This window comes from Camelus ferus, chromosome 29, assembly GCF_009834535.1.
Source record: "Camelus ferus isolate YT-003-E chromosome 29, BCGSAC_Cfer_1.0, whole genome shotgun sequence".
NCBI classification, from domain to species: Eukaryota; Metazoa; Chordata; class Mammalia; order Artiodactyla; family Camelidae; genus Camelus; species Camelus ferus.
Window position 1 is genome coordinate 3,749,379 of NC_045724.1, and position 67,398 is coordinate 3,816,776.

Consider the following 67,398-nt stretch of genomic DNA (forward strand, 5'->3'; position numbering starts at 1 on the left):
AAAACATTTTTGAAAGATTCTAGTGTAATGTTTTCCTATGTGAAATTTCTTGACTGCATCACTGATAGGCAAGTTTTTCATCAAAGAAATTGAAGCCAGGAGTGCATCGACACTGATGTTTTTAATTTCATAAGAACATAATTTTTTAAAATGCCATCAAATATTTATGACTTTGTAATGAGGGAGGACTAACAGTGATAATATTTGCTACCACAGAGAAGTTCATATTATTTCACTGAAAAGTGCTTGAAGGAGCTGCTGAAATTAAAGACAAATTAAGCATTTCATTTACAAAAAAGGTAAGTGCTGAAAATGTGTTGCCCTTTTAACTGATGACAAAAAGCTATCAACAGAGTGCTACTTAGCATATTTTAAAAACAAGCACACTTATCCTTTGTGTAACATTAAGTCAAGGGAACATTTTTATAGTGAATGAGAAAGTAAACAATTCGGGGAAAATTAATATTATGAAGACTATTTGGAAAACAGATGATTGGAAATATTTCCATTAATATCTGATATTATGGCTGAAAAATGACAGAAGTGTGTCATCTATAAGAATGCTTTTAGTTGCAAACTTTAAAACTCTTCAGATAGAATTTTCTACCCTATTTAACATCTTCCAAATGAAGAGTTTGAATCCTTTTAACTTTTTTTTTTTTAACCCAATGGCTACATCAAGGTGAACTGAATTACCTGCCTGAATTTCAACAAAAAATTTGGCATAATTGGTGTCTGGGGATGAAAAATGAGTATTGTATTTTAATAACTAAGGACAATGATATACTTAGCCCATTTGTATCAATACATTTTTTAAGTTTCTTATTCATGATAGCTGTTAAACTTGGGTGTTGAATCAACTGAACTGAGAACCCAAGCCCTCAAAACAGTATGTCACTAAATGTCATGCCAAGATTTAAATAAGCTGATCTCACAAACTAGGAACAAAAAGAAATTTATATTATTAATAAATACAATAAAATATTGCATTGGTTTTAAAATACATATTTCATTGCTCTCTAACATTTCCTTTTCCTTTTTATTTTTTTGCTTATGGTTATGAGTGTACATAAAAATATCAGTACAATGATACAAGTATGCAATTTATTTTTTAAAAGTATGTAAATTTATACACAAATTTACTCTCCCTCATTTAGTAGAGGTATGAGTTCAGACATTTTCTACCAATCAAGATATGTGATCCAAAACAGTTTGGAAATCATTGAACTGGTAAAAAGGACAGAGATGGCTTTCTAGAGAAGGTTAGTCTGATAGAGTAACATGATATAATTGGGAAGGAAAAAAAGCAATATAAACAATTTTTAATACTATAAAACAGAAAAAACTGGGAATAATTTAGTGTAGAGATCAACAATTTCACACATTTCAAAACTCTCTTTATATTTTATATTACTCATTTCAGTTAACGTTTGTTGGATATCTATTGTACTCTGCTTGGTCCTGGCAATGAAAAGATGAATGATGTGGCCTCCAGTCCAGAGCCGTCCTCTGTCTAATGGGGAAAACAGAGTGTGACCATATGAAGCAGTGGAATCATGTGACTAGGCAGGTAATTTCCATAACATATTGTAAGCAGAATACAAGGGGTTCTATGAATCATGTAAGACAGTACCTAGTGATGTCTGATGGGATAGGGTTAGAGAAGGCTTCCTGGTGGAGATGGAGCCTGAACTAAGCTTTCTTGAGACCATATTAGGGAACAGTATAATTAATTCATAAAAAGGATTTTGAATAAATTGGAAAGTATTCATCTTGTTTAATGAAGCAGAAAAATCTGTAAGACAATCTGTCTTCAACATACAAACAGCCACTAGGCACATGAAAAAATGCTCAATGTCACTAATTATCAGAGAAATCCAAATCAAAACTACAATGAGATATTAACTCATACCAGTCAGAATGGCCATCACTCAAAAGTCCACAAACTATAAATGCTGGAGATGATGTGAGGAAAAGGGAACCCTCCTACACTGTTGGTGGGAATGTAGTTTGGTGCAACCATTATGGAAAATAGTATGGAGATTCCTCAAAAAGCTAAAAATAGACTTACTATTTGACCCAGCAGTCCCACTCCTGGGTGTATCTGGAGGGAACTCCAATGTGAAAAGATACATGTGACCCAATGTTCATAGCAGTATTATTTACAATAGCCAAGGCATAGAAACAACCTAAATGTGCATCTACAGATGACTGGATAAAGAAGTTGAGGTACATACACATGCACACACACACACACACACACACACACACACACACACACACAGGAATACTACTCAGCCATGAAAAAGAGTAAAACAATGCCATTAGCAGCAACATGAATGGAACTGGTGATCGTCATTTTAAGTAGAAGTAAGCCAGAAAGAGAAGGAAAAGTACCACATGATTTCACTCATATGTGGATTATAAAAAAAAAGACAAGAAAAGAAAAAGAAACTAATGAGCTTGTTCATAAACAGACTCACAGACATAATAAACAAACTTACGGTTACCAGGGGGAAAGGAGGTGGGAAGGGATAAATTGGGAGTTCCAGATGTACAAATACTAACTACTATTTATAAAATAGTTTAAAATTTTTTTCTTCTGTATAGCACAGGGAGCTATTCAATATCTTATAGTAATCTATAATGAAAAAGAATATAAAAACAATTATACGTATGTATGACTAAAACATTATACAGTACACCAGAAATTGACACATTGTAACTGACTATACTTCAATTAAAAAAAAAAGATTTGTCTTCATAAAACATTTTAGAAGTTTCAATTGCTGTAGGTATAAATTTCACTTATCTGGAACATTCCTCATTGTACACTTATGCCAGATCAATAACATACTTTCCTTTACTCTCTCTCATTCAGGCAATACTCCTTGACCACCAACTCTGTTTCAGGCACCGAGATGGATGCCAGGAGTATACAGTCAAACCAGATGCTGTTTCTGCCCTCAGGGGACTTAAAGTCACATTGAAGACACAGTGTCGTAAAGCAGCGCATCCAAGTGTGAGAACTGCTGTGACCAAGGTTGAAACAAGGTGCATTTTGCAGTGTTGATCAAAGAAGAGACTGATTATCTTTGCCTGAAAGAGGAAAGTGGACCATCTTAGAAAAGGCTTCCTAGAAGAAATGGTGATAGATCTAGTTCTTAAAGAATCAGTAAGGCTTTGCCAAGAAGATGGTAGAAGGAAAAACATTCTACAGAGAAGTATTTTCTAGCCGCTCATAAACTATTTTTTCTTCACGTTCTTATTTGCCACTGCTTCACAAGTTCTTGCTTAGCTAGACAAATTCTATTAGATCAAGATTTACAAAATGTCTCTCTTCACCATATCTACAGTCTGATTTGCCTTTGGAAAGGGCACAGATTTAGAACTACATTCTACACCAACACTGGGCAATTCAAACGTTCATACAAGTTGGAGGCACCAGATTCTTTATTTCTGTGTCCTAGAAAGTGTGGCCTCATAGGTAGTTGTGAGTGGTGACTTGAGTTTATCGCTTCGCTGGTCCTGTATGCTTATCATTGCCTTTCACCCTGCCCTTCATCTAAGTAGATCTTTCCCCTGACCATACCCATGGCGACCAAGCTTACAGACAGAATATTAAGATCCTCAGCCCCAGGGGCTTGTCACAACTGACTAGACATAATCCAGATCACAACAACCCATAGCTCAGTTGAGCCCATCAGACTCTTTTTCTGAGATTCTGATGATAAGTTGCTATGCTTTGAGCACTTGGTAGTAAAGGTCTTGGGGTAAGATATCTAAACTTAGCTCTGCTAGTTGGCAGAGATAAACTACCCATCAGTACCAAAATGCCAGTGGTCTAAGACGGATACCTATGGCCAGGTAGAGGCAGCAAAGGTGGCATGGGAATTCCTACCCAGGACTCACTCGGCCAGGGGCCAGATTGCTCTACCAAAAAGTAGGAGATGCCTTGAATAGTTATGTGCATTCCCACTACAAAGTCATTCACCTGGGGGGCTGAGAAAGATTTTCCAGTGGACCAGGTGGAGAGGGAGTTTATTTGAAGTCGTCGTGGGAATTTCACACAGTCCAACTGCGGCTAGCACCACTAGGCTTCCTAACTGCTGGGAGGAAACCTTCAGACAAGCTACTCTGTCTCCTTTTTCCTTCCGGTAGCACCATTTCTCTTTGCTGCATTTTTATTTTCTTTTTTTCTGATTTTTTGGGGTAATTAGGTTTGCTTTAAATTTTTTTGTTTTTCAATAATGGAAGTATTGGGGATTGAACCCAGGACCTTGTGCATGCTAGGCAAGTACTCTACCGCTGAGCTATAACTGCTTCTCTCTCTCTTTATCTTTATTCTCCTTAATGCAGCCAGTCTCCTTTCATGAGGCTCTTAGTTTCTGTTTCTGAGTAACTTCAGTTGTTTTTTTTATTGTATTATTTAATTATTTCATTGTGGTGGGGGGAGGTAATCAGGTTTATTTATTTTTAGAGGAGGTGCTGGGGATTGAACCCAGGGCCTCGTGCATGCTAAGCATGCGCTCTGCCACAGAGCTATACCCTCCCCACCGAGTAAGATCAGTTTAACATGAGCCCCTCCCTTGCTCCAGAGCCATTTTGGCATGGATCTGATATTCCAGCTCCAGTAGCCACTGCTGCTTACTGAGTCAAACTCTTCTGTCGCTTAGTTTGAACACCTGTGTCCAAGGGTATACCCCTCAGACAGTTGACATGTTCGGTACCGATGGGTAGAGTTTTTCTCTGCCAGCTAGCAGTCTGAGAGTTTTCATATCTTACTCAGGACCCTTTACTACCAAGTGGTCAAAGCATAACATCTTAACCTCAGCTGGCAGGATAGTCTAGATAGTGTAAGATTTAAAAGGCGTGGCTGGAGTGTTTGCAAGAATAGGCCAGTTGGCGAAAGTCCTGCTGCTGGCACAGGGAAAACAAAGGCCAGGTTCTGCCAAGGTGTCGTCATTGTGGGGCATGTCGGCAGCATGTTCCATCCAAGCTGCAACTAGTGTTGTATCCTCTCGAGAGGATTAGGCAAGCTTGTTCTGGTGGAGAGAAAGCAAGCAGGGCAGTCCAGGTGCGGTGGTCGAGAAAGGGCGCGAGGCGCGAGGTTAAATAGAATCTGATACCGACGACATTCAAGAAAAAAGAAAGAGGCCGTCAGCCAGGGCATGCTTGGAGTGGGTGGCTATTTCAGTCGACAGCATTTGCTGAAAGAGGCCTGTGGTTTCAGAGCTGCTCAGAGCCACTGAACAGCATTCCTGCCTCTGGACTGTAGAGCCTTCTGTAGCCAAAGGGAGTCTAGGACCAGTCCGGGGGCTTCAGGGCCATTGCCCAAGAGGGATGAGTGTGCCGTCTTCTGCACAGACTTGGATTTTGATAAGTCCATGATCTCCACGGGGGCTCTGATGGGTCACACCCCAGTGGTGCCATGCCAGCCTGGCACCTCGGAGAATATTTCATTCTACTGAATATCAAGGTCACGCTCTATCACATAACCTTCGTTTCGTTTCTTTATAGTACTTACCACCATCTGGAAATCTTATTTGATTACTTGCTTACCTTCTATCTCCCCTCAGTAAGATGTAAATTCCTTTAGAACAGAAACATTAATCTTTTCTTTTTCCATTGTTGTGTTCTTAACACCTAGAACAATGTTTGGCTGTTAGTAGGTTCTCAGCCAATATTTATTGAATAAATAAATAAGTCCATGAACTTGATGACATGGTCAAGGGCCAAGGGCCTGGACAACATTCCAAGTCCTGGTGAGTCCCCTGACAGACCTTGACTGAAATGAAATGTCTGCATTTTTAAATATACTTAGAAAACCTGACTGGGTGTTAACAACTGAACTGAGCTCCCGCGGCCCATCCACACCCAAATTCTGTTGTCAACTGATTTAGCAAATTTTCTAAGAGGGAAAAAAATGTGACCATGCTCTTCTGGTAAGAAGAATATGTATCTACTTGTTGCCATTAAACAAGCCTTGAGCCACAGATGTTTTCTCCTTTTCAGCCTGCTTCTGAGATGACTCTCCAGCCTCCTCCCCTAGTCAGCCCCCAACTTTGCCTCTTTCTTCCCCATAAACAAACGTCTCAGTTCTCACACGTAATCAAACCTCTCAGGGGAGTGTCAATGAGGTATTTTCAGGAAACAACTGAAATTTCTCCATGTTCTTTGCTTTCTGAACAGCAGCCACGTGGCTCAGTAAGTGTACAGCACGTGTTTACTTTAACAAAGAGCCTCCCGCTGAGTCAGCCTCCCTTCCTCCCGACTTCCTTTTCCATTCTTAAAAGATTGTTTGAATGAGTCCAAACTTGGCCCGGCTCTTCTCGACATGTAGTGGGGCAACAGTTATTAGCGCAAACACTGTCACTCTGGAAATATGCATTTCTTTAGAGAGTGTAATCAAAATGAAAACAGCATTCTATTAACAAAAGCAAGCCTGGAGTTTCTAAGAGGATATGGTGACTTTACACACAATCTCTTTCTTTCAAAGCCACAAGTTAGAGTGAATTTTATTAAGGGGTGGAATGAAATAATCAGTGCTAAAATTCCAGTAATGAAATTTTCATTAGCGGCTAAGTCGATCAACAGATATTTACTGAACACCTTTTACATAAAATGATTGGAGTTGGGTAATCAAGGAACATACACGTGTTCCAGACTGGGAAGCTCTATTTGGGAAGATGGGCTGTTACCTCACAGGCGTCCCAAACTTAACATGATCAGAACTGAACTGCTCACGTCCCTACTAGGGCCTTTCTTAGTGTTCCTTATTTTAGTAAGTGGTTCACAATCTAGTGGAAGAAATAGATAAAAGTCAACATGAAACAGTACTGGTGCATTAATGGGGTTAGTTAGGTCCGAGGTATTGTGTATGTTTGAGGAGGGGCATTTAATGCAGCTAAGCGCAATGGGACATTGAAATCAATATTCTTCATTACCAGAGAAGAATTTCTTGCTATCATTTAAAAAGAGATTCAAGCATATATGCTGGGTAACTCTTTTCAAATGCATTTTTTCCTTCTCTTCAGATGCTGTCTGTCTTATGGGCTGATAGAGTTATACCCTCAATGACGTGGGTCATTCTTTTTGATGTTTCTGCCTGGGGACTGAGTGCCTTTCTGACTCATGTATTTTCCTTACAAAACAGAATTGAACTGCTATCCAAAAGGGCCAGCTGCTTTGAATTCTTCACAAAGATTAAAAAGTTCCCTCTTCTTCAGCTCTGGCGATGTCAGTAATGACTATTGTGGTGACCGTTTTGAGGCTCATATCAGTTTAATTGCTTTGATAAACTAACTTCACTTTGCAGTCCCCTTCAAACTGAATAATTAATGATAGGACTGTTAAAACTGAGGACCCAGTTTTAGAATTTAATGGGCTTTATAATTTGTCCTCTGTTTGAAAAGACTTTAGCTCTGTAATATTGGAAGAATATATTCAGAATTTCAATATGGAGAATTATTTACAAGCCAACTAATTGTAAAACATATAATGATAATGTAGTCCAGGTCTAATTTTCCAGTGTATTGGTGTGTATCATATATAAATCCTATTCGATATGAGGTCTCTGTAGTTCAGGGCAAAATATTTTCCCATCAGACAGATGAGAAGCTTCCTAAAGCAGTTAGGCAAAAATGATTACTAGTCTCTTGACAAAATTAGTTTTTATTTTTATGGATCTATTCATGCATACAGATGAAATTTAAAAAAAAATCCTTAATGAATTGCTAACGAAATACTATCGTGCAGTACTCAGTACTCAGTAGTACTCAGTAGTACTGGGCTTGTGACAAGCAAGATCTCCTGCCCCCCAAGTGTCAACCCATCCCCTCCCATTTTCAGTATTTTATCTTTATTCTTATGAAACTGAAAAGCTTTTTGGTCTTCAAAGCCTCGATACATAGGAAGATTTTGACAGGCAAAAAATAGGATTAAATGGGTTCCTAATTATAGAAATATAAATGTGCAAAAATTTAGAGGCATGAAGTGGCATGTTTGGGAAAAATGATTTTATCAGATAATACCTTAAAAGTAATTCAATGACTGGTATTTATTATATGCTTATTATATACCAGGCGTCCTGGGAATTACTGCATGTAGATGACCACGTTTAATCTTCACAGAAAACCACTTCTAAAGAGGGCTACCTTTCAAAGTGAAGAAAATTAATCCTAGAAATGTGGAGGTCAACAAATGAGTCAACAAACCCTTTGGACTTTGCCTTCAAAATATTTCCAGAATTGGACCCCTTTTACCACATTCATCCCTGTTGTCTAAACCATCGTCATTTCTGACTGGACCATCACAGTAACCTTCAAACTGGTCTCCCTGTTTCTATTTTTTGCTCTCCTACAATGCTTCACATTGCATTCAGAAAAATAATTTTAAAATTGATGTAAAACCAGGTCACTTCCCTGCTCAAAACTCTCCAAAGATTTTCCACCCAAAATAAAATCTAAACTCTTTACCATAGCCTACAAGGCACTACGTGGTTCCAGGCTTTAGAGATGCCCACGTATTACAAAAACACACAAAAATAGATTTATTTGAGGACACGGGTAACTTTGTCACGCAGGAGCCATTTCTCGGTGCATTTCTGGCACAGAACAGCCCCATCCCAAACAACCACTTTTATGACTAACACTGTTCAGGCTGCAGGGAAATTGTTTGTCCATGTCTTTAAAATGCTGTAAATATTTGTGGATTGTGCTGTTACCAACAGTCTGAGGGTGACATGACTTCCAAAGGCAGTGGAAGACCTTAGAGAAAAGGCAAATTAATTAACTTCTCAAATCCTTTCAGATAGCATGAATACCGAAAATTCTTGTATAATGAAGTACTATTTGCCAGTAGCACCTTGCATCTTTTTCTGTTCTGGTTCATGGTTCAGAAAAATTGTTGCGGAGCAATCATTGCAGGTGGTACAATGTTAAACAACTTATATTTACTCTCAAATTTGTATGTAAGTAGATCTAACATAACATGTGAAGATTTATACCAGTTCTTTACATTGGCAATTAGGCATAAAATGTAAAGTTGCAAATAATTTTCTTTCTTTGATAAAAAGTTGGTAGGATTTAATTAAAATTTTGAAAAATACATTTCAAATGTTGACTTTATTTAGACAATATTAATTAAACTTTTTTGCGGTCCATTAATCACAAGTTGAATTTTGCCCTTTAATTTTAATAGATAATTCTAAACATTATAGAAAAAATAAAGCACTTTTGAAAACATGAACAAAAGTTTTAATTTTTATATTGGTTATATTTGGGGATAAAATAGATATTCAAATTATGAACACACTGAATACAATTTCATATAAATGTGTATACATATATATATATATACATGTATTATTCTTTCGATCCTTCAGAAGGACAAGCTAAAAACATCATGGAAATTTAAAAATACAAAATAGATCCCTCCAAATAACAAAAAAAAAGCCTGGAAAGAAAAATGAAATAGAAAATCTCCAAAAAAACAGACCGCTTAAAATTTTAAAGACTGGAAACAATGAGAGTCAAGCACAACTCACATAAAATTCATGAGAACACATTATCATACTCTTTATTTAATGAGGAATTAATTAGTGATCAAAACAGTAAAAACAAGCAGGGAAAAGTATTCTCTTCAAATTCACAGCGTAATGCATGTTGTGATTTCTGTGCAATTTCGAATTCTTTGCCAAATGAAGATTTAAGAACCAATTAAAACAGAAACAACACAGGTGAGCCTCCTTTGTACTCTTGTTGTGAGTTCATAAATGTTCATAAAAATGGGTTCATGAATGTTAGTTAGATATTTCTTATTTTTCTTCATAGAACTTTCCATGGAATGGCATATTAGATGTCTGTTTGTTCTAGGTCTCCTGATAGATTTTAAGTTCAATAAGAGCAAAACTTTGCTTTCTTCATATTGCTGTCTCTTTACATGAGTAAGACAATGCCTGACCCAAATTTCTGTGGGTTCCAGAAATTTTTGTGAGTATGGAGTCTAAGACATTAACCATCTTGACTACCAAATATACTACATTCCACAGAGAGGTCTGTGTAAGCCTCTGGGAAACAGCTGGGGGAAAGGAAAACAAAGTTCAAATCACAATATTAGCTGATCTTATAGCAAACATTTAAGCTTACCCTTCTAATGTTACCAATGAGACTGGCTAAAGTCTTACCATTAACCTAGCACTACGTGCAAAGCATTGTCTTGGGTGGTGTGGAGTCAGGGAGAAATAAGACATGATCCACTTTATTGTAAATTGTATCAGTGTCAAAATACTTGCCGCCCCGCCTTACTGGGTCTATCCTGACAGGAAGAACCATAGGCTGACTTTTAATGGTTCTGTTCAGAATTGATGTGAGTCACTGCTATGTACATTTCATTGGCCAAAGCAGATCACCTGAGCAAGTGTGAGGTCAGTGGGTTGGGAAACACACTCCTCCTGTTAAGATAGACACCCATCCTCCACCACAAATTGGTCTGTTGCAAATCTAAAAAAACAAATACACAAACAAATTGGTCTGTTGCAGACAAGGGCAGCTCCTTCAACCTGTATCCTGGAATGAAGATGACCTTAGGCAGTGTTGAAGCTGAACCACAAAGAACGTGTACAGTGAACAAGAAAGAAGCAGTTGCTGTAAAGCTGGTAGTGTGCTGGAGTTGGCTTGCACTGGCTTGTTGGAAATGACTGGACTCATCTCTTCCCAATTCTGCACTGGGTGATGAACATTAGTAGCTTAACATTGCCCAAGGTGGGAGTATTTACATTATGAAAATCAACAAATACTGCAAGTCAAGACTTTGATTTCTGGAAGAGCTAGTTGTTAAATATTTATCGGTATTCCAATGTTTAAAGTCACTAGGAGTTGAGGTTGTTCATTACCACAACACAACTTAAGCTTAAGCTGTCTGTTCTCAAACAGTTCATGACCTGTGGGAGCTATTAATAGGACAAAACAGAATAGGATTTTACAGGTGACCCTTGAACAACATGAGTTTAAACCATGTAGGTCCACTTACATGGGAGTATTTTTCAATAGTGAACACTTCAGTACTACATTGTCCGTGGTTTGTTGAACCCACAGGTGCAGAGGGCTGACTATAAGTCATACATGGATTAACCCTGAAGTTGTTCAGGGGTCAACTGTAGCATGTGCTACATTAAAGCAAGAACAAGATTTTTATTATTATTTATATTGAGGTATAGTCAGTTTACAATGTTGTATCAATTTCTGGTGTACAGCACCATGCTTCAGTCATACATGAATATACATATATTCATCTTCATATTCTTTTTCACTGTGAGCTACTACAAGACATCAAGTAGAGTTCCCTGTGTTATACAGTATAAACTTATTTATTTTAGATATACCAGTCAGTATCTGCAAATCTTGACCTCCCAGTCTATCCCTTCCTACCCACTCCTGCCAAGAACAGGATTTTATGTGTATCAGGAACTGTGAAGATGGAGATGTTATCCTATTTGCAAGCTCACAAGGTAACCTGTCAGTTTCATGGCTGCTGGCAGAGGACATGAGATTCCCGGATCAGAGACGAAGGACTTGACCACTCACAGCACAAACCTCAGCACAAGCTTCACCTTCATGTCTGTTCTCCTTGTTCCCAAAGTCACAGGGGAAGTGGAGCGGTCCAGGTAGACGCTGCACGTGCAATGAGTTCGTGTGACTGCTAAAGAAGCCTCAAGCTTAAGAAACCCGATTCTTTTTTGATGCATTGCAAGCGAACTTCCCCAACTTTTGTCCTGGAGGAAGACATTATCTTTATTATATTTGACAATAAACAAGCCTGTCTTCTCTAGAGGGAGGCACTGTCTCTATCCTTCAAGGCTGTTTGTTATACAAACGTTCTTGAAAAGACTTTGTCTAGAACAAAGGCTTTGCCCACTAGGGCAGAGATATGAGAGACTCCTAGAGATCTGTCTCCCCAGATGGATACTGTTCCTGAAGAGTACCTCACCTGGGCAGGAAGGTTTCCATGATGTCCCATTTTCCCATCTTCCTATGGTCTCTCTTTCAGAGTAACACATGGTAGCATATTTCTCTCCCCCTCTTTTCTTTGATTTTCTGTGTCCTCAGTTTTTGTTAGATCATTGAACTTAACTTATCATTGAACTTAATGACATGAAAATTGAGGGGTTAATAGTGGACAACACTTTTGTTGTTCCTCTGAGTGACAGTATAATAGGGAAGCAATTGCTCAGGCTCTGTAGCCAGTCCCACCTGCAGAACATTCCAGACTTTTCACTCACTAGCCACTTAACCTGGGGCAAGTCTAAGGAGGATAAGTATGAGTAATGGAAGAATTCTTGTGCAATATTAGCAGAGATGTTCTTTATCCTTGGTGTGTCCTGGGGTTAACCTCCTTGTCCTGGGCTTCCCACCATTAGAATCAATGTAGAGATAGAGGATTCAGTCTAGAATTAAAAAGTATTGCTTATCTTTAAGTTTCCAAATGGAAAGTTAAAGTCTGTAATGGATAACCTGAGAGACTGAAGACTGGATGAGAGAAACTCTACTGTCCTAGTGGGAGACTTTGAACACCACAGGAAGGCATGGGGTTGGGTCCACCCTAATGTTACAGCACTACTGGCAAAAGATGAGACCAAGGGGGAGGTTGAAAATTTGCACTGACTCAGATTAAATTCTGACTTTGCCTCTTTTAAAGTCAGAAGTGTCTGAAATTACTTTGATTGGGCAAATTTATATTTTTCCTCAATTAGCGGATGTAGGGACATATGGACTAATTTGTATTCAATTCTAAAGAAATGAATGAAGCATTTTTGGAGAATCTGAGAGCTTTTTGACTGTTCATTTCAAATCTACTACCCACGTGGGGGATGGAGTTGGCACACCGCCACACAGAATGTATTCAATTAGCATGATTTATTGTTACTGATGGCATTACGCACATAAATTTCCAAAGCCTCGGGGACAGCTGAGAAGTGTTTGAAGTCTGTCTCAGGTGTACCTGCTTAGTACTTTTCTTCTCATGTATTGCTTTCAGATCTCTCACTGCCTTATTTAGTGACTAATTCTCTCTAACTTGTTCATTGATAGATTTACCCTTCCCGGGAATGTTTTTCTGTCGCGTAAGACAACTAAACACGAAAGCCCTTCAAGACCCAGAAAGAATGCACATCTAATTACAGGGTGCCACGTCTGAGGCTAGCCTAGCCTTGGAGATATTTTGGGGCAGAGGAGAGGGCTTGATTTTCTCAAATTATACGTCAGAATTGTCTGCCTACTTGCTTTTTTTCCAAGCTGCACAGTTGAGTGTAGGAGCCTCAAAGTGCAAAATCCAAATAGAGGGTAAAAGGAGATTTATGTTTCTCCTGGCAGATTTCAAGGAGACGTATTTTGGCCAAGTTTCAAATTCCCTCTCCATTTCCCCACCCCTTCATAGGCCTGAAATTATACCGTTTGGTGTCAATCTTTTCCAACTGTGAATAGCAATCGACATGAAGATATTATTTGTGGGTTTGTTTTTTTTTTATCATTGATGTTTTTCTGCTTTGAGAGCTGTCTGATGAAATACAGTGATAACACAAACTGGCTCCTCGGGAACTCTCATAAACGATTCAGTCTACTTTGGTCCCCAGAATGCTTAGCCTTACTGCCACTGTTCCAAAAGACGGACACTGCTTAATTAATTTTCTTAAATATTCATTTTTGGACCAATATCTTTTAAAAAATAACTTACAACATCTCTTTGAAAATCAATCTTAGCTAACAACTTAATATTAGCTCATTTTTCCCCATTAATTATCCACTGTTCCCTATGTCTTTATGGGAAGATATATAAAAACGTATATGGACTTTTATAAATAGCACTTTTTAAAAACTGTTTTTATTCTATTGGCCAGAAAACCTTAATTTCTGCTTAGCTTTGAGCCCAATGATCAAGCTTCCACAGATACATTTTAATCTATATCTTCCTCTTTTTTCTATAGGAATTTTCATTAGAATTAACTTGAATGAGCTTTCCATTTTATTCCATTTTGTTTGAAAAAAAAAAACTTAATGTTTAAAATTACCATTGAATACCTCCCTTTTCAAAGTGTCTGGAAATAGACTCTCCATATTCTACATAAAGATAAATCTTTGTAAAAACCATCAGTGTGAAAGTTCTATACACCTTTTTTTTTTTTTAAAGCATATCATGTATCTGCATATTCCTAGATATATACTGTGTAGCATATGGTAACAGGTATATTTTTAAAATTGCACAGAATTTATACTTAAAAAGCACCTTTTTTGTTAAAAAGAAAATCAAGTGCCTTTGTTCACATGGCTGTTTCTTTAGAACATGCCGGATAGAGGGGGCTGTGGTTCAGCCAGCTGGGGCGTTTGTTTCTTTATCCACAAGGCTGCATCTGCCCAGAGATGGTGTCTTTTTTTCCCTTTCTGGTAGAGACATCCCATTTTCATACCTTGATAAATGATAACCTGCCCCTCCCACTCATCCATTCTTTTTGTTCCCTTTCCCTTCTCTATTAAATCTATACCTCATTCTGAATAAAAGTTAATGACAATAAAGTCTTTTTCTCTCCTGACACCTATTTTAGGTCTTGATTTCAAGTTAAGAGGCCAACTTCATTTGCTCTGTTGGCTTTTTAAATTTCTAATACCATCATCTTAAAACTTAATTTATTTCGTTCTCTGTGAACATTTCCTGGTATTCTTAAATGCAGAGGACAGCATTTCTATGTTTTTATACAATTGCAAATAGGGTATATACTTAGAGCTATTTTATTTGTATTAACTTTAATCCCCAAATTATTCTATATGATGCAGGTGGCATAGTTACTCACGTTAACACAAAATCCGTTTCAGATTCAGACATGGAAACTATTTAAATAACAAACAAGCAGAGTTGTAGAATGAAAGCACCTCAAAGATAGGAGGAGGCTGACATGTGTATAGCGTGCCTAACTTGTATGGCCCCAGTGATGGAGAATTCGCTACCTTCAGAAAATTGTGAAAGCCTGTCAATTTCACAAATTGGTGACAAATTGGTGAGGTCTAATAACTCTCTTATTTAGGTAGTTGAAGGCAACTATTTTCACGCTTTAGTCCACGTTTCTCTAGGCTAATCATCCTCAGTTTCTCTGTAGAATGTCTGGTTTTGATCTGATTTATCAACCTGGTCACTTTTCTTTACTTTATAGACTTTCTAAATATGTCATTCCCAAGAATGAATGCAACCCCTCCAGAGAAAGCCTGACAAAAGAGGCGCAGGGCAGGACTGTGTCTTTGCTGATTCCAGATGTTAAGTATTTTGACTCTTAGACCACACACAGGTTCATGGATTTTGTACATGTCATACCAAAACTAGAGCCTGATTATTTCACTTACCGAAGATGGTAAATGAGTCCTCCAAAGGAACATATTCTTCCAGAAGAAGATAAGAAATTAGATAACCATGACAGAAAGGAGAAATGGAAAATTCACCTTCAAGGGAAGTAAAATAAATTTTCAACATGACTTGTTTCCTGCATTTTAAAATAAGATCTACTAGAAGACACGTTCAGTCAATTTATTGTCTTCAAATTCCTTCTGTACAGGTACGAAACATTCATGCAAACTCTGGGAGCCATGATTATACTGAGTGGTGTGAGGTATGAGCAAGGATTTTTAAACCTGTATCCCTTTGAGGATCTAAGGGAAGAAATTTAATTCCAACACAGGGCTGAAAACATTTTCAGAAATACCCATTTTGTTGTGTAGATTATTCCACTGATGTGTGTACCACACTTTGAGGATAAAATGTAACAGACACCTAGACTTCAGGGTAAAAGGCTAAGCAGATCTTTAATGACTGGTTTGTCAACATGTAATCCAAGAAGGAGGTGGTGTCTTGTCTTTCGCTGACTGAGATTAAATTCTGAATTTGCTTTCTTTAAAATCAGAAGTATCTGGAATTGAACACAGTCACATGCAGAGTCTTCCAGTCTTACATCGTGAACCCATCCTAGCCTGCCAGATTCGCCAAGCCTTTTGATCCCTTCCTCCACTAACTTGACCTGGTAAACCTGTTATCTTTGTTTAATGTGGGCCATCATTTTTTTAAAATTACTTTTATTTATTTATTTTTAATTTACTTTTATTTTGGGGGAGGATTAGGTTTTTTATTTAGTCACTTAGTTATTTATTTTTTTAATGGAGGTACTGGGGATTGAACCCAGAGCCCCATGCATGCTAAGCACGTGCTCTTCCACTGAGCTGTACCCTCCCTGGCCATCATTTTTTTTTTTTTTTTCAGCTTCCAAGAACTACACCATTGGAGTAGCACATTGGAGTAGCACATTGGAGCCCTCACCCAGGGCCCTGACCAAGATGTTAAGTGTTGCATTATGGGAGAGCATCCCTATGTTGACAAACACCCGTATCCAGTTTTATATTCCATCTGTCTTGATCCAACACTCTCCAGACACGCTCACTACCCCAGTTCCTGCTGGGACACATTAGCCAGGTCCTCTGGCAACTTCTCCACGTACTCTCTTTCCTCCTTTGGCAGGCCCAGCTCTTCTCCAGTTGATTATGCAGATATTTGACTTCAACTGTGTGTCTGTAGACAGGCAAGTGAAAGCAGACCTTGAGGAAGGCAGTATGGTCTTGTAAGGCTTCTGCCTTGTGTGAAGACTCCACATAGGCTTCAAGCAAGGAAGTGAAGGTGGATCAATCCTCCAGTAAGAGAAAGTAGGTTAACTCTGCAGGCCAAAGGGTCCAGGGGAATTCAGAGGTTCAGGGTTCTGAAGTGCATCTACCTGGATACCCTCATTCCAGATCTCAGTTCAAGTCCTTCCTATCAGAACCCTGGCTTTGCCATAGGAGGTTTGCCAGAATGAGCATTTAGCCTTCTCTGTGGTTCTGCCACTTTGCAATCAAACCTGTACCCAATCTTCAGTGTTTCAACTACAAGTCATGAGGTTCTCTTTCAACACAGCCAAGGAAGTCCTCTGATTTTCATATTTTGCTTCAAGTTGTTGATTAATCAATCAGAGTCTGTTATTTCTGCTCTTCAGTGAACCAGGAACACTTAGCATCTCATTCCAATGGCTGTGTCTGCTCTTTCTCTAATACATCTCAAATGCCCAAAACATAGCACCAGCATTTATACGCCCTTACACATCTTTACAGTTTGCCGGAGATGAAAGTCTTCACAATGGCATGGTGACAGCCAGCCAGTGACTCTGACTACTTCACACATTACCCATCATGGGTCTTCATTGTCATTCAGCTGGCAAGTGGTCCAACGCCAGAATCTGCTCCTTAGGACCACATCCTAGGACATAAACAGAGCCTGAGACCGGGGATCTTATTGAAATGATTAATTACAGGAACATGCTCAGGATAAGGGGAAGGAAGGAAGGAAGCAGGATACAGCAGGGGATTAAAAGCTCAGCAAAATTGTGGTCTCAACTAGAAGCTAACTTTAGTCTCTCCTGGGGAGCTCTAGAGCAGAAATTGTATCAGAGTTAAGGTCTTCTTTATTCATTTCTTTCTAAGCAAAGTAGCTCTCGTTTGGCTGAGGGCTAGACTCTGGAGAAGGAGACCATGAGCCAGTATCAGCCAGTAACAAGAGTTAAAAGTTATTGGTAACAATATTTACATGTGCTTGGAAGATGTGATACTGCTGAAATCAATAATTGAGAGGAAATGCCTCTCTCTGGTTTTCTACGCACTGCGGTTTTTTTGGAAAGTCATCATGTTTGAGAACGTCTTCCGCTTCTCCAGCTACTGTTTTTTGTTCTCTTTTTCCACTCTGTATGACTGTTATGAATAACTCTGCAGAAACTGAGCAAACCTCATGTGTTATTTTATAAACATTTATGGCATTGTTTTTTTTTGCACATTGGCCATTTTCACCAAAACTGTTATCAACCCATACCAACACTTTCATTCTGGAAGAACTCCATGAGCTTTTTTTTTTTTCCCCCATCTCTGATAGTTGAGCTTATTTTATTTATTTATTTATTTATTTATTTTTATTTTTAATTATCTTTATTTTAAATTTTTTTTGTATATATATTTTTATTGAAGTATAGTCAGTTTATGGTGTTGTGTCAAATTCTGGTATACAGCATAAAGCTTCAGTCATATGTGAACATACATATATTCCTTTTCACATTCTTTTTTGCCAAAAGTTACTACAAGATATTGAATATAGTTCCCTGTGCTATACAGTATGAACTTATTGTTTATCTATTATATATATATATTTGTTAGTACTGATAGTTGAGTTTAAATCTCAGACTTGAGCTACAATTATTGAACAATAATCAGCCTTTTCTGGCCTTTCCTTACTGTCAATTTTTTACTTGCTAATAACATTTTCATCTGTTACTTTTCTGAAGGCTTTTTTTAGAATATATTTTTTATTGAAGTATAGTCAGTTTACAATGTTGTAGTCAATTTCTCCATGAGGTTTTGTTAGTAACATTAAATAAAGGAGAAAGGAAATCCTGATGGCTCTCCTGGAGTATTCTCACTTTGTAACAATCCAGTCCCAGTTGAAAAGGGAGAGATACCAGTTGTGGTGGTTGGCAAACATATCTAGTTAATGGATGATAATAAGACTTACTGTGGTAACCATTTCACATTGTATACAAATATCAAATCATTATGTTATACATCTAAAACTAATGTAACATTATATTAATGTAATATAATGTTATATATCAGTTATACTTCAATTAAAAAAAAACAAGGAAGGTCTGACATCTGTGACAACACGGATGAAACTGAAGGGCACGATGCTAAGTGCAATAAGTCAGAAAAAAGTACTGTGTGATATCGCTTATATGTGGAACCTAAAAAAGAGCTGAACTTATAAAAACAAAGAGAAGAATGGTGGTTGCAGGGACTTAAGAGGTGGAAAAAATGGGAAGAGATTGGTAACAGGGTGCAAACTTTTAGTTTCAAGTGGAATAAGATCTAAGGACTAGTGACTCACATGGTGAGTATAGTTGATAACACTGATTGTATAACTGAAATTTGTTAAGAGAGAACTCAAGTGTTCTCATTTTCAAAAGGTGAAAAAATTATTATGGATAGTCATAGAAATATTTGCTTCTATTTGGAGAACATTTCTCAGGCTTCAGGGAGAAGGTGGCAACTTGAGCTGAGTCTTGAAAAATTGTCTTGAAGAGAGAGTTCATTTTAGCAAGAGTGAACAATAGCAGTCAGGCTACGGAGACAGAAAAGAAAAGGAGGTGTACTGAAACTGACATTTTACCCAAGGGGGCTGTAATCTAGGGAATCTGTAGTGCCATGAAAATGACAAAAATCACTGTGAAAGAGACAGAGGGAAGATGACACAAGGCGAGGCAATGCCAACTCTTAAGAGACAGGTGACAGAGGAGAATCTATTCAAAACGCTAGAAAATTATGTTCTGAGAGAACTAATCTAGTTCCAGTGAAGGAAGGGTTAGTCAAAAGAGTCCCATGCCTTGCAGAAGTCAGAGGGGTCAGAGTGGGAGGAGGACACTTGTGGACTGCTTTCATCTCTGAGAAGGAAGGAGAAGGAAGCCACGCAGCAGAAAGGAACAGCTATTTCTGTGGCATTTGTGATGAAAGAAAGGCAGGATAGAATGGTAATTTGAGGGGAGAGCAGGATGAAGAAAAAAACTTCTATAATAATCGTAAATCTTTCTGGCTGCCATTAGCCAACTTCCTCTTGTTCCGCTACTGGATGGGGTAGAATAAAAGTCAACATCACTCTCCCTAAAGAAGGTTTTAGAAAAGTTAACAGGCAAGTTATCCTGCCGTCCTTCCCCGACCACTGCTAATTCATTAGAAGAGAATGTGACCCAGAGCTGCACTGGAAAAATGTCAGTGTTCACTGTGGGTCTGGGTGGGATTTTTTTGGTTTTTTTTTTGGAGAGGGGAGGTAATCAGGTTTGTTTGTTTATTTCTTTTTAATGGAGGTACTGGGGATTGAACACTCTACCACTGAGCTATACCCTCTCTACTATGGGTGGGATTTTTAATTTGAAATAGAATGTTTCTTATACAAGGATAATTGAAAGGCAGTTTGGATTAAGATTCACAAAAAGTATTTATTCTACTGTCCATTGGGTTCAAGCTCAGGATAGATGATAATAGTGTTTTAATATCCTTTATTAACATCAGTTCTAAGCCTTATTTCTTCTTCCAAGTTTAGTTGGGTATGAGCACAGGTGGGTACAGAGAATCCAAACAGGTATCGCTCTTCCTACCAAGTCCTTGAACTATTAGTATTATTAATAGTAATAATGATTTACTAAATACCTATTATTTTCCAGGGATGTTAATTACATTATATCTAATCTTTAGAACCACTGCAAGGTAGATATTATCACTCTTATTTTAAAGGAAATTGAGGCTTACAGAGTTAGCTTAAATTGCCCTAGGTCACATTGCTTGTAAGAAAGAGACCAGAATTTCCTGTTCTCGCTGTCTATGTTAACCATACTTTTTAAACCAAAAATTGGGGCCCACAGCATGAAAACAGGATGTAATATTTGAAACTAGGTTTCAGTTTCATAAAATTTGCAACATTGTGAAAAGTCAGTGATACGTATCTGAAACATTACTGTTTATTTCCCTAGAACTGCAGAAATCAGAACTAATGAACAACATTTATTGTTTTTTCATGATCTTTTCTTCTTTCCTTTGTTGTTTAGGGAAACTGAAGTATCCCAGATGATTCCAAAACATATAATTAATGACAGTGCTCCTAATGACTGTGGTTTCTTCTCTGGTTACTTTTTCAGACCCTCTGGGAAGTCCTCTGTTTATGTTTGACTGCACATAAATGAGAGAAAAATGAACTGATCTCTCATTCATCAAATGCTTAAGTGCCACTGAATTATCGAGGAATGTTGTTTTCATTCTGTATGTGGAGAAAAGTTGTATTTATACAATTTGTATAATTACAGTTACATATAGATATGGAATTGTCTATCATAAAGAACCAAAACTATTTTTGTGTAGGAAAACTTTTACCCCTAAATATAACAATATATTTTTGATAATATAGAAATTCATTTCAAATACTGTAAATGAAACTGCATAGTAGAGATCTGACTGAAGTTTCTGATTTCTTTTTCAGTAACCTGTTTTCATCAGGCTTTCCCTAAGCAGCATATAAACAGTGCTACCTTCTACAAAACCTTTCAAAGGATTTGTGTTTCAGAGTTCTTAATTGGAAATAAAGAGTGCTTATTCTTATTTATTTGTTTAACTCTTCTTGTTGCCTTTTTAAAAAGCTGTTTAAATCACATCTATAACATAAAGCTTATAATTTTAACTATTTCTCATTGTACAGTTCTGTGCCAGTAAGTACATTCACATTGCTGTGCAACCATCACCACCGTCCATCTCTAGAACTTTTTCATCTTCCCCAAACTGAAACTCCATAACCTTTAGCACTAACTTTCCATTTCCCGCTTATCCTAACCCCTGGCAACCACCATTCTACCTTGCGTCTCTATGCATTTGACTACTCTGGGTACCTCATATAGGTGGAATCATACAATATTTCTCCTTTTTGACTGATTTATTTCACTTTGCATGATGTCTTCAAGTTTCATCCATGTAGTAGCAAATTTTTCATTTTTTTAAGACTGAATAATATTTTATTGCTTGTATATACTATATTTTGTTAATTCATTCACTTTGTCAGTGGACATGTGTTACTTCCATCTTTTGGCTATTGTGAATAAAGCTGCAATAAACATAGGTATACAAACAGTTTGAGTCCTTGCTTATATATATATATATATATACCCAGAAGTGTGATTTCTGGATTATATGATGATTCTATTTTTAATTTTTTGAGGACTCTTCATACCGTTTTCATGGCGGCTACACAATTTTACATTTCTACCAGTAACACACTAGGGTTCTAATTTCTCCATATTTTTTAATTAACCCTTGTGACTACCTTTTCTTCTTCTTCTTCTTTTTTAATAACAATCATCCTCATGGGTGAGAAAGGGTGTTTGCTCTTGAAAGAATACGCACTGAAGACTAATAGAAACACTTGCCAAAACCCCAACAATTCCTAATACTCTTATGGGTATTTGTTGTAAAGTCAGCTGGAAAATAAACCCTTAAAATAATGAAAATTATGTAGAGCAGTATTTGAGAGTTGCTGTTAAGTACAGAAAATGGGGGGAAAAAACCCCAAGAATCTGCACCACAAAAATCTGAAAGGGAAGAATGTGTATTAAATAGGGGTAACATAACAAAGGAAGATGAGGAAGTGTGGAAAAGAATGAGAACTAGAGTGGAGGAAATTAGTAATTTCCTAAATAAAATACTAAACCTTATTTACTTATCTAATATAAACACTGAAAGCAAATTCCTTTTAGTACGTGACTGTTAAGTCTTTGGTGAATATTTAAGAGGCTTAGGAAGCCTATGGGAGACTAATAATTGTTTTTAGTTTTACCTCTGTACTTAAATTATTCCAAGAGTAAAAGATGTAGAATTTTAGTGATCTAGCCATACTAGGGACGCGTTAACTAAACAAAAGCAGGAACGATTTTTCTGGTAACAAACCTTAAAAGCATTGTGTATGAATAAGGATCGATTCACTTCTAAGAAGTATGAGTGTATTGTGAATGGATGTTAATATAATTTTCGTATTTTTGTTTGGGTGTGGAAACGCTATAAAGTAAATAGAATGTGACCTGATTAAAATGTGACCTGATTTACTTTTACTGAAAATATCTACTCTTAGATCAATTTTGGGTATAATTTTAAAAATTAAAAATTTTAAAAAGTTTTAAAAGTTTAGAATCAGTCTTTGATTCTACTTCTAGATGTTTGGAAATTCATAATTTTTGCTTATTTATTTATTTATTAATTCATAAACTTAACTGAGTGCCTACTGTATGCTAGACACTTTTTTAGGCACTGAGGATCTATATGTGAAAAAAATGAGATTAGAATATTTGTTTTCCTAGAACTTACATTTTAGCAGAGGGAGAGAGACAATAAATAGTAAATACAGCAAATAAATAATTACTTAGGTATTAGAAGATGGGTATTCTAAGGTATTAAGTGTTATTAAAAAAATCAGGATAAGGGGAATGGGGAAAAAGACCCAGCATGGGTTACGGTTTCAAGGGGCGGTCACAAGAGGCTTTATTGGGAGGGTGACATTTGAAAAAGGCTTCAAGCAGGTAAGGGGACAGGAAAAAGAGCCTTCCAGACACAGGGAAGAGCCATTGCAAAGTCCTTCAGGCAGGAATGTGTCTGGCATTTTGAGGAACAATGAGAAGGCAAATGTGACCAGAACAAAGAGTAAATAATGAGAACACACTAAGTATGAGAAAAAAATCAAGATGCACAAAGGTTTACACATGTTGATGTGCAGTAACGGGTACTGTTGAATAAACTAGGGTATGAACGTGTATGGAACAGCAAACAGCTCATGTTTATAATGAATATTTAATGACCTAAAAATAGAATGCTTAAAGCTTAATGGTAACTGAGACATGTGCTATAATATAGAATGTATAATCATAGATATAGAATAGATTTATTTATGGATGTGTAGATACACCAAACTTAAGAGTAATCATCTATTGTTCATGTTATTATGGGCAATTTTTATTTATTTTCTAAATTTTCTAAATTATCCATATGTTATGTTCTTATTTTGAAAAGATATTTCCAAGCTCAAAATTTTTTCTTAAATTAAAAAAAATGATAGTGATTGTTTTCAACCAACTATAAAAAATTACATTAAAAAACTGTGAAGTGGCATCTATTAGGTTGAATGAACTAGTCTGCAATAATTGGGATAATTATCTGGCAAGAATTCAGTCCCTGTGCCCTCACACTGTAGATGAAGTATACTTCAATCTCATGACATTGGGCTTTGCCTGTTGGCTTGCTTTGGCCAATGGAATGTTAGTAGTCATGATGCGAGCAGAAGCTCTAAGTGTGTTTATTTCTTAATTTGGATTGCTCCTGGAATTACAGTTACATGCCTTGAGGAGAGCGTGCCTCAGCCAGAACAAACACATACAGAACAAACCTGAGCCTGACCTATAGTTTAGACTCAAGCCAGGAGCACAGCCATTCAGCTGAGCCTAGCGTAAATCAGGTGAACTATAGTTGACTTGCAGATCCTTGAGCCAAAGGATAAATGCTTGTTTTCAGAAGCCATTGAATTTGATTTGATTTGTTACGCAGCATTATTGCAGCAATAACTACTACATGTTTGATGTGTTTTTCTCGGTCAACCTGGAAAAACTCCCTCAGGGCTGTAATAAATAAACAAGATTGAAAAGAAGAGCTAGGAAGTCAGCATTCTTGTGGATTTTTATACCTGGCCCAGGTACTGAACTCTGGCCTGTTTGTTCACATATTGTTGCATTAGAGGAATTGAACATTGACCTAATTTGTAAGTAAATTCTGGTTGCAAGAGTGGGATAGGTTATGTTAGGATGAAATTGCATAGCATTATTGTGGTTGCCAAGAGCAACTTGGGTACCAATGCTCTCAGCATCTCAGTTCAGTACTTCTTTTATTCTCCCACAGGTGTTAATCCTGAGATCACTCCCCTTAACGTTCTGCATGTAAATCTATTACAAGTCTATTTCCCAGGGAACTGATTTAAGACAGCAAACAATGTTTGTAGTTTTATCTTGCATGTGTAACAAATAGTGAATAGATATATGTTTTCTAAGCACAGTTATGCACATTTGTAAATGTCCAGAAAAAGTCTGAAGTGATGTAAGAAGTTGTGGATAAAGAAGATGTGGTATACATATACAAATTTAGCTATATCTTTAGCTATAAACAAAATGAAATATTGCCATTTGCAGCAACATGGATGGACCTAGAGATTATCATACTAAGTAAAGTAAGTCAAACAAAGAAAGACAAATATCATATGATATCACTTATATGTGGAATCTAAAAAAAAATACAAATCAACTTATTTACAAAACAGAAACAGACTCACAGACATAGAAAACAAACTTATGCTTACCAAAGGGAAAGGGGGAAGGGGATAAAGAATATTGAAAAAGATTAAAAAAAAAAAAAAGAATAAATATGATTTATAAAAATAGCTCCCGCAGGTCTACTAGGGTAGAGAGCTGAAGCAAAAGATCTGCTGACTATAACCAGCTAATTTTACAAAAAGTAAGTGCCTGTGTAAATTTCCTTAATATTCTAACAGTAGATATACCCAAGTGTATAACACCTAAAGATCCACAGCCTAGGGAATGCAAGAGACAATTTTTCCTCTTCCTGTGTAATACTATTTTTATTTTAATAGTGTGGGATCAATATAAAGAAGTTAAATAATGAAAAAAAAAACTTTTAAAAAGTTAAAAGAAAAACCTACTGTTAATCCGCCATTCAGAAATAACTACTCCAGGTATTTTTCTAGGCGTAGATATAGATGGAAGCATAGGAATATAAATTGGTGAAAGTAATTCTTGAGTGAGATCATATTCTAAATGAAAAATATTGTATTTAAGCTTATTAGTATTTAAGAGGAATAAAATTGATGGGATCTTATGTTCTGAAAGATTTCTCCAAGCTTAAGGAAAGAGATAATAAAATGCATTAAGAACTTGGAGTCATTCTTAAGAATTACTTATTTCCATCTTAAGCAGTATTGATTGAAGTCTCTGCTCTGAAAAGTGAGGACATTGCTAACAAAGCTAACACTGATTGAGTGATTACAATGTGCCAAGAACTACCCTAAATGCTCTAAGTGTATCAAATCGTATAATCCTTAAAACAACCCCATGAGGTAGAGGTATCATCCTCACTTTTAATTTTTAAATTTTTTATTTATTTATTTTTCTTTTTCCTTTTTCAGTTTTATTAGGTAGAATTATTACTGTTTGCTTGCACATATTCATTATATTGCTTGTAAATACATATATACAGTATATGGCACATTTTTTCAGTTTACATATATGTACATTGTTTACGTATATGATCATTGTTTCTAAGAACAGATTTGAGCTTTAGCGTTTTAAACTTACATAGTTATCAAAGGAATAAAGCCAGTCATTAAGAATCAACAGAATGTGGCAATCCAATCATAAAGGACAGTCCCACGTGCTTACGCATATTCAAGAAATCAATCATCTTAGTTATAAATAATAAGTAGTTCCTTTGTGTCCTTATTTTTTATTTTTAGGGAAAAAATGAAGATAAATAAAATGTGCATGATTGCCCAAGGCTACATAATTAAGAAACCAGTAAAACTCAAATGCAGACCTGGGCCCGGAGCTCTAGGTCCCTCACTCCCGCTGCCCCCTTTCACATTGGTGCCTGCATCCCCATTGGTTAGTTGAACTCTTTTTCATACTGTCAAATTGCATTTTACTTCTATTATTTTACATTCCATTTGTTTTGCTTTGTTTTTGAGTTTAAGGTCAAATTGAATTTTTTTCCTACCTCTTCTCATTTTTTACTTTTTTCCCCAGGTTTATTGAGACATAATGGACATAGACCACTGTATAAGTTTAAGGGGTACAACGTGATGCCGAAATTTTTTTTCAATTATCTTTTTTTTTTTTTTTTTTTACATTTTTTGGGTTTTTTTAGGGAGGGGGGAGGTAATTAGGTTTACTTATTTATTTATTTTTTAGAGGTGATACTGGGGATTGAACCCAGGACCTTGTGCATGCTAAGCATGCGCTCTACCACTTGAGCTATACCCTCCCCTCAATGTCAAATTAGATTTACATGTATTGTGAAATGATTACCACAACAGGCTTAGTTAACATCTGTCATCTCATTTAGATACAAAAAAAGAAAGGAAAAATTTTCTCCTTGTGATGAGAACTCTTGGGATCTACTGTCTTAATAACTTACCTACATGTCCTACAGCAGGGTTAACATGTTATCACTAGAACTTATTTACCTTAAAACTGGAAGTTTGTACCTTTTGACCACCTTCCTCTCACTGCCCCTACCCCAAACCTCCGCCTCTGGTAACCACCAATCTGATCTCTTTTCCTATGAGGTTGGCGGGTTTTTTTGTCTTAGATTCCACATATAAGTGAGTTCATACAATATTTCTCTGTCTGACTTATTTCACTTAGTATAGTGCCTTCGAGCTCCATCCATGTTGTCACCAGTGGTAGGACTTCCCTGTTTTTTTTATGACTGAATAATATTCCATTGTATATGTACAGTTGACCCTTGAACAGCTTAGGGGTAAGCGATGCGAACTGCCCCTACCCGCCAGCAGTCAAAAATCTGCATGTAACTTTGCAGTCAGCCCTCCATGCTCACAGATCCAAGCAACCCAGAGTTGTGCAGTACTGCAGTATATATTTATTGAAAAAAATCCATAGGTAAGTAGACTTGTGCAGTTCAAACCTGTGTTGTTCAAAGATCAACTGTATACCATTATTTTTTGAAAATAATATGTTAGTATTTATTCCACATTCAGGTGAATTTCATTCCATCCCCAGTCCCCCCACCCCCACCAGTCCTTTTACATGGATTTTCCATTTCTGAGTTCAGTAATTTGGGGGTTTTTTTCTTGCTTTTTTTTTTTTTTTTTGCTTTTCTTCCTTTCTTCCTTCCTCCCTCCATCTCTCCTTCCTTCCCTTCCCCTAGTAAGAACCCAGGAGTCCTGCATTCCTGCAGTTTTTTTTTTTTTTTTTCAAATTTGGAAGTTCTGTTTGATATTGTGACCTCCTGGTTGAGTGTCATCTCCTTGGACCATATGGGTTTTTTTCCCTTTGGACATTTCCTGTATGTATTTCTCCGCTATGTTTAGTCTTGCATCGTGCTATGCCTCAATTTTTTCTCCGTTACAGTGGAATTTTTTTTCTGCCCAGTGCCTGAAGAATGTCTTCTTTTACTCACTTTTCCTTTCCTTGCCCCTGTTCTCTCTCCCCACCCCTTTTTCTTTCTTCTGTTGGTTTTCTTTATTTTTAAAATGTTGTCGTTTTACTAAGCTATGGCTTGGTTAGCGTTGATTACGTGTGTTCCGTTTGGAGGCTTTTGTCATTACACTTGTTCAGTTCTCTAGTTTCAGGATGTCTGCCATTTAATTGTGGATATCTGTGCTCCTTATCTATTTATTTATATTTAATTATTTCAATACCCACCCCCTTCTCCCATATTTTAATCTCATGACTGATCTTATTAGTGATTTTCTCAAAACTTTCATCTCTTTCATGAATTCAATTTTCCTCTCTGTCCATTCATTTTCTTTATCTGTAGTGATGCTGTTTCGCCCCTCAAATGAATTCTTAGTCTCTCATTTCATCTCCTGTTCTTTTCTTATCATCTCATTTTTAGCTCTTATTTCATTGATTAAGATAGTAGATTATCTACCCATTTCTTTTCACCTCATCCTTGTTTAGTTAGTGTTCAGAATTCATCTTTCTCTAATACATTTAATTATCGATTCTTTTTCCAGTGTACCTAAGGGGAGTTGACTTTCTTTTCTGTAATACAATTTTGAGATATTTTCTACAGCACAAAGCAAGATAAGAGGAAGGGATTATTCAGAGGAAATTCTATCTAGTGTTTGTAACAATGTTCTCCTCCCACATCTGAAGTTTTCTTAATGTTCTGTCCAGGAGTTATCTATTAGGGCTAAACTATCTGCTGTAAAAAGTCATTCTCAGAACTTGGGAGATTTAACACAATAAAAGTTTATTATAGTTCGCTTATGTCCTAGTCCAATGAGGCTATTGTGGGGGGAAGGATACTGTAGTCATTCCAGAACTAAACTCCTGGAATTTTGTGAGGCTATCTTCAATTTCTGTGGCTTCCAGGGTCTTCATGGAAAGCGAAGAGAAAACAAAGGATCTCACATGGGTCTAGAAGTATCATTTGTAACTTTTGCCCACATTCCATTGGATGAAATTTAGTCTCATGGCCCCATGTTTTTGCAGAGTAACTTGGAGATGCAGAGAAAATGTGTGCTCAGCAGGAACTTTAGGTGGGTTTGGTGAACACGCAACATTGTTTCCGCCAGAGCTTCACTACCTGCTTGACAAATAATTGCCAAGAATGAGTACCATCATGTGGCAGATGAGTCCTCCAGTTTAGTGTGTCTCACTGTGTGTTAGTCAATCTCATGGTTAGTTTCCCCCATTGGACCAGTTTCTCCCATCACTCAGCTCTACAACAAAAATTAGATGACTCACTTAGATTTACTTCAAAGGCTAAGTATTGGAGTATTAGGGAGAATTTTTAGGAATTTGTTTAGTCAATAGCATAAAGGAGTGAGACATAAAATTTCAAGTGCTACATGACATCCTTGAGCCTCAGAGGCCTTCCTGTGAGTTCTCCTGCTCTCACCAGATATGCCTCCCACCCATCAGGAGAGGGTCCTTGCCTACCTAGGTCGTCTTTCAGCTAGACCAGCTGCGAGAAACCTAGTCCCTAACTAAATGGGTTTAACCTCTGTTCATCTGCAAATTATTCAAAGAAGCGATTACAGCCTCCCGCGGGATGCCGGAGGCACCCCATCCACTTGTTACTACAAAGCACGCCTCTCACAGCTTTGTTGGTTCACTCTGCCCCTGAATGCGATCCCGGTGTGGCCCTCCATGGCACACAGTGTCTCTTTACCCTCAAGTGTGAGTTATGTGACTAATAAACTGCTGTCATTCTCACCTGTCCAGTGTCAGGTGTCGTGTGTTCAGCCATCTTGTGCTATTTGGGGTGATGAATCCCTTAGTCACCTTGTTGGTGACTTAGAAAGGGGTCAAAACAGGAAGATTAGGAGGCTCAGCACATTGCACGGTCCAACTTTGCATCAGCATCTTGTGGATTTTTTCCTTTCATTATTTTTGCAAAGAAAATAATATTAGGTGACATTTTTCGCATTATTTGGTTTGGTCATTTTTTTTGGTTTTCTGGTTTGTTTGGGTTTTGTTTCAATTATTTAAATGTGGTGGCTAGACAATTTCAAAATAATTTTGTTTCAAAATTCTTTATAGGCAATGGTCTTATAGAAAAGTATAGAGGGGCAAGGTGTAGAAGTAAGGGTATCCGGGAACAGCCAGCATCTATATTATTATTGGCCATAAACAGTAAGTGAGACAGGAGGAAAACCTAAGGAGAATGAGACTATTTGGATACTGGCATTAGAAAGTGAACAAAAATAATTCATAAGCTTTTAAAAAATGAACTCATTGAAGCTATAAAAGTGTTTGAACATATGATGTCATTGCAATTTCATCGTGCTGTGATTTTGTCATTCTTATTATTTTATGAGAGGCCAATATGTTGATGCCATAAAAGGCAAACTAGAGCCACCGAAGTCCTTAGAGCACCTTACAAAGCAGACACACCCCAGGGACACTTCGTGTCGTAGGTCCTAACTCTGCTTCTGAAGAGCAATTCTACAGCTTGTCACTCATGAAAGTTTGAAAACCATGAATGGATCAACCATGAATTGGCACCCTGCATTTCTTCATAATCATATGACAAGGAGAGCAGACAGCTTCTTAAGTGGTGCTCTGAGAACTCCTAACCCAAAATGTCAACCTGCCATCTTAAAATTGCCATCTTAACCTTCTGGTTTGGTTTGGGTTTGGAAAACTATTGGGCCTTCAACGCCATGAAAGATAAGGCGGATTTTGACAGGAAGAATGAGTAGGTTACAACATTCTGATTATAAAGAAGTATTATTCAAAAACTTCTTGACCTTATAATCAGTGATAATTCTAGTTACTGTAAGCAAGCCTACCACTTACATTGTAACCAGGTGTTTAAGGTGTCTTTTAAGTCTTTTTTTAGACAGTTATTGTTGTGCTTTGATGCTGTTGCAAGAGGTGCTTCACCTTTAAGATTCACAGAAACATTACAGAAGTGGTTACAACAGTTCCCCATCAAGATGATAGCTACGTGTCGATTCCAGCCCATACTGCCCTCAGACTCCAGAAGCAAAAAGCTGTCCTGCCCCTAGGGCCCCTAGATTAGGCATTCAGAAAATTTTATCAGGCAGGGTCAACGCCCCTATTTAGCCCTGGAGTAGCTACAGAAGACAGACTGCCACCACCATAAGATTATGGGAGTAAAATCTCTGAGAGGGGAATGAGACGGGAGGGGAATGAGACAGGAAGGAAGGGGGCAGGACATAGCCATCAAAGGAATGCCACAGCAATTAGCACCAAGATGGCGGAAAACTCAACTCCCAATAGACCTGGAGGCCCAAGGTGGCGGGAGCTTCGACCTCCAGTGGACCTTGAGCTTCATTAGCTTCATTAGCATGGTGAATGACACACGCACCAGAGCCATGACAGTTCTGAACCTAACCATGAGAGGTCAAGGGGAGGGCCAGTTCCTGGGAATCCCTGCCCCTTCCCCAGGGCAGTTGGAATAATCCTCTCACTTGTTAGCATATAAAACCCAGCAGCCCTGAGCACTGCAGTTGCTCCCTCTCTTGCCCGCATGCTGTCTATGGAGTGTGTATCTGCATTTACCACTCCCCTCCCCGCCGTGTACATCTCTCTAAATAAATCTGCTTTTACTCAAAAAAAAAAAAAAAAAAAAAGAAGGTTCTTGACTTAAACCATTTAGGAGAAGATACTCTCTCTATAATTATAATTTTGAGTCAGATACTACCACTAGTACCATTACTACTAATGGCAGCTAACATGTAGGAAGCAATTACAGAGCATTAGCCTTATTGCTAAGAATAGATCATGAACAATCGTATCTAATACTTACGTCAGCGAAAAGTTAGAAACTTTTATTATCTATGTTTTGCAGACAAAGAAAGTGAGGCTTAGAGAAGTTGAGTGAAGAACCACAAGATATACAAGTTTTGGGGCTGAGACTCTATCCTTGGATTTCTGACCCTGCTGTCAGAGCTTCCAACCAATGTGCTAAGAGGATTCCGGGCTGTGGAAAGGAATACCTGGCACACAGATGACTCGGGGTGTCATCTTCAAAAGGATTTCTCTCAAATTCTAACTTAACTACTAGTTTATTTATCCAGCAATTATTGGCCACCAACTATGGTCCTGAGACCGTGTTAGATATTGTGAATATAATACATGAATGAAATGAATGAAAGATGGTCCCTGCCCTCAAGCAGCTCACAGGCCAATGGAAAAGCTAGAAAATAGATGAAGAAGTATAAATGCAGCATGGTGAGGACACGTGGGGACAGGCAAAGAAGGCTGGGCACTCCGTAGCTGGCACCAGGGAGGTTTTAATGGCTGGCAGTGGTGACACTATACTACGATTTAGCCTTTTTTAGGAGTTCTGTGAGGTACCGTGTTTTTCCTCGCTTTCTTCTTTTCTGTTCTTTGTCCCACTCTTTGATCAAACAGTGCACATAATTAAATAAAAATAGGCAGGTGAGCCACACAATGGTTAAGCGCTCAAGGTTACCTTTTCCACTCTCAGCTGTGTGACCTTGACCTGGTTACTTAACCTCTCAGAATCTCCTGCTTTTTCATTTGTACTTCTTAGGTTTGCTATGAATATTAAATGAGACAATACCATCCCTTTTTAACCATCTTTCTCCACTTAATTTTTCAACATAGCTCATGATCTGTTGATACATTGTTTATCACTAATATGTATACTCCGTGAAAACAGGGTTATTATCTGCTTTCTTCATTGCTATAACCTATGTACCAAAACTAGTGTTTGGTCCTTAGTAATTGAGTAAACAAATGAATGAATGACAAGGCACTTGGATCATAGTAAACATTCAATGAAGATGAGTTTTTAGGATTATGACTGGGGGACGGTATAGCTCAAGTGGTAGAGCACACGCTTAGCATGTGCAAGGTTCTGGGTTCAATCCCCAGCACCTCCTCTAAAAAAATAAATAAACCTAATTACTACCCCCCAAAAAATAAAAAAAAAAAAGGATTCTGATTATTCCCTGACATACATTTGCATTTTAAAAGTGGCGAAGCTAGCCTCAGTCATAAGGGAGAGCTGGCTAACATGTGTCCTGTATGCTCTGTTTAGCTGTCTTCTGTCCGTTCTTGTTTCTCTAGTAACCTCAGGTTTGATTATCCTAAAAGATGTCAGGTGAAAGGTGTACCCTTCACACTCATATTTAAGAATTAAGAGAAAATGACTGAATGCAGAATGATTCAACTGCAGAAAGATAAATCTTCAATTGTGTGGGTTGAGATTAGTGTCTGAAATAACAGGACCCGCGGTGGAGGTATCAGGGGGCAAGGGAAGTAATAAAGCTCAGGGATGGCTGCGGGAATTGCTGGTCAATGAAACACTTTTGATTCTCCAACCCCTTCCCCTATTCCTTCCACCTCTAAATCACACCACTAACCTGCTGCCATCTGACTGAGCCAGTTGGATGATGTGTTGCGGGTTTATAACGTAAACTCTTTCTAGCTTGGGATTCCATCACTTGTGTTGCCCTGAAGAAAATCTCCTTAAGCCCCTGCTGGCTGGGGCAACGAGTGGTCCTAATGCCGACACACACATGTGGGGTTGTATAACTCAGGAGTGCTCCTTCCAGCTAAGCAAAATCCTGACAAAGACACCCTCTGAAATCATCTCCTTTTACTCAGTTTCATTTTACAGCTCCACAGGGGGCTCAACTTGCTTTAGGTCCTTTTAACCTGGATTCTATTCCCTGTATCATCAGAGAAATAGGCAGATACCTTTTTGTGGGTTTTCATCTCTAAAATGTTCATCTATTTTGGTTGTGATCCCAATGTCCACGTCTAATGGACATCTATCTATAACACGTCTCCATTTTAATCTATCTATAACATTTTCTCTGTGGGATATGTTTTATTTATTTTGGTATCCTTTAAACTACATTTCATTTTGTTTTGGTGAAAATAATTGATTTATAATCACTATCAAATACTTCTTTACCTCATGTAGTTGATAATGATGCTGTAACAAACATCACTTTGTGAGAATACTCCAAATTCCAAGTGAAGATTCAATGTCTGCTAAGTCAACAGTGGTGGAAATCCACTAATACATATATTTCTGAAATGAGATACTGTGTAAATATGCCTAAATTTAAACCTAATCTATTGTGGGCTAATATTATTTTACATAATATATATCTCTTTAAAATTGATCTGCGTGATTGTTTCATTAAATAAGTTACTCATATGCAATTAATTTTTCCTATATTTTATTGAATTTGTAAGTTATGCTCAATTAAAAGGAAATAATTGCAATAAAATAAAATATTCTGTTCAGTTTTTCTAAATGTTTCTACTGATACTGGTTTGAAGATGAGAGTAATGCCATTTACCCAACCAATACTTTTTTCCTAGGATTTTATTCCTTGGAGGGATGCTGATCTAGTGGGATATTTATCTCTATGTTTTTTCCCTGTGCGTTTTAATTCTTTTTATGAATTCTCAAATGCCTTAGAGAAATGACGTTATTATGTGTGTGTGTATTCAATTCAAAGTAAGACGCATATCAATTTTCTGCTCAAGTGCCATAATTGCATGGCAAAATTTGATTCTTGAGACTTCAGGTTTGTTGTCTTTTTTCCCATTCTTGCAGATTCAGCCTCACAGCTTCAAATGCACAGTATCTGGCAGCTACAGAAACTGCGAATGAGAATAATCACAGAGCAGGATTCTCATCTCTCTAATTCTGCATATCAAACTTTCCTTAATTGCTTTGGAAGCCACATCCAAAGCAATCATGTGTTGTGTTTCATATAAAACATGTTAATCTTTTACATAAAGTTGTGACTGTTAAGCCACACTTTCTTTTCCTGGTACTGGATGACAACTGTCCTTAGATGAAACTGAGGCGGTTACCAATGGAACGTAGTTCAACGAAGTAATAAGAAAATGTTTTCATTTTCATAAATATATATTTTTTCCTTTCTCCTTCGTGTTTTGTAAATTTTACTGCCATTATCCTAGTTAAGTGTTCTTTTTCAGTGGTTTCCTGTGTTGGCTTGTACCGGTTCACAAGAACTGACTGTGACATCTTTCAACCCCAAGTTTAGTGGCATCAGGTTGGTGGCTTGAAATTGGCCCTAGTGGAAAGTAACAAATATGACAAGACCAGAGTTTTTTTTTACACCCGGAGAGCTGGTTGTTAAACATTTACCAGCTTTCCACCGCTAGTACTGTTAACATTGTTAATGTCCTGATTTTAATCATTGTTCTAAACTATGTAAGGCAATATCTTTGTTTTTTTAGGAGACAAACGCAGAAATATTTAAGGGCAAAGAGGTTTTATGTCTGCAACTTACTCTCAAGAAGTTTGATGTATTTATAAATATATAACTGTACACAGACAGAGACAAGACTGAAAGAGACAGAATAGTAAAGCAAGCATGGCAAAATGTTAACATGGACAGAATTTGGGTGATGGCTGTAAGAAATTCTTTGTGTTATTTTTGTAACTTTTTTGAAGTCAGAAGTGATATCAAACAAAGAGCTAAAGGAAGTGTCCTTGAGGCTGAGATAAAGTGTTGTGAGAAAAAGAGAATGTGGAAGAGCTAGAGCATGCTCTTGAGCGGTTAGCAAGGTCGTGGACAGGAGCCTAGAGCAGAGAGGGAGGGGGGTGGGGATGCAGGGGGGATGGGCTTACCAGGATTCAAAGGCCAAAGGTCAGCTCTGCTACTCATTTTCTGTGGACTTGGCCCACTGACCCTCTCTGTGCCTATTTTATCTGTAAAAAGGGGTAATAATCATAATATTTACGCCATGCAGTTGCTACGGTGGTTGAATGAGTTAATGTATAAAGCACTTGCGTTGGTGCCCAACCCCCGAGTCAGCAATTGCTATCACTTTGATTAGTGGCTTTGAGTTTTAATACAGGGCATCAAAGGTTCCAAGAGCCAGATGCTTGGGAGAGAAAAATGCTCTCTGAATTCTAAAATCTTGACTTATAAGCATTAAGAACCAAAGCCAAGGGCTTGAAGCAAAGAGTATACCATAACACAACCATAGGATGCAGAGAAAAGAGTGATTTTAAGTCACAAGGTTTAAACTAAAACAGAAACTCAACAACCAAAAATGCGTCCCCTTGGTTTGAGAAAGATTTCTGGGGAGGATTTGGAAAGAAGAGCTGGAGAGTTGAGATCCAATGTGAAGCTTTACTCTCTGCCTGCCCGTTTGGCCCCATTCCTTCCTGGATGAATTCTTTGTGAGTGTCAGTGATGATGGCGGTGTTTCCCGAGAAGTAACCATGTGTTAGAGTGTTCTAAGCGCTTTAAAGGATGACCTTTTATAATTCTCCCAACACCTCTTCGTAGGTGGAATTATTAACTCCATTTTCTACATGAGGATTCTGATGCAGAAATATCAAGTAAGTTGCCCAGTTCACACACTTAAAACATTTTGAAATGGGATTTGGAGCCAGACAGTAAACTCCAGAGCAGGCACCATCCCTGATGAGTTTTGGCCTCAAAAAGGACTTGTGCCTTGCATCCCATGTGGAGTTCTGGGAGGAGAGAAACCTGACAGACTATTCATGGGAGAGTCACCCTCCACGATGTCCCCCAGGGGTGTCCCCCTCCTGGAATTGACACACTGGTGTAGTGCTGCTCCACGGTGTAACGGTGTGCCCAAGAGAATGGTGCACGACTTCCAAGGCAAAGTCACAAAGGACAATGTGGCTGCTGCTTTGTTCTCTTCCTCAGATCACTTGCCCTGGGAGAAGCTAGCTGCCACGTCCTGGGGAGTCTTTGGAATCTCTGCAGAGAAGCCCACATGGTGAGGAGCTGAGAACTCCTGCCAACAGCAATATGAATGACCTTGGAAGCAAACATCCTCCAGCCCCAGACAAGCTTTCAGATTAACTGCAGCCCTACTGACATCTTGATTGCAGCTTCATGAGAGACCCTGAGCCACAACTACCCACCTAGATTGCTCCTGAATTCCTGACCAACAGAAACTGAGATAATACCTGTTTGTTGTGTTAAACCACTAAATGTTGGGGCAATATGTTACGCAGCAATGAGTGACTAATACAGTCTAGCACCGATGGAAGATAGCTTTGATAGAAATGGTGCTGTGGCACATGTTTGTACAAAGAGAGCAGGAGCTCTTCCCCACCCAATCTTTTTGATTACAAATTAATATCTGGGAGGGGGGCCCAGGGCTAGGGTTATGGACCCCTGTAGTAGGGTCTGCAGGGAGGATAACCCATGCCAAGATAACAGACTTCATGTTTGACCAGCTGAGAATATATACGAGAGGCAGTCGAAACAGAGGCTACTATTCAAGGTCAGGTAGCCCAAACTTCACTCCTTCAGTCATACCTGAGACAGGTCAGCCCATCTCTCCTCTCTCACAGGCACAAGTCTCCTGGGAATTTATAAACTCCCAGGAGTTTTATCCTGGGTAAATGGGATAAAGAAGAAGAGAGATGGAACGGTCATAAGAGATTAAGGTTTAAACAGAAAGTGACCAAGTTCCCTTGAATTGCCAAGAATGAATTTTCCACCACAGATACCGACTGGGGCTTGAGAATAAAATTAATTTCAGTTACGGAGAAACAGAAGTTATTTACAGAGTTTTGCCCAATCAGCGCTTGTAGTTACAGACACTTCACAGCCACTATTTCACAATTGGTCAGGACTTCTCTATCCCAGCTCAAGGTAAAAGAAATAGGTCATTGGTGTCACAGAAGAGCAGTGCCAACTTTCTCTGTTTAGAGATCTAACTGCATTATTTTTGGTGTTGAGAAATAAACCTCTTTGGAGAACAGAGGATCTTGTCCTTTGCACTAATGTTGGCTAATACTCTTGATACACAATGTTCCAAGAAGTTGTTCTCACCTTTTTACAAACATGAAGCTCATTCTGTTCTCACAGCAAATCTATGGGGTGCTTATTAGCATCAGTCTCATTGAAAAGTGGGGAAACTAAGGCACAGGAAGATGAAGCAAACTGCCAGGTCATATACAGCCCGTCTGGTTCTGAAGTCTATGAATTTAACCACTGCCTTCTCACGCTCTTCATGATGAATCTTATATTTCTTCCAATACTTTATTTCCAGTACGTCAGGTTTATCCTAAGAGCTGTGACTAAGTTAGAAAAGTGTAAGATGTGGACCCGTATTAAATGTGGATTCTCCTGATGACTCTAGACAGGGAGCTTCCTGGCTGATTTCTAAAACAGGGTTAATTGCACTGCTCTCCATGCACGGATACTTATGGAGATGATTCCACCAGTCTCTGGACTTCGCTTTAATGGTGAATAGCATTGGGTGCCCCTGCTGTGGAGTGGAGAGCCACACAAATCTTTAAGGACTGCCTGGTAAACATGTAATCAGAAGATCTGGTGCTGCCTGAGAATCCGGAGCAGGTTTTAAATAGCTCACAGAGAGCTAAGCTGGTCTTTCCAAGTCCAAGTTATCAAAAATAGTTTCCTAGTTTGTGTGTGTGACCTTTCCTGGCCGTAGACACTGAGCCATCAAGACAATTTTCCCTTTGCTTGTCTCCGGAGGCAAGAGCAAATTTATGACTTTTTCTAATATGAATTAGAATTTGAATAGAATAGAATTTGAAGATTGAAATTAATCTCAAATATGGTGCTAGCGCACAGCCCTGTGAGGCCCTTGGGTTTCCCTGAATTCAATGGAATCACTCTTTCTACAAACACCTCTAAGACAAGAAACAGGGCCCCTGTGGCCAGGTCCTGCCTTCATCAAAATAGTCAGCCAGAAACACAGTCATAAAGGCCTAAGGATTCTTTTATAGACAACTTGAGAACCTCTGATACTGTTGATTCACTTATTTTTAGCTGATTTGTCTAAAATTCACTGGAAGAAGACTTTGCTCACTTCTTTTTTTCAAAATTTTATTAAAAAAATTGTTTTGGTAGGGAGGGTATAGCTCAGTGGTAGAGTGCATGCTTAGCATGCACAGGGTCCTAGGTTCAATCCCCAGTACCTCCACTAAAAAAAAAAAAAATTAAAAAATACATAAATCTTCTTACCACCCCCCCACATTTTTTAAAATTTTATTTTAAAAATTAAAAAAAAATCATTCTTTTTTTCCCTTCTAGTTTTATTGAGATATACTTGACATACAACACTATATATTTGTAGGGGGAGGTAATTAGGTTTTATTTTTATTTATTTATTTTTCTAGCACGAATGCAGTCCCCCACTGCCACAAATTATGCAGTCGAGTTTCCCACGTTTGGGGGAATCGCAGAGGTCAGCACACCCGGAGAGCGATGGATGAGCCTCACCCTGGGAAAACCACCTTCGTGATCATGGTCTCTCCCCTGCCAGGTAAGTACAGCTTTTATGTTTTTTAATGGAGCACTGGGGACCCAGGACTGCCTGCTTGCTAGGCATGTGCTCTACCACTGCGCTCTACCTCTGCCCCCACTTTCTTTTTATTATGCTTGGAAGATAGATTCTAGCAAACATTTCTAAATCTATTTCATAAACTTTCCCCTTGAGGACAATTCTGACCAACACCTATATGTGAAGCCAGCAGGGAAGAAGAAATATGATTGTCAAGCTGAGATATTTTCTAGAAAGCTAATCATATGGAAATATTGTGAAACATGAAAAATAAACTAAATAAAACTAGAGGATAAACATTCAAAGTACTCTGGGAGCAGAATTTTGGCTTTATTCTCCGCTTTAAAAACATCTGCTACTTTGATTTAGAAAAAAAATATAAATTTGTGTTCTTTTCTGTAAAGGGATGTCTACATTGCCATCTGGTAGAATTTGCTGTGTTCATGTGTAATACTAGGTCATGATCGTCTAATACCCTTCTGGGGTTTTTAATTGTTTTTATTTTCACTTTTCCAACGAGTATTTATTATTAGTTAAGCCATGATTCAGGATCCCAGGGTGGGGATCACAATGAACCCACGCTCCCCTTCACCACCCTGGGAGCAGGAGCGAGGACAGAGGAGGTGGGTGGAGCCAGCTCAGATCCTCCCAGGAAATGTAGTCCCAGGCTGACACCCAAGATACGGGGTAGGGTACCAGTTATTCATTCCTGGTATCGTTTCCACGGAGACGCCCCCCTTCAGCAGGCATTGCCTTCTCACAGCAGCACAGGTCCAGCGGGTTCAGCTAGCAGTTCCAGGTCTGGTTCTGGTTGGGGAAGCAGCTGTCAGAGAAGCGGGCTCGGTGGTCCCTGATTCTGGTCTTGATGCCTTCCGCCACAGTGCTGACTCCTAAAGACGCCCCCCGAAGCAGCTGGAAGCTCAATGTCTGCTACCACTGTTCATCAACAAAGGCCTTGGGTTAATTTTCTAGGTGAGTTAGTTGCAATTTAACACTGTTTATTTTGCCGATTCATAATTGTAAGTCAACATTTTTTCAGAGACTGGAATAAATCCCATTTTATTTTCCTTTATAAAATAAATAGATAATTCTTAAAAACTTTGCATGACTCTTTTTCCACTACTTTAATGTGGGCAACTCACGAGGTCTGTTGTTTTTTAATCTACCGATTCTTCTTTTTTCTCTTTTGAAGAGTGTGGTAATTAGGTTGATTGATTGATTGATTGATAGATTTTTTAATGGAGATATTGGGGATTGAACCCAGGACCTCCTGCTTGCTAGGCACGCGCTCTACCACTGAGCTATACCCTCCCCTGTAAGTGTAGATTCTTGAATCATGCAAAAATAAAAACAAAAAAAAAAAAACTGTTGAACCATGCATTCTGGGCATTCATCATTTACCCTGCAAACTTCTGCTGTCAGAACTTTTCTTGCACGTGGGGCCATTTCAACCTTGTGGAACCCTTTCATGTTCACAGCCACGACTGCTTCTGGCTCTGTTTTTCAGTTTTCATTTCTCAAGTGAGGATTCCGACTGGCTTGGGTCATCTTTCTGATCAGGTCATAGAGAGCAACACAGGCCACTGAATGTGGCGTGTGTTGGGTCCCCTTGGGCCTGCTGCCTTCCCCTGGCAGACACAGATGCTGGGGAGAAGCGAGTTCTCACAGGAGGAGACAAGCAGTGCTGGGCACTGTTGGCATTCTGATTACAATACAAAACAGGAACCTCAAGGTGAACCTGATACTTAGAATATTTAGTTCTTTCAAAATAAATTATTTACAATTTATTATGGAGCACTTGAACTTGATCTATTTCATAGTAAGGATCTTAGGACTAAGAATTAATAATAGCTCTGGAAGTGGGGGAGGGTATAGCTCAAGTGGTAGAGCACTTGCTTAGCATACACGGGTCCTGGGTTCAATCCCCAGTACCTGCTCTAAAAATAAATAAATAAGTAAACATAATTACTGCCCCCCCCCCAAAAAGAAAGAAAGAAAGAAAGAATCAGCTCTTGAAAGCAATTGCAGACACTGCCGGTTGGTTGATCCAACAGTTCTTCCTACCCCTGGAGCTGGAGAATTTCCCTTATTTCTTACCTTTCTGGTAAAAGAAACATGTGTGGCAGCACTGCCCCTCTCTCCTTCCTCTGGCCCTGGGTGCCAGTCTGGGCCTAAGCTCTAGGGCCATCTTGTGACCGTTAGGAACCTTGACAGAGGTCAGTCACCCAAGTGATGGCTACCTCAGCCTTCCTCTGATACAAGAAAAAAGATGACTATATTTTTCATAGCCACTCCATTTCCTGTAACTTGATTTACATGTAGTCCTAAGTGATACAACAAAATATGGTTATGCCAAGTATGGTCATGCCAAAGACTCAGAGGACTGAGGATGATACCAAGGCCAAGTTGGAAATTGTGCCATTTTTCAATGCAATAAAAGATTTCAAGACCAATTTCAAAATTGAAAAAGTGCATTTACTAATTTGACATCACCCTTTTTCATTTACTGATTTTCTCTTCATAAGCCTAACTGTAAGTACCACCTCAAATGAATTGGGCAAATCATATTGTCTTACAAGCAGTGGTTTTTATATATGGACAATTTCTCTCAAGGCATTATTATAAATCAATATGAAAACTTCTACTTTGGAAGAACTCCTGAGATTTGAGTAGTACAATTTAATTAATAGCAAAGGATAAATCAGATCGCCTTCCTTTCTTCTTTATCTCTGTGTTTCCAACTCTTTCCTTCCACTCGCCACGTTTCTTTTTATTTAGTCTTTCTACTCTCCATTACTTTTTTAAATCTTTCTTATGGTTGGTTCTTTTCTTCTATCAGTGTAATGTGATATAATTTTCATAAAGAATACCCAGCCGTTATGGAAATAGACTTACCATATGATCCAGCAATCCTACTCCTGGACATATATCTGGAGGAAACCCTAATTCAAAAAGACTCATGCACCTCAGTGTTCATGGCAGAACTATTTACAATAATCAAGACATGGAAGCAACCTAAAAGTCCATAGACAGATGACTAGATAAACAAGTTTTGGTATATTTATACAATGGAATACTACTCAGCCATAAAAAGAAGGAAATAATGCCATTTGCAGCAACACGGGTGGACCTAGAGATTGTCATTCTAAGTGAAGCAAGCCAGAAAGAGAAAGAAAAATACCATAAGCTATTATTTATATGTGGAATCTAAAAAAAAAAAAAAAGAAGACACAAATGAACTTACTTACAAAGAATAAACAGAATTACAGACATAGAAAACAAACTTATGGTTACCAGCAGGGTGAGGGGTTGGGTGGGAAGGGATAAATTGGGAGTTTGAGATTTGCAGATACTAGCTACTATATACAAAATAGATAAATAAGTTTCTACTGTATAGCACAGGGAATTATATTAAATATCTTGTTACCTATAATGAAAAAGAATCTGAAAACCAATATATGTATGTATATGTATGACTGAAACATTATGGTGTACACCAGAAATTGACGCAACATTGTAAACTGACTATACTGCAATGAAAAGAAGGAAAAAAAAAAAAGAATATAGACATTTTACTAAGAATTTAGGTACCTTTGTGGTAGACATTTCTTTCCATATGCATTTTGTGGAGATTTTGCCAGCATTTTATACAACATGCTATATGACATAATCAGTAATAGAAAAGTTTTTCAAATTTTCAGTTTCAAATAATTTTCCCCATTTTTTTCCCTGTAGAAATACAGTCATCCTTGTTTGAAATCCATGCTATTAAGTCATAGTTGGGGATTTTTGATCCAAGCTAAAACATGAAGTCACACATAATAATTATGTTTGATATTTACCAATATTTTCCCATTCACATGTACAAAAATATTGTGTATTTTAATGTTACACCTACTAGCTAAATATAACTTCATCAGTGTCTGAGCAATAAGACAGGATGAAATAACACAATTTGGTATGCTGTAAATGTTTTAAACTGACCACGAACCAAAAAAATGCTTATTGAGCAAAACAGATTGAAAGCCAGTTTAAACAATCTCCCTGCACGAGAAGGACCACTTAGCTACAAATGAGAGAAATAAAACAGAACATATTTTCCAGTTTTTACCAAATTCAAGAGAGTTCAAATGATGTTTTGAAACAACGTTTCTCTGCCCATATTAGTCTGAAAATCTGAACAGACATTATTTAACCAGAATCCAAAGTTCAGGGACAAGATTGTTGAAAGATCTCTAATTTAAAAGCACTGTTTGTAGAAGTAAACCTTTGTTCCTGGTCTGTAAATTATTAAAATAAGTAAATAATGCGTTCCCAGGCTTCCTGGTTGGGACTTCTGGTACATGCAGTGCATTGTTTCCTGGTACCCCTCACTCTCTGGCAGTTCATTACTAGAGATGGTGCGGGCATTCTTAGATTTGCAAAGCCTGCGCTGGGATTCCATGACTGCTGCTCAGATCCTTATGCAAATTACAGGCCAACTCTTGCAGCCACATTCTTTGCAACTTCAAGTTTGGGAACCTCTGTGGCGCGTCGAATGCTTGCTTCAGAAGCTTGTCTAATGTTCAGTCCTTCATTTTCTGTATAATTCACTTTGATTTTTGTCTCAAAGTTCTTATTTTGCCTGAGGCAGAAAATGTCATTTCTAAGTAAAAATAAATTCAGTTATTTCCAGTCATTCAATTTTTTTCTTTGTTTTTAAAAAGCTTTTAATTTATTTTTATTTTATGGGGGCTGGGAGGCAATTAGGTTTTTATTTATTTATTTATTTATTTATTTATTTATTTATTTATTTATTAACGAAGGTATTGGGGATTGAACCCAGGACCTCGTGAACGCTAAGCATTCACTCTGCCACTGAGCTATAACCTCCCCACTAATTTTGAAATTTAAATATATTCAAGATGCTCCCCCTGTGCAGTTTTTTCTTACTATCCTTTTTTCCTGGGTTGGATTTGTGACATTTTAGGGGCTTTTGCAGCTGTAGGTGATGTGAGCTTGGCTTGATCTCATGTAGGGCTTGATTTGTTCAGTCCTAAGCTGGATCCTTACTTTCTATATAATTTATCCTATCAGATTCTTGGCAAAGGCTAAGTATGATGCTTTCTCAAGTGGCAGCCGGACAGAATGTGCCATTTATCTTGGCACCTACTCTGCTTCATAGCTCTGGCATTGCCCTGAGCCCAATCTATCACTTCTGTTTTGAGAATGGTCCACATAGGACCTGCTGAATATATATCTCCTCATCCAAGATGTAGGACCATCCCACGCTTTCTGCCAGTTAACTTCCGTGTCACATGTGGGACCCAAAGGAACTTTCAGAGCCCCTGCAACGCCCCACAGTGCCACAGGTGTCTCTGGAGGACGTGGATGCCTTTCTCTCTTACATGCCACACTACCATCTCTACTTCCCCAAGATGGTGTTTGGAGACTCCGTTTCCAACGTGAGGGAGGGTGGTTCCCCATGCTTCCAACAAGCAATTCTGGTGTCTGAGAACTCAACTCAATTCTAACACTACGTACCTGGAGACAGAACCTAATTCCATAGGTAAAGCGCTCAGTCCCACCCTCCATCTCAGATGCCAGTCACCAGCACAGACTGACTGGCTATGAACACGAGGGGGTCTCCTTGGATTCGATTAATTCGCTAGATGGCTCACAGAACTGAGGAAAATCCATTTACTCACTAGATTACCAATTGATTATATATGAATCAACAGCCAGATGAAGAGACATGTAGGATGAGGTCCTGAACAAGAGAACTTCTGTCCTTGGAGGGGTTTGGGGCACAGGGGAATGTGGCAGCATTGTGGTTCCCCAACATGGGTGCTCTCTGAAAAAAGGACCAAAAAGTTCTGCTTTGGGGGTTTTAATGGAAACTCATTACATCGTCGTGATTGGCTAAATCATTGGCCCATGGCAATTGATTCCACCTCAATCCCTTCTCCCCTCCCTTCTCCCCTGGAAATCAGGGGGTGGGGCTGAAAGTTCCAACCCTCTAATCACGTGGTTGGTTCTCCTGGCGACCAGCCTCCCTTCCTGGAGTGTGATCCAAAGTCAGCCTCATTAACATAAACCCAACTATGATGGAAAGTACTTGTTATGAATAACACCCATTTCACCCTTATGGCCCTGAAGACAAGAAGTGAGGACAAGCGACCAAATATTATTTTAAAAGATGCTCCCATTGCTCTTACTAATCAGAAAATTCCAAGGGTTTTGGGAGCTGTGAGCCAGGAACTACACGTGAAACCAAATATATCTGAGAAATGTATTTTGGTCCTGTGAATGACCAAATATATGTATTTCTTATAGATCACAATAGAGCATCCACCCTTTTCCTATTTCCTGGAGGATGCAGTAGGCTCCTGACTTTCAGAAATCTCAGATGGACATCAGGGCACAAATTTCCTCTGTTCTTAGTTCCCCACTCATACTCCTGCATCAGTCCCTCAGGACCTGACTCAGAAGGTCAGGAGTAGGCTGACCAACTTTCCTGATTTGCCTGAGAGTGAAGGGGTTCCCGGGATGCAGGACTTTCAGTTTAAACACATGGGAAGTCCTGGAGTTGATCGCCCTGGAAGAGGCATGTCCTTCACCGTGTGCTTAGCTCTTTTTCCTCTCCAAAGTCTCCTACATTTGACTCAGAGGATTTCTTATCTACTGTGGGTCAGGTCACTTTTTCTCCTTTATATATTTTCTGTCTAGAAAGGATCTTTTCAACTTAGAAGTAAAGAATTTAATATCTATTTCTTTTCCCGCCTTTACCTCGGAAATCACTTGAGGAAATATACACTTCTGTCTTCCATGTAGTTATATTTGGGAAGGTCAATAGGAAACCAGGAGGAATAAGAGAAAATACCAATTAATACTTCATATATCACAGTACCTTACATCTTTTTAAAAAAAACTTTATTGAGGTATTGTCATATCATAAAATTCACCCATTTCAAGTACACAATTTAATGATGTTTAGTAATTTTATCACATAGTGTTACCACTTCCATAAAACAATTTTAGTACATTTTCTTATTCCCAGTAAGATTCCTCATGCCTATTTACAATTTATCCTGATTCCTACCCCAGCCTCAGGCGAACACTAGTTGACTCTCTATCTCTGTAAATTTGCCTTCTCTAGACATTTCACATAAATGGAATCATATGACATGTGGTCTCTTTTGTTTAGCATCTTTCATTCAGCACATTGTTTTTCAGGGTCATCCATCATGTACCATGCATCAGCAGGTCATTCTTTTCTAGGTTCAATGGTCTTTAATTGTGCAGATATACTACATTCCCCCCCCTCCCCGTCTGTTCACCAGTTGATGGGCACTTAGGTTGTTTCCAATTTTTGCTTAATATAAATAATATCACTTTGAACGTGTTTGTGCCAGTCTTTGTGCAGATATGCATTTTCATTTCTCTTGGGTTTAGGAGTAGAATTGTGGGTGATATGGTAGTTTGATGTTTAAGATTTGGAGAAATGAACAAACTGTTTTTCAAAATGGCTGCTCTACTTTACTTCCCCACCAGCAACATGGGAGGGTTCCTGTTTATCCACTTCCTTGCCAACACTTGTTAATGTCAGTCTGATTTATTACAACCATTCTGGTGGATGTGAAATGGTATCTCATTGTGATTTTAATTTGCTTTTCATTAATGGTGGATTTTATTGAGCATCTTTTCATATACCATTTTTATTAGTCATCATAGATCTTCTTTCATAAATGTCTGTTCTCATTTGACCAATTTTGATGGATTATCTTATTATTGCATTGTAAGCATTCTTAATAAATCCTGGGTATAAGTCCTTTATTGGATATGTGTTTTGAAAATATTTCTTTCCTATCTATTGCTTATCTTTTCATTAATGGTGCCTTTTGAAGTGCAAAAGTTTTCAACTTTGATGAGGTCCAATTTAACAATTTTTCTCTTTTATGAATCATGCTTTGGGTCTTTCTCTAACACAAAGTCTTGAAGATTTTCATCTATATATTCTCCTAAAACTTTTACTGTTTTAACTCCTGTACTCAAGTTTATAATCCACTTTGAATTAATTTTTGTGTATGATCTGAGATAAAGGTTGAAGTCCATCGTTTTGTGTGGGTATCTAATGGTTCCAGCACCATTCGTTAAACAGACTATTCTTCCCCCAGTGAATTGCTTTGGCATCTTTGTAAAACAAATCAATTGACTGAAATCTCGGGCTTTATTTCTCGATTCTCAGTTCTGTTCCGTTAATCTGTATACAGTTGACCTTAAACAACAACTGGGGGTTAGGGGCACTGGCCCTTCTCACATTCAAAAATCTGTGTATAACTTATAGTCTGCCCTTCATACCCGAGGTTTCTTCATAGCTACAGTTCTGCATCCATGGATTCAAACAACTGCAGATGATGTAGTACTGTAGCATTGACCACTGAAAAAAATTCCCGTATAAGTGGACTCTCACAGTTCAAGTTTGTGTTGTTCGAGGGTCAATTATATTTACATGTCTATATGCCAGAACCAGACTGTCTTGATTACTGTAACTTTTATAGGTAGTTTTGAAGTTAGAAAGTGAAAGTTCTTCAACCTTGTTCTTAATTTTCAAAATTATTATTTTGGCTATTTTAGGTGTTTTGCATTTGCATATACCTTTAAAAGTTTGTCAATTTCTGTAAAAAAGTGCCTGCCAAAAGTTTTTAAAATTAACATATTTTTGACATATAATGTATAGATTTAAAGTGTGCAACATGTTAACTGGATACATTTATGTATTGTAATATGATCGCCATTGTAGTGGTAATTAGCACCTCTATCACATTACAGAATTTTGAAAGGGATTGTGTTGAATTTATACATCAGTCTGGGTGAGAATTGCCCTGTTAACAACATTGTGTCTTCTAATCCATAATCACAGAATGACTGTTTATTTAGGTCTTCTTTAATTCACTTCAGCAAGGTTTTATGATTTTTAGTGTATGCTTTATACTTCTCTTGTCAAATTTATTCCTAAGTATTTTATTCTTCTTGGTGCTATTGTGAGTGAAATTTTATTCTTAATTTTGCTTATAGCAAAATGCAATTGATTTTTGTGTATTGATATTGTATCCAGCAAACTTGCTGTACCTTTTTTTAATTAATAGACTTTATTTTTTAGAGTAGTTTTAGTTTACAGGAAAATTGAATGGAAAGTACAGAGGAGGGGGTTCCCACATATCCCCTGGGCCCACCACCACTCCCCTCCACCCTGTCTACACAGTTTCCCCTGTTACTAACATCTTGTTAATATGTTGTGCAATGCTAAACACTTGATGATCCAGCAATTGCTAGATCAAGTATAATAAATACACTTGATGAGCCAAGATTGATACATTATTATTAACTAAAGTCCATGTTTACATTAAGGTCCACTCTGTGTTGTACATCCTATGGGTTTTTACAAATGCATCCACCATTACAGTATCATACTGCCCCAAAATTACCTGTGCAACACCTGTTCACTCATTCTTTCCTCCCTCCAAATCCCTGGAAGTCACTTATCTTTTTACTGTCTCAGTAATTTGGCCTTTTGCAGAACATCATTGTTGTGACTTTGTTAAATTAGCTTTTGTTAAGTAGAGTCCTAGGGTGACAGATGGTGAGCTCTGGTTCAACAAAAGACCACAAGAGAATTGAAATAGAGAAGTTTATTTTTCTCAGTCCTGGAGGAAGTACACAGCATATGCCGGGGGACTCCATGGGGAGATCAAGGCAGGATGTAGGCAGAGAGATGAACAAGACGTGGGGCATGTGCCTTTATTAAGGTCCATGGGTGGAGTGCCTTAGGGTTCCCAGGCTAAGTCACATTGGTCAATTCAAACCAAAAGAGTGGGCTCCCCCAGCTGTCTTACCTAAGGGGTTCACAAGGGGAAGGCCCTGGAGGGAGGGGTGACTGCTTATCACAAGGGCTGTTGGGGAAGTCAAACCAGGAAGTGACATTTATTTGTGACTCTGAAGGCTGTTATCTGGGGAATGTGCTTGCATGAGGGTCTGATGTCAGTTTAACGCCCCTGCTAGTTTTCTGGTCAGAGAAAATGGATACCAAGGCAGTAATACCGTGGAGTAGCTTAGCGAAATTCTCAGCAGACATGTAGTTGGGATCATGTAGTATGTATTTTTTTTTTATTTTTATTTCTTAACAATATACATTTAAGGTTTCTCCATGTCTTCTCATCATTTCTTTTAATTGCTGAATAATATTCCATTGTATGCCACATGATAACATTTTATGAATATATGTTTGTCTTTTCTTTCACCTTTGAAGCACATCTTGGTTGCCTCCAATTTTTAGTAAGTTCTGAATAAAACATCGTGTGTGGTTTTTTTGTGTGGATGTAAGGTTTCAACTCATTTGGGAAAATTCCAAGGAGTGCAGTTGCTGGATCATACGCTAAGCCAATGTGTAGTTTTTTTAAGAAACTGCTGAATTGTCTTCCAATGTAGACATACAATTTTCACATTCCCACTAGCAATAAGTGAGAGTCCTCACTGCCCCATCAAATCCTTCCCAGCCTTTGGTGCCGTCAGTGCTGTCCTCAGGGATTTCAGCCATTCTGACAGCTGTGTAGGGTTACTTTAATTTGCGTTTCCCTAATGCCATATGATGTGGTGCATCCTTTCGTATGCTTACTTGCTATCTCTCTATATCTTATCTGATACGGTATCTGATCAGTTCTTTTGCTCATTTTTTAGTTGGGGTGTTTGCTTTCTTATTGCTAAGTTTTAAGAGTTCTTTCTATATTTTGGGTTCCTTATCAGATATGTGATTTGCAAATACTTTCTTGCAGGATGTGGCTTGTCTTTTCATTCTCTTAACAGTGTCTTTGCAGAACTGAAGTTTTAAAATTTAGTAAAAGTCCGATGTATCAAGTTTTTCTTTCATAGGTTGTACATTTGGTGTTGTATTTAAGAAGTGTCACTAAACCAAAGGTTACCTCGATTTTTTTTCTTATGTTGTCTTTAATAGTTGTGTCATTTTGTGTTTTACATCTAGGTCTATGACCCATTTCGAGTTAATTTTTGTAAAAGGAGTATGGTCTGTGTCTGGATTCATTTTTTTGCATTTGGATGTTTAGTTGTTCAGCATGATTTTTTTTTTTTTTTTTTTTATGATTTGTTGAAAAGAGTCTATTTTTTCCATTGAATTGCCTTTCCTCCTTTGTCAAAGACCAGTTGACTATATTTGTGTGGGTCTATTTCTGGGATTTCTATTCTTCTCCTTGAATCTGTTTGTCTACTCCTTTGCCAATACCACACAGTTTTGATTACTGTAGATGCCTTATATTTTTGATTTCTAGTTTAATTCCACTTGTATTCCATTTAAATCCATTTAAATTTATTAATATTTATTTACTAATGCTTTACTTTTTAATACTTATTAATACTTCTCATTATTGTCCAATGAGAAGTTAGTGTCACTCTTACTGAGAATTTCATATGAATTGTTTTCTCTTGTTGCTTTCAAGATTCTCCTTGTTTATGTCTTTCTAAATTTCAATATAATGTGCCAGGGTGTGGACCTACTTAAGTGTATTCTACTCGGGGCTCGTTTGTGTTTTTTAAATCAATTTGAAAGAACACGAGCCATATTGGATTAGGGCCCTCCCTAATGACTTCATTTTAAATGACTGCCTCTGTAAAGAGTCTATTTTCAAATAATTTCACATTCTGAGGTACCAGGTATTAGAACTTAAAATCATCTTTTGGAGCGAGAGAATTCAACCCGTAACATAAACTTTATAGAATTAGTCCTGGAAAATGATTAAACACACATACACATCCTAGCAGCAATAACAATAACAACAACAAACTTTGTGGAGGAAGGACCTGATTTCCAGAGTTGCCACACTTATATTATCTAAAATGCCCAATTTCAACAAAAATTTATGTGACTCCAGAGTTGCCACACTTATATTATCTAAAATGCCCAATTTCAACAAAAATTTATGTAACTCACGAGGATGCAAGAACAGCACAGAGGAAAGAGAATATATGAAGACACAGGGGCAAAAGAGCATGTAACTGGAGTCTTGCATCTACAAACCAAGAAATGCTATGGATTGCCAGAAATCACCAGAAGCTAGTCAAGATGAGGGAGGATTCTCACCTGGAGCTGTCGGAGAGAGTGTGGCCCTGCTGAGATCTTGATTTTGGGTTTCTAGCCTCCAGAACAATGCAACAATAAGTTTCTGTTGTTTTAAGGCGCCCGGTTTTGGTACTTGGCTACAGCAGCCCTGAGCAAGGGACACAGTCCGTGTCACAGTGCACAGCCACCGAATTCTCTATTAGGTGGGCTCTGTAGTCAGCTAAGGACTAATCAGAGATTTCCATAAATAAATGCTTGGAACCAGTAAGTCTTCCACTCTTTGCCAAGGAGCTCTCTGTATGGGGTGAGGCCCTGCTCAGGGGAATTTTTAGTCTAACTTAAGCTTCATTTCCTGTTTTCACAGGACCTCAGTGTCCATCAGAGATGAGAGATTGGGGCATTTATACAGCCCTGAGTGTGCACATGGCCTTCTAGATATTCAGCAATATATCAGTGCTTTCCAAAGGACCTTCTGGACATCTCTTCCTCCAGCTCTTCCTTTTAAATTTTAGGCTGAGATCCCTCCTCCCCCACTAAACTGGCGTCGCTGCCTTCGGCTGTCACCGTGTTGAACAATGGCAGTTGACTGTTTGAGGTAAACACTCTGCAGATAGGGATTTTTCCAAGCCCCGCATGCGGGGTTTTTTCAAGGAGTCAATGAGAAGAATGCTCTGGGGATGATGGCCTTTGAGGAGCTCCTGGTCTGCCCCTTTCCAGCGACCACAGCGCTGCTCATTTCACAGCTCCCTGATTTCAGGGCTGCTGGTTTTCGAGGCTAGTTTGGAGCTGGTGAAAGGAAGATGGGAGAAGGCCAAGTTTAAAATCCCACAAACAATTATTCTAATTGAAGTTCAGAAGTTTTTCTTGGATGAATTCTCCCTCCATCGTTGTAGGTCTTGGGTTAGTTTCTAAAGTACAAAGAAAGTTGATTGTTGACAAACTTTTCAGTATTTTGCAGCTTTAAAAAAACTTTTTTTCTTGCTTTGTTTTTTTTTTGGGGGGGGGGGTAGGTAATTAGGTTTATTTATTTATTTTTAATTGAGGTACTGGGGATTGACCCCAGGACCTCATGCACTCTACCACTGGGCTACACCCTCCCCCTTGTATTTTGCAGCTTTTATGGAAGAAGAACTGACACGTGGGGACCCTCAATCTGACATTGTGGCTATTATATTTATTTTTAAAATCAAGGCTACAAAAAGTAGAGTTTACACATTATGATCATGGACTTTGTAGTGTGAACGAAAAATACTGCAAACCATATTGGTAAACAAAGAACGCTGAAGCCATCAAGTCATCAGCGGCTGCTGCCACCCCCCAGTGAAGACAAGCCCTCAGCTTGGCCTCTGAAGCCACTGACAGTGGTGCCCCCTGAGGGGACTCAGAACAAGAAAGGAAAGGACACTGGCCCTGGATAGCCAGGTGCTTGTCAAAGGAATGAATTCAATGAGCCCAAATGTTTCCCATACATAGAAAAGCACTAAATTCTTTAACTTGAGATGCCTGGTTTTCTTTAGATAACAAGTAATCTTTCATTGTTCCAACTACCTGGTCTCTGTTGCAAAGCTCCTATGTATCCTAGCTCCTCCCCTGCCTCTTCAGAGCAGCCCCTCAGGGCGATCTGAGAGGCTGTCATCCTGGCTCCAGTCCTCCTGCCAAATAAAAGAGAACTCTCAACTTTTAGGCTGTGCATTTATTTCAGTCGACAGTAGTAACACAGGACGGGGGGCATATGGGTGGAACAAGTACATTCACTTCTGTAAGCCTTTTTTTGCACATCTGTACAATTGAGTCAATGACAGACAGTCAATGAGACTGACACCTTTAGGTCTGCCATCATGACAGATCTTCTCTAAGTAGGGCAACTATAGAAAAATAAAGATAAAAGGGAATAACACTGTAAACCCTTCAGGGTAGCATCTCACTGTAAAACTTAATGTCTTTCAAATGTCTCCTCTCTGCTGTTCCTAATCTCCTGTTTCTTAAGTCATTTGTCAGCAGGCATCGGCGTGGCAGATCTTCATTTAGCTTTCCAGAGTTTCTGTCCAAGGAACAGAGCTCACCCACGTGCCATGTGGAAGATAATTCTCTGGGCAGTGGAGGAGCTGTGCTGTTGAGTCTAATATTGGATGACTTACACATCTTCCCCTTTGACGTAGTAGCTCCACATAGAATCTCCAAGAATACCCCCCTTAGAGTAGGGGCACTGTTTCAAAAAGGGCTTCCCCTTAGTCTGGAGAATCTCTGATAGTCCTGAGAAAGCCAGAAATGGGGGTTGATGTCCCAGCCCAAGTCTCTTGTTTTTTCAGCATCTCAGACATACCTGAATACTCTTGGACCAGGGATGTACGACATGATGTCGCCTTCTGCTACTTGCATCAATTAGGGCAGCAGAAACACTGGAAAACTGTATCTATAGCTTTGTCTATCTACCTATATTACCTACCTCTATATCTACATCTATCTCTATATCTTTATCTGTATCTATATCTAAATCTTTATTTCTAGCTCTATCCAAATACATACCTATGTAAATTAAAAGGATTTGTTTGTTATAGAGATTTGGCTTAATGCAATTGCGGGAGCTGATTAAGTAGCTCTGTTAAGGCTGTTGTCCTCAAGACTGATGCTGGGAAGTTGAAGTTCAGGTCACGCAGAGGGGATGATGGACGTCAAAGAGCAGGAGAGCAAGAACAACCTGGAGCCCACAGGGGTGGACTGAAATCTGTGTCAGTTTTTATAACCACTCACCTTAATGATGTGGGTATCTCACAGATGTCGGGGCCCTTCCTGATGGATCTAAACACACACACCGGAGCCAGAAACTGGAGGAGCTGGGGGAGGGTCTTGGTGAAGCTGGAGCCGTGGTAGGCTCAGTCACACCCTCACGAAAGAGATAAGCTGGCAGACACAAGACAATTACAGCAAAGGGGTGGGCCACTGTGTATAACACAATGTATATTGTAAAAGAAAAATTGCCCAGAACACTGGTTAGAAATGGCAAGACCTATTTTATTTGAGCTACTGCAGTATGGGAAAGAGACTTCAATCTAGAACTGAGTTCAACCCCAAATACAGCAAAGATAACTGAAGGATTATAGCCAATGGACAGAGTGAGGGGGTCAGTGGAGGGAAACAGAGTAAGAGGAACTTGATTAAATATCAAGGGTGTGGGTAAACTGTTTAGTTCTTGCTAAACTGTGTTGAGAAGACCACAGATAGACTAGTTGAGATGAAGGCTCAAAGGAGCTTGATTAAGTTTGATCAAGGACGGGTTCCTTGTCAGTTTGAAATATCAAAATAACTGCTGTTCCAGCATGGCACTGGCACAACGCCAGACATACAGATCAATGGGACAGAATACAGAGCCCAGAAATAAACCCACACACCGACAGTCAATTAATCTTCAACAAGGGAGGCAAGAATATACTATGGAGAAAAGACAGTCTCTTCAGCAAGTGGTGTTGGGAAATACGGACAGCAGCATGTAAATAAATGAAGTTAGAACACTCCCTCATGCCACACACAAAAATAAACTCAGAATGGCTTAAAGACTTAAATATAAGACAGGACACCACAAAACTCCTGGAAGAGATCATAGGAAAAACATTCTCTGACATAAATCTTAGCAATGTTCTCCTACGGCAGCCTAACCAGGCAATGGAAATAAAAGCAAAAGTAAACAATGGGATCTAATTAAACTTATAAGCTTTCCCACAGCAAAGGAAACTATAAACAAAACAAAAAGACAACCAACGGAATGGGAGAAAATATTTGTAAATTATGTGACTGACAAGGGTTTAACTTCCAGAATACACAAATAGCTCATACAACTCAATTACAAAAAAAAATAGACACCCCAATCCCAAAATGGGCAGAAGACCTAAACAAGCATTTCTCTAATGAAGACACACAAATGGCCAATAGGCACATGAAAAAATGCTCAATATTGCTGATTACCAGAGAAATGCAAATCAAAACTAAAATGAGGTATCATTTCACACCAGTCAGAATGCCCATCATTAAAAAGTCCATAAACAATAAATGCTGGAGAGGGTGTGAAGAAAAGGAACCCTCCTACACTGTTGGTGGGAATGTAGTTTGGCGCAGCCATTATGGAAAACAGTATGGACATTCCTTAAAAAACTAAGGATAGACTTACCATATGATCCAGCAACCCCACTCTTGGACAGATATCTGGAGGAAACTCTAATTCAAAAAGATACATGAATCCCAATGTTTATAGCAGCACTATTTACAATAGCCAAGACATGGAAACAACCCAAATGTCCATCAACAGATGACTGGATAAAGAAGTTGTGGTATATTTATACAACAAAATACCGCTCAGCAGTAAAATAATAATATAATGCCATTTGCAGCAACATGGATGGAGCTGGAGATGGTCATTCTAAGTGAAGTAAGCCAGAAAGAGAAAGAAAAATACTGTGTGATACCACTTATATATGGAATTAAAAGAAAAAAAAAAAAAGACACCACACATGAACTTATTTACAAAACAGAAACAGACTCCCAGACATAGAAAACACACTTATGGTTACCAGTGAGGAAAGGAGCTGGGAAGGGATAAATTGGGAGTTCGGGATTCGCAGATACACACTACTATATATAAAATAGATAAACAAAAAGGTCCTAGTGTAGAGCGCAGTGAACTATATTCAATACCTTGTAATAGCCCACAATGAAAAATAATTTGAAAAGAAATAGCTATAAATGAATCACTATGCTGTACACCAGAAATTAACCCAACAGTGTAAACTGACTTTACTTCAATTAAAAAAACGAAAAGATAAGAAAAAAAAATGCTTTCACTTCTGCTCTTTGGGTCTCACACAAAAACCTTCCTTATGGTCCACTCTGGCTGAGAAATTTGGGAAATGTAGGTCAGCATAGCCAACACACTACAAAGTTAGCACACTGTTGGTTGGGAGCCATGGTTCTTCCTGGATGCCCTGGATTTCACAGCAGGAAAATAAGGCGACCAGAACGACGGCTGGGCAGGGGACAGGCTTAGGTTGCCGGCTCTTTCCCTCCCTCACCGTGTTCATTGGTACCCATGAACCGGATGAAAGGTCGATATTTTGGTTCTTGAAAGCTCGATGATAAAAAATGGGAGGAAGAGAGAGTGGAGTACGTGACAGGACAGTAAGTGAGCTAATTGCACAGTGTCCTTGGGACGAAGTTAATAGATTTTTCTTAAGTTGAGATATTTAACAATAAAAGTGTTTTCTGCCAAAAAGTTGGCAGATACAAACTACTGTGTACAGAAGAGATAAACAACAAGGTCCTACTGTACAGCATAGGGAACTACATTCAATAGCTTGTAGTAACCTATAATGGAAAAGAATAGGAAAAATGATATATATATATATATGTATAACTGAGTCTCTATGCTATATATTAGAAACAAATACAACATTGTAAATCAACTATAGGAAAAAAGTGTCAAAAAAAAAAGAGTAAAAGGGTTTTCATATTGTTTACAGTTATGGAAGCAACTACCAAAAAGAACTAAAACCATAGATGTTTTTAAATGGTTGTTTCCAGAGAGAAGAGCTGGGATGTATCGGGAAGGAAAGAAGCCAAGCAGGGAACCCCTGCTTTGTGCTGTCATGTTCTAGCTCATCAAAATTCCTTTTTTTCCACCTGAATGCATTATTATGATAATAATTAAAAAATAGGTCAAATCCAAACCCTTCCAAACGACCCTACATTATTTCACTTGGATGCATCACATGTATTTTGTTAATTATCGAACACAGACTGTATTTAACGAAGGCAGAACGGAAAGGGCAGCCCTCTTCTGTATCAGGGAATCCACGAACATCCTTTCCAGCAATACAGGCAGGAAAATTTAGAGATTGTAATTTATATACAACCCCTAAATTCTTCCGTTACAGTGGATGAAAAGAAGATACAGCTTCAGAGAACGTTTGGATCCTGCTGGGGTGTAAGTTTTTCACTGTTAGTGTCATCGGAGCAGGCATTTCTGTGGCCCCGGCGGGGTGCCGAAGTCCTGCGCGAACGGGGGCTCTCCCTGTGTACCTGGGCCGGCTGCGCTCTGCTGTCCCGAATGGCCCCCCTCTGCTCGGCTGAGATGCGTGTGACCTTCCCATGCCGTGGAGCTCACTACCATTTTCTCAAGAGATGTTTCGGCAACTTGATCTCTTTCCTGAATCTCTGGACAGCCTTGTTTCTGGGGCCAGGGCTGGCGGCCAGTCGAGCCCTGCTCCTCGCTGAGTACAGCATCCAGCCGTTTTAGCCCAGCTGCTCTGCTGCAAAGCTGCCAAAGAAATGTCTGGCCCTGGCCGCACTGCGGACGGTGGAAATTCTGAATTCTCGTGGTGTGAAAGAGGTGACTTGGCTTCAGATAACTAGCACCACGCTGAAATGGCCATACTCGGCCTTAATTCTCTAAGTGGCGTAGTGTTGCTGGTGGGGGAAGCAGAATGTAGACATATTTTAGAACCTTTTTAATGCTGAGTTTCCAGAGGCCTCCCGGTTTATAGACGCCATCTTCCTAGGATATTTTGCATATTCAGGTGGAGGATGTGTTACCTTTATAGCAGGTAATTAATAATACGTTGAGAAAAAAAAAAACAAAAAACTCAAGCCTTGACTTAATGCATGCAATATGAAATGCACATCTTTGATTATATTTTGTATTTCATTTTATTTATTTATTTATTTTTATTGAAGTGCAGTCAGTTACAATGTGTCAGTTTCTGGTGTGCAGCACAACGTCCCAGTCATGCATATACATACATATATTCGTTTTCATATTCTTTTTCATTAAAGGTTACTACAAGATACCAAATGTGTTTTATTATAAATAAATGATTCAATGTTTCTTTTCTTCTTTGTTATTTCTAAATCAGATCAGAATACACCAGCCTAGCACTTATCACCTACTCTTAATTTTTCCCACATTTATTGAAAAGTACTTATTTTATTGAATAACTTCTCTTTTTCAGCTTGCTTTTCTGGGACCACAGACATGGGACCTCCATGTCAGTCTAATTTCTTTTCTATTAATGGACTCCAGGGTTGTGGAAATTGTTCCCTTCCATGAAGATGTGAATCCAGAATAATCCAACATCAGACTGTATTTGTGTTGTGGGTGGGTGTGACACGCTTTGGCCCTTGAGTGTTTTTAAGAAGAAATAATCATAGGTACCCTTGGTTGCTCTAAGGCTGGATTTAATGCTCTTCCCTTCAACACCAGGACAAAAGTTTTCTCTCCATTTTCACAGTCATTCTCTTCCCTTGAACTCTACCTATCTCCTTTCCCTCTAAACTCAGGAAACTTTCACATTCATGTATTTCATTTTTCTCAGCTTTAACCCTTTAATCAGTTCTTTTCCTTGCCATTCAAACATGAGGCAGACTCTCTACTATTGAAGAAGAGTTTCCTTTAACCTTAGGACCCCTCTGTAGTCACTGATATGTCCACCATTCATTGAATCATTCCATCAGCAGGTAGTTTTTTAAACACTGACAATTTTAAAGCCCTGTATTAGTGTCTTAAGATGAGTGAGATGTAGTCTTTACCCCAAAGAAAGGCTTGCTGTCTAGTAGAACAGGCAATCCCTGGATGTAGGCTTGGCTGCTTCCACCTGCTAGCTGTGGCAAGTATCTTTACCTTCCTGGATTTACATATTTTTTCGCCATCTGAAAAAATGGGCACTGTAGCTAAAAATCACTATAATTCTGTGCTTTATGAACAAATAATGGCATGATAGCATTGAATAAGCGGCCATCAAGGAACAATGTCATTACTATGGAAATTCAGTGGAAGGGAAGGTCACCTTTTGTTGTGGCAAAGTAAAGGTAGCAATTTGAATTGAAACCAAACAAATTCCAGCAGTAGGAAAGTAAGAGTGAAGCTACGGAGACCAGAAGTGTGCAGGTGCATATAAGACATGGCATGCAATGTTGGGTGACTGAAAAATGGTGTCCATCTGATGGGCTTGACAAAAGATATGATGACTAAACCAAGAATCTTGAAAGAGGTAGAACAAAATGGCATAGGATTGGGGACAGATGACTGGAGGATGCCAGTTTTTAGGTGATAGGTGAAAGAACAGCCAATGAAGAAGCCAGAGGAAGTTCAGAGAATTATAAAAAGAAAATCACTATATTTTTCCAAAAGAGGGTGTAATCAGTATGGCAAAATGCTTCAGAAGCTGAGGAGTAGGAGGGCTGATCAGAAACTGGTGAACTTTGAGCATAAGAGGAAAGGCAGTCTGCACTGAATTTAAAAGTGAGATATTGAGAAAAGAAAGCTACAAGAGATTACTCTTTTATGATTAAATGAACAACTACAATTTGAGAGGCTAGCACTATGAGCAAAACTTTCTTTTTCTCTCATTTTGTTTCTCTCTCTCTTAAAGACAGAAGAGATATCTTTGGCTTCTATTTGTGCCAATTTCATCTTGTCCCAATGCCAGAAATGTTTCATTGCTAGAAGATTTTTCTCTGCTGAAAACAGATTAACAACATTTGCCAACCTATAAACTATTACAGAATTTTTCAAAACCAGCTAGCAGTAAATAAGCACTGGAGGAATTTCAGCATATGCTAGGATTGTTAATTTGCTAAATAAATTTTTAGTATAACTAAATCTAAGTGACACTTTTACCAGTAAAATGATAATTTATAGGCAGCTGACTGCATATGGCAGGGCCATCCATCTTTTAAGTTCAAGACCAAGGATATTCATTACCTGTCTGGCTATTATAACCTTATATTGTATTAATTCCTTTATCTCCTCTAATAAAATCTAATACATAATGAGAAAGAGGAAAAGACCTAGAGGAAAGTATAGGTTATCCTAAAAGTTGCCCCTTTGCTTTTTCAAAAGCTGTAATAACCATAGTCATTAATAATTTAAGTGTTAAACATTTAACTGGAATTTTAGTGTCTATATTTTCCATTTCCCCCTGTACAAAGGTAAGGAAATTGAAACCTTGACAGTCAATAAATTGTCCATAAACCCACAACTAGGAAGTGGTTGAGGCAGTATTTAAATGAGAGCTTTCTAATTCTTTACTCTTCAAGTCCTTAATCAGCTCATAGTAGGGTATGCCTTGGACATTGCATTCAACCCCAGTCAGATGCAGATGGAAGAAATTTGACATATGTCAAAGGACAAATATTTATTTGCTAGAGAGATTTGGCTCTAAGTAACGGAAATCCACACATATGCGCTTAAACAATCAAAGGGGAACTTGCTGGAAGAATAATGCTGTATTTCGAGGAAGATCTAGGCAAACAGTCTTCAGGAGCAACTAGAATTTGAGAAGCTCTAGAACTTAGAAACTAGAGTTATTAGCTGCCTTTAAAAAAAAAATTTGGTGGAGAAGGCAATCAAGTTTGTTTATTTATTTTCTTAAATGGAGGTACTGGGGATTGAACCCAGGACCTCGTGCTTGCTAAGCATACACTCTACCACTGAGCTATGCCTCCCCATTAGCTTTCTTTTTTGGCCTCCGCTACATTGCTTTTTTCCTGATGCTAATGATCAGTTGATGCATATGATTAATATTATTAATGTTTATTATAATGTTGTTATTTATCATAAATAATTCTAAAATTTATGGTGGCAAAGGGCCCTGAATATATTGGAAATTTGACTAAAAGGTAATTACTTAGGACCCTAATTATAGAATAAAAAAGGAAAGAATTGGAAATCTTAAGGAAATAAACATATATTTAAAAATGAGTAACAGATTCAAGAAATAAAAGGAAATTTGGAAAGAAACGAGGAACAAGGAACACGAAAGATTTGCAATATCCTCAAATCAGCGTTATACTTTGAGTTACCACCTTTGATGATAAGCTATTAGCCAGGCCCTTTAGGGCTCATCTCTTCTGAGTAGCTATTACTGTTTTGGTAAATCTTTGGGACACTGGAAATAAATCTAAGAGCGGTTTAATATAAAAGTCCTATCACACTGCTGTGCAGCCAGCTGCCATATGCATGGTGTCCGGGTTGATTCACAATGGTCCAGCTCTGTTAAGGAGCTGTAAACTAGATACAATCAAGATTCTGAGAATTTGTGGAAACAAAGCAAACACTAAATTGGATAAGAACAAGTAGTGATTTACTAACCACTTTGATTATGTAGAGAATCAACTTTCAAAGCTAACTATGGATGTGGTCAGGGCTGCTGGTCAGCTGGCTTGGCCATGATGGTTCACTGAAGCTGACATCTGTTATGGCCAGTCTTCTGGCCATACCGGTTGTTAAAAATTATGAATATCTCTTCTGGGGTGCTGTAATGTTTGAAGCAAATTTGTGGGTGGAAAATAGTTTTGGCATGTGTGGAGGTCTCATGCAGTGTTTTGAGTATAATTGCTTATAATTGGTTTACTTACTGTTTTCAGACGTATAATTCTTAGACCTTGTTTAAATTCTGAAATAATATTTTCGATTTCAAATATCTACCTTTCATTGTATTAGGAATTTAAATTAAGAAAAGAATCAGAGCTAGACATGAAAAATGTAGGTACAGGAACAACCTTCATAGCATTACATGTAAGAGCAAAAAATGAAAGATCATCAAAATATCCTATTAATTTGAAATAAATGATTTATGGAAATCCATATAATAGACCATTCTGAGCTTTTTCAAAGGTCATATTGTTGATGAATACTTAAGTAAAGGGACGATGTTTATAATGTAGTAATAAGGGAAAAGGCAATATACATATTACAATATAAAACAGAAAGTAAGTAGTTAAGAATGGAGCTCTGCTGGAATGATATTGTGGGTGATTTTTGCTTTATTCTTTACTGAATTTTCTGCATTTTCTTTAATGAACTGAAAAATTCATATAATAAGGAAAAAATTACAAGCAAAAGAAACAAATTCCTAAATGAAGGAATTTTAAGGCTTAAGGAGTGAATGTTTTCAATCAAATGGGTATATTTAAAAGACATGAAAAGTTCCCAAGGGATACAGAGCACCTAGGATGTGCTGTGAATTGGATGCTACGTTATAATTGATGAACACTGGAAAAATAATTACACCAAGCTGTGATAGATATTAGATTCTGTGGTTTAACATAGAAAAAGAACTAGGGATATTAATGGTGTAATGTTTTCGTTTGTGTCTGTGTCAGAGTCTGTTTCTTCACTGATTATTCTCTTAGAAGGAAAAATAACCTTCATTTTGAGTAAGTTCTCCAACACTGTGGGGAAGTCTGTCTGTCTAGAATGAGGCTTGGAAATGTCAGAGTGGGGACCCCTCGTCCCCGGCTTTTTCAGCCTGAGGATTTCAATGTTCCTGAAGCTCTTCTAACACAATATGGACAGGGGCGCTCTCGCTTGGTGTTCTTAAGAGTTCCACATTATATTTAAAACTGGAAAGTACTGGCATAGGAAAAGATCACCTTAAACACCCTATTCCTGCTTGCTAAGGCCAACCCCTCCCAGTCTCCCTTTGGCATATTGGTAAATACTATTCAATCTTAAGCAATAACGTATTCAAGTTAGAGGGATAGACGCATTAATGCAGCCTGTGGCAAAATAATTCCTGGGCTTTAGTTCCGTAGAAGTCATTTGCATTTTGCAGATTCAGGATCAGAACTGTGGATTCTGGAGACCTGAAGATATTTAAATTACAAGTGAGAGAAGTAAAGATTTAATTAGCATTCGATTTTTAAGAAAGCTTAAAGGTCTACAGGACCCCTCCCCCTCCCATCCCCCTTCCCTCACCCCACAAAGTAGCTCCCCTGCTTATACTTGCATACTCCCTGGGGCGGGGAGGTCACTACCTGACAAGTATGCTGGTCTTATCTTGGCCAGCTCTGCCTTTCTAAAAGCCTTTCCTAATATGAAGCTGAAATGACATTTCTACCTGTTAAATAAGTCTAACCATCTTTCACGTTACACCCTTTCAGATTTTTGGTGATGGTCATCTCATGGCTCTGAATCTTCTCTTCTTCAGATTGAAACCCCTCAGTATTCAAGAGTTGCTGCTTTTGAGAACCGTGATCCCTTCACCCCTCAGTAAGGTCTTTTTATGTAAAGAAATCCCTAAGTGTTTATGCTGTAAACAAGACTGACTTCCCAGATCGGGTCTGACTACAGCAGGGTGGAGGAGAGCTATCATTTCTGTTGTTCTAAATATGATAATTTTGCTCCCTGCTTTGGCACCGCAGTGCACGTAAACCTCTTAAGTCTTTCTATCAATTATGACTGAGACACACCTATTCTAAGACTATGTGGATACTCCCCAGGCAAGTCTGAGAGCTCAATATGATTTCTCAGGGAAACTTTTATTTCACAACAAGATAACATGAAATTGGCTGATGGTAGCAAAAGCCAGGGTTTAAAAATTGTCTTTCAAGGAAAATTGTAACATGAATTTTCTGAATAGTTTTTACATATATATTATATATATATAAGTGAAATAGGGTTTTCTAGGATATTTATATAGCAAATATTCTACTTTCTAATTCATACCACCCCTGACTATTGGTGTTTTATCTTCCTTTAACAGTCATCTTCTCTTTAAGAAGAGTCTGTTTTGTTTAGCACAGGGAACTATATTCAATATCTTATAGAAAAAAAATACGAAAATGAATCTGTGCATGTATGTGTATGACTGAAACATTATGCTGTACACCAGAAATTGACACATTTTAAACTGACTACACTTCAATTAAAACAATAAAAGAAGAGTCTGTTTTGAAGCCATCTGTCAAGAATTCCTTTGATGAAGTTAGGCAAGGGGCTTCTTTGTTGTCATGTGAAGTGAAATTAATGACACCTGCTTATTTGACCAACATGCACTGTGGAGGCCAACCAGTTGTATATGAACGTCCCTAGAGGTGCAAACGTATAATTTCATCTGTGCTATGTGCATAGTGCCTCAGAGATATTAACTCCTGTTTGCATCATAAATTGGCAAAGCAATGCCATCTGAGAAACTTTTACTTCCTCTCTAGCCAAAGCAGGTTTAGAAGAGCTCTGAGAAATGTGTTCGTTTCCTAGAGGTGCCATAATAAATCATTACAAATTTAGTGGCTTGAAAAAACTAGAAATGTAATCTCTCCCAGCTCCAGGGGCCAGAAGTCCAAAATCAAGGTGTGGGCAGGACTGGTTCCCTCCAGAGGCTCTCAGGTCTGTTCCATGCCTCTCTCCTAGCTTCTGGTGGTGGCTGGCAATCCTTGACACTCCTTGGCTTGTAGCCACATGACTTCAACATCTGCCTCTGTCTTCATATGGCTTTCCCCCTGTGTATCTCCATATATCAGATCCTTTCTCTGATTAGGAAACTAGCCATTGGATTTAGGGCCCACTCTGAATCCAGGGTGATTTCATCTTGAGAATCTTCACTTAATTACATCTGCACAGACCCTTATCCAAATAAGGTCCCATCTGCTGTTCCAGGTGGATATGTCTTTAGGGGTCCCCTACTGAACCCACTAAGCCAGGTCTCCCTTGTTGTCAAATTCATCTCCTGGTTTGTTTGGTGGTTTCTTCCAGCCACAGAGGCTGATTCATGAAGGCCGCCCTGTTCTGTTCTTTTGGTGGGTACCAACTTACGTTGCTTGCTAGAGTTGGAACTAAACATGCAGTCTGGAAGGATCTCAAACACTCAAGTAGTATGTGAGCGTCTGTCTTAGCAGTGTCTCCTGAAAGGATGTGGGATCAGCACTTCAAAAGAAACCATGAGTTAGACTTGAAGATCATAGCCAGGCAATCTCTAGAGCTGGATTATCATGATCCCGGTGTCAGGGCGCTCCACCAGGCAAAAGGAGCCCCGGTAAATCTTGACAAGCAAGACGCTTGATGTTGCTATTCATTCTATGTTTTGTTGTCTTGACTCATGATGTGGTTGTGAAGGAAATAACTGTGCTTCTGTGGCTCTGCTCATTTTTTTTTTTTTCGGTGGACTGGGAGTCTCGGAGAGAACATCTCTTGAGTTGCCGCAGATCGCAGCTTTGTTCAATGTCTTGTGCATGAACCAACGGGGACAAAAGTCATTTTGTTGTGTCTGCTCTGTGACAGCAGGTTCTACATGCTGGGGTATTTCCCAGAACGTTGAGTATGTGGTCATTTAGAAGCATGAGAAACAAACTACGTGAATGTGAAAAAGTCAAAAAGTAATTTTGGAGGGAGCAGAGTTTCAGGATTATATTGCCTAATAAGGGCAATGTCAGAAGAAAGTTTAGTTCTTTAAGGCCATTTGCAGGCACATTATCTTCATCCAGACGATTTATTCTTGATACAGGATTTTAAGTTAATGTTTACTTAAAGCATGTGTTAATGAGTACTTCTTTCCATTTCTGTAAAATAAATAAGAATCTTTCTAATCTCTCCCACTTATTTTTACTTTTACTGGCATGGCAGTGATTATATATCCGAAAAAGTTTCAATTCAGTGACTCCAAAACCTGACCTATTGTTCAATTCATGAAGGAAGATTTTGAAGAACATAGATTCAAAGATCCTGGGAAATTTAATTTAGTAGGTCTAGGGGGAAACCTATAGCCTTATTATCTTTTCTTAAAATATAAATTTATTCAAAAAGTAATATACTCTTATTATAAGAGATCCAATTATACACAAATGTTTACAACAGGATGAGTAAAGATGAACTTAGGAAGACTTCTTTTTTTTTTTTTTTCTTTGACAATATTTATGAATGGGATGCTTTAATTATTTTTTCCAACTGGTTATTGTTGGCATTTAGGAAAGCCCACCTTGGAACTGCTTGCCTCCAGACTTCTTTTTATGTGACTTAATTTAATATGCTTATCATTTAAGACACCTTTTATCCAGCTATTCTACTTTAAACCCCCAAAGATTTTAATTGGCACAAGTGGTAAAATGCAGGGTGTTGAGTGGTCACCAAGTGATGAGTGATGGTAATCAATATCTTTAAACTTGTTTTATCATTTACAAATTGGAGTCAATACCCACCACTTAGGGTTTTTTATGAGAATTAAGTGAGATAATACATTTAAAATGAGACAACGTGCTTTACTCGGTGCCTGGTGCATGGTAAACTCTAAACAAATAGTGGTTAACATTATTTTAAATTAATTAAGACCTCTGCCTCCTTTCATTTTAATACCTGTTTCAATAATACTCGTTATTTGGCCTAATGAGACTATACACATTGGGGGCAGGCATAACCTTATATACACTTTTTCGCATCCAGTATGTGGCACATAGTTAATGCTCCACACAATTTACAAAAACAAGTGAACATGGTAGGCATACAGTTTTATTTTTTAATTTTATTAATTTTATTAAATTAAATTTAATTTAATTTTATTAAACTAATGAATAAAAGAAAAATAGGTGAGTGAGTGAGTGAACCAATGAGAGTCAATTGGTTCCAGTGGCTATTGGCTACTCTAAATTTTTAGAAGAAATGTGACAGGGTATCCAAATAAATTCTGTGAAAAAGTTGGTAGATACAGTTCCTCCAGAGAACTTAGAATAGCATGATGATATGAACTCTTTGTAGAATATTGTGTCATGTCTCAGCGCTGATAAAGTGGCTCATTGAATCATGGGAAATTATCCCGGAGCTTTTCATGGGAATTCTCTTTGAATGGTGTTAAGGACAGACCTTGCCTCTCACCCTATCTAGAATTTTATCTGAGAATCTTACAGTCTTACGCAGCAGCAAGTTTCAATTTACGTAATACACATTTAGCATTTTTCCACAAACAGAACTCATTAAAACAGATGGGAGTGCACCAGCGAGAACAAGGTGCAACTGGTAAAAGCCTGTGGCGTCTCTAATTCTCTTTGCCTTCTGAGCTGATGGGCTTAATATGGGCACCAAGCAGAGCTCCAACTCAAATGTCATCATCTGTTGGTCCCAATCTTATCACAACAGTTTGTGTTTTTAAAACAAATACATAAAACTGAAAGACAATACTTTTTCCTTTTCTCTCGCAGGAAACACGCATTGTATTCTTCACTGAAAAAATTCTGGCTCACATAGCTCTTCACGTCACAGCGGATCTCAAAGCCCACCCTTGTTTTGGAACTTCTAAAAAGCCTGATTGCA

At 38.3% G+C, this 67,398-nt stretch overlaps 1 protein-coding gene, 1 long non-coding RNA gene and 1 other non-coding gene across 4 annotated transcripts in view; 2 read left to right on the forward strand and 1 right to left on the reverse strand.

Annotated features, from left to right (window-relative positions):
• The window catches only part of LOC116660440, a 9,315-nt gene extending 80 nt beyond the window's left edge, over window positions 1-9,235 (forward strand). The window contains exons 1-4 of one of the 2 annotated variants that reach the window (XR_004315963.1): window positions 1-299; window positions 1,424-1,570; window positions 2,882-3,054; window positions 8,085-9,235. The exon at window positions 1-299 is cut by the window's left edge and continues 80 nt beyond it. This is a non-coding gene — a long non-coding RNA (uncharacterized LOC116660440). Of the gene's footprint in view, window positions 300-1,423; window positions 1,571-2,881; window positions 5,997-8,084 lie in introns of those variants that run through there. The other variant, XR_004315962.1, reaches the window with a different exon arrangement.
• Window positions 9,236-39,057: 29,822 nt separating this feature from the next.
• Window positions 39,058-39,216, reverse strand: LOC116660562. The gene has a single exon (XR_004316156.1). It is a non-coding gene; the product is annotated as a U1 spliceosomal RNA (small nuclear RNA).
• On the forward strand, window positions 39,151-57,933 carry SLC7A13 (solute carrier family 7 member 13). Its single transcript, XM_032469910.1, is given in 2 exon segments — window positions 39,151-39,208; window positions 57,257-57,933. Coding segments are annotated over 2 exon segments (735 nt in total).
• Window positions 57,934-67,398: the final 9,465 nt, after the last annotated feature.